This window comes from Diospyros lotus, chromosome 5 (assembly GCF_014633365.1).
Source record: "Diospyros lotus cultivar Yz01 chromosome 5, ASM1463336v1, whole genome shotgun sequence".
NCBI classification, from domain to species: Eukaryota; Viridiplantae; Streptophyta; class Magnoliopsida; order Ericales; family Ebenaceae; genus Diospyros; species Diospyros lotus.
The window spans coordinates 6,890,152-6,948,519 of NC_068342.1; the positions used below are offsets into that span (position 1 = coordinate 6,890,152).

Sequence of the window (58,368 nt, forward strand, 5' to 3'; positions counted from 1 at the left end):
GGGCATTGTAGTAGGCAGCTAAGAGACGATGCTCAAGAGTAAGGCTATAGTCGACGAAAATGACAAGTTGAAAACACCTAAAAAAATTAGTGTGGTTTTGGAGCCATTCATTAGAGAGATTCGAGGCGAGGGCTTGGGTGCTAAGCCAATTGAGGGTGTTATAGTAGACGGTAAGGAGGTTATACTCAAGGGCGATGAGGTAGTTGATGAAGAGGACAAGCACAAAGCACTTGGAAAAATCAGTGTGATTTTGGAGCCATTCATTGGAAAGATTTGGGGCAAAGGCGTCATAGTAAGCAACTAGGAAGCAATAGTCGATAGAAAAGACAATGGCAAGGATTTGGGCAGCGATGGAGGAGTAGGAGTCATGGAAAGGCTGGGAAAAGATGTGCTAAAGAGAATGAAGTAGCTACTGTGGAAGTAGAGAAAGAGCGAGAGTTTGGAGGATGAAGAGAAGTGGATGGGGGTGAAAAAGACAGAGAAAGATAGCGACGAAGGGGTTGAGAGGACAGTCTTTAAAGAGGAAGAGTTAGGCAGGGGCGAGAATGGAATTGGGTGTTGAACAAACAAAAGGCATTGTGGTAAGCCTAGTGAGTGAACCATCATGAATGGAACAACTCAATGGGTTCCGATATTTTGGTATAAGAAAAAAAATGTTGAAAGAAAAACAAAGAGGATATCCTTAACTATTACATGTCCATTTCAAGTTGAGCATTTATCCTTAATGAGTGTTTCATAATATTATTTTTTTAGAATAGGGGTGTCTAATGAGATGTTTTAAAAATTTAAGGTACTACATGATTTTTTTAAGTAAAGTACACAAAAAAATTTATGCCTTCACCCATCCTATAGACCCAAAAATAAAAAATAAAATAAAAACATCATTAGGTTCATCAATTGCCAAACCTTATAGATAAGAAAGGTTCATGAAACATAGCAAAATCTCTTGATTGAAATCATAAAAATTTAGTCATTTGAGATAATTTATTTCTTATATTTTTTTTTATTTGGGATCATTTCTCCAATAGAGAATAAAAATAAAAGAAAAATAGTGATTTAAATCAAGATTTATCTAGTATTCTATGTAAAATCATAAAACAAAAATAGAGACAAAAAATAACAAACCAATATTGTATTAGATTACTTGTCTTCTTGTAATTGGATCTCCAAATTTTTGGAATGCTCAAAATTCTACTTAAATATTTAAATATGAGTCAATACCAAAAAATATTTTTAAATAAAATTCTAGCACCATGCCAAATGTGTCCGAAGAAAAAGAGAAGCCAATGAGGCATGCCCAAAAATTAAACTAATTACGTGGACTATTAGAAAAAATACCATTGAATCTCAAAGCACAATTTAATTCAAAATTTTCACCCAATTGCGTACCATTCATGGGAGAGAGAAAGCAAACGAAGAAGGAGAAGAATGAGACGATGATGTATTGGGAGTAAAAAGAAAAGGGAAAGAAGAAAATGAAAATTCATCTCTCTCATATTGGCCAAAGATGACGTCCTCATCATTATGAATGGTAAGCCCTTATTTGCATGCGTTGTAAACATTGCAAATGAAACCCTATTGGTGGGTTTTTTTCTACTCTTGATTGTGCTTCGGCTTCAATAGTTGTTCATCAGCTTGGTTCTTGATGCAATGGCTCCCTCCCTCCCTCTTTCTCTACCTCTCCCTATCCTCACGATAGACACCAAAAAGTTGTGTTGAACGCCATCATGATAGATGTCACGATATTGGTTATCGAAGAGAAAGATGGAGGAAGAGAGACAAAGCTTCAATCCTTGAGGAAAATGAGTTTAGAGAGAGAGTGCTGATATTATTTATATTTAACTCAAATCTTAAAATAACAGTATTTAATCGGTTAAACCTAGAATAAAATTATTTGATCTCATCATTATTTAACTCCAATCCAAAAAAGCACGTTAGGGTTTTGTTATTACCATTGTAAAGGCAAGTAAATAAAATAATTAATCAAAGTAATAGTTATTATAATAATGTGATAAATTTACATTTATTAGTTAATTTTAGTAATGAATCATTATAGTAATTTATTATACGACTAATATATTTTTAAAGATTACATTAAAATATGAAATATTATGTCAAAGTTTATTTGAGAGAACAATTTCGTTGTCAAGCTCATTCATGAGTTAGTTAATGCTTCCTTCGTACAGGACAACTTTGACAACATTGCTGCCTGATGGCAACAACCCTACAAATTTCATATCGTGCTGTCTCTCAAATACTGTACTGAAATTTGGTAAACATCGGTATCACCAGATATTTTCCACATTAAGATATATTGGTTATGATAGCGATGTCCTTACTTTTCATAAAGCTGCCTGTATTTGGATCAGAGTTCTTCAGGATCACACTACTCACGAACTCATTTAGAAGTTATTTTCTTTTCTCTTCTTTCTTCCACTTTTATAACACAAAATTCTTCCTTTTTTGTGAATTTTCTGGCATATATGATCTAAATGTTTTTGGTTGCCCCACCAAGAGCATAATATGAATTTTGCACTGTAAAAGAGAGTCCAATAATAATGCAATAAAAGTTGCAGTTTGGAGCTTTTGTTGCCCTGCTTCATTCATGGGTATAGACAGTAATCATTCCTCGAGAAAAAACATGAACTTCATCCCAATCCCCTCAAAATCTTTTCTTCTGAATCTTTAAGTATCCTTTTAATATTATTCATGCACTTTTCATAAATGATTGCTTCTCTCAGGCATTTTTTTTCACCACTAACAAGCAATGTGGCCTGTCATTTTTCTCCTATCTGTTAAAAGCACAACCAAATATTCTAATTTATCAGTGCCAAACATGTCGCCTTATAAAGATTTAAGGCTTATGATTATTATTGTTGTCAGTGCATTTCTTTGCTATGCTTTAGATATGTACAACGACAGATCAGATTTCAGCTCATTTCATTATTTTCAAACTTTAACTGTCACAAGTACAAAGGCATTTTGAAAAGGTACAATCCGTTGCCCAGCCCAACTCAAGGAAACATCCCCTCAAGAAACTCATCGAAGTTTTCATCATCAAATTTCTTGTGATCATTTCCTGAAATTGAAGCCTTTTTTCCTACAAAATGTAAAATAAAAGGTAAGCTTTATTGGATGATCAAGGATGAGAATCAACAAGGAACCACTAGAGTACCTATCAGGCTATCATAAAATCTAAACCTACATACATTGAAGGGTACATATAGATCATTATTCAGTGCCACTTCTATTTGATTTACAAGTCTAAGTCTGAACTTACTGTGCAACAATAGAACTTCTCACTTGAAGTGTGATCAATATTGAAAAGCACATAATAAAGAATATAAATGAACATGGAGAACACCAGACAAATGAGCTGAGCTCCTGGAGCTTCTTTTGCGTAATTGAAAGTCTGTTTTAATGAATTTAACCAGAACCAGGGCCTCCTGTTGACTGTAGAAGTACTTATTCTTGGTTCAGCCCTACTCCCACATAAACTGGTAACAGTGGATACGCAGTTTAAGTTTCATCAATAAATATTATAGCGTACACAACTTTAACATTCCGATTTTAGCCATATTAGCAAGCAGCTTTTGTAATTTGTTTTACTTGCAATTTGCCATCACCAATTTACTGAAGCTACCGGAACCCCTAAATTAGGTATGGCATGTAATGTAATGACCTCACAGAAGATATAACCATGAACAAAACTAATTGTGTCAACCCCACCTAGGGGGATAAAGGCTTGCAATGGTAATGTTTTATCTCAAGACCTAAAAACCCACGGGAAACAAACCAACCCTGAAGTAACCTCCAACCTCTCCTCTCTGCAATGCATATTGAGCCAAAGGCTCCAGAAAGTAACCTCCAACCTATGATCTCTGCCATGCATATTGAGAAAAAAAGCTCTCTTTCGCATCCTTACTCATATCAACCAAGAAATGTTGCCTATATCACCACAATACTCCACACCTAGTGGGATAAAGGTGTGAAGTCTTTAAGTGGGAGATTGTTAAAAAGTCAAAAGGCAAACTTGCAATTGGAATTGAATGGAATGTGGCCTGCCACTTTAATTAAAAGACAAAAGTGGGCAGTCAGCTTTGTTAGGCAGCAACTGCTCATGCTTTCTGCCAAACGCGTTTTTTTACGCATGAGGGAAGCCTATAAATTGACCTCCCCAGCTCATTTGTTGAGCATCCCATTTCATTCAAGTTTCTCAATTGTAGAGAGAGAAAAAAATAAAGAGTTAGAGAAAAATAGTGTTTTCTCCTACTTTCAGGAGAGATTATTTTGTTGTTATCTCTTTGTGATCTAAAAAGAGTTATAACTCCTATTATTTCTTATAGTAAATTCTTCAATTCTTGCCCGTGATTTTTACCCTGATTTGTTTGAGAATTTTTCACGTAAAATCTGTGTACAATTATTTTTCTCAAATTGTCAGCTGCGACCCTACTCTAATCTGGTGTTATTTTTACAACAAGTGGTATCAAACCCGACATTTGGGTGTTGATATCTACTTATTGTATGCTCTGTGATTGCTATTGTAAAAGTGGATCCTCCACATCAGAAAATAAGTTAGATTATTAATCACTCTTTTGGAAGGTACTAAGTACTATTCACGTATACAGAAGTACTATTCATACGTACGGTTATTGTTCACGTGAAATAGTGGGAGCTAATTTTGTGCTCAAAATTAGTTCGTGATAGAAGCAATGGTGACAAAATTTGAGATTGAAAAGTTCAATGGGAGAAATTTCTCACCGTGCAAATTGAAGATGAAGGCTATCTTGAGAAAAAATAATTGCTTAGCAGCCATCAGTGATAGGCCGAGGAGACTTCACAGATAACGACAAGTGGAATGAGATGGACGAGAATGCTGTTGCAAATCTTCATCTGGCACTAGCAGATGAGATATTGTCTAACATCGAAGAGAAGAGAACAAAAAGTGATATTTGGGATCATCTTACAAAATTGTACGAGGTCAAAACACTTCACAACAAAATTTTCCTTAAGAGGAAATTGTATAATCTACGGACATTAGAATCTACTTCGATAACAGAGCACATCAACACTTTAAATACTCTATTTTCTCAACTCACATCTCTGGGTTATAAAATAAAGACAAATGAGCGTGCTAAACTTTTACTTCAAAGTCTATCAAATTCGTATGATCAACTCATCATCAATCTGACGAATATTTCCACGACAAAAATCCTAGTCTTCGATGATGTTGCAGTTGTTGTTCTGGAATAAGAAAATCGGCGCAAAAACAAAGAAGACAAGTTTGCCAGTTCGCAACAAGCGGAGGCACTAACGGTGGTGAGAGGGAGATCAACGAAACATGACTCAAGTGGGAGTCAAAATAATGGTAGGTCAAAGTCAAAAAGTAAGAACCTGAAATGCTATAATTGTGGCAAAAAGGGTCACCTGAAGAAAGATTGTTGGAATTTAAACAAGAAAAATTCCAATCCAGAAGGAAATGTAGTAAGTACCTGAGGTGAAGGTGATGCACTATGTTGTGAAGCAGTGACGACTTATGAAGGCATAAAAAGATTTGCTGATGTATGGCTCATTGACTCGAGAGCTTCATTTCACATGACCTCTCAAAAAGAATGGTCCCATCATTGTGAACCGATCTTTGAAGGATCTGTGTACAGTTATGATGATCATGCCTTAAAGATTGTCGATATTGGAACCATCAAGTTGAAGTTGTATGATGGTACAATTCGCACCGTTCGAGAAGTGTGGCATGTGGAAGGCCTGAGGAAGAATTTGTTGTCTTTAGGACAACTGGATGAACTTGACTGCAAAATTGTGATTGAGAAAGGGATTATGAAAGTGATTCGAGGAGCACTTGTACTAATGAAGGGAGAAAATGTGACTGCAAGATTGTACATGTTGAAGGGAGAGACTCTCTTGAAGGAGAAGCATCAGTTGCTTCAAGTAATCCAAGTGAAAGATCTACAACAGTATGGCATCAGAAACTTGGATATATGTCTGAACAAGAAATAAAAATTCTTATGGAGCAGAATCTACTTCCGGGTCTCACAAATGTATCATTACCCTTCTGTGAGTATTGTGTTACAAGTAAGCAACACAGGTTGAAATTCAACACATCAAATTCAAGAAGCAAAGAAATTCTAGAATTGGTTTACTCTAATGTATGGCAAGCACCAGTTATGTCCTTGGGAGGAGCAAAGTATTTTGTGTCCTTCATAGATGACTATTCTCGGAGATGTTGGGTGTATCCCATCAAGAGGAAGGTAGATGTGTTTTCAGTCTTCAAAGTATACAAAGCACGGGTGGAACTTGAATCTGGAAAGAAGATCAAGTGCCTAAGGACAGATAATGGAGGAGAATATTACCAGCAATGAATTTTCCAAATCCTGTAATCAAGAAGGCATTAAAAGATAGTTCACTACAGCATACACACCTCAACAAAATGGAGTGGTAGAGCGGATGAATAGAACCTTGTTAGAAAGAACAAAAGTAATGCTGGGAGCTGTAGGCTTAGAAAAGTTTTTTCTGGGCAAAGCAATTAATACTATCTGTTATGTGATAAATCGGGCCCCATCAACTGCAATTGAGTTGAAGTACACCGATGGAGATATGGACTGGGAAGAAAGATGATTATTCAAACCTCCGTATATTTGGAAGTCCATTATACGTAATGTACAATGCCCAAGAAACTACAAAGTTGGATCCAAAATCCAAGAAATGCTTATTCTTGGGGTATGCTGAAGGAGTGGCGGGGTATCACCTATGAGATCTCACTGCCCGCAAGGTTATAGTTAGCAGGGATGTTATCTTTGTAGAAGATAAATTACAAAGGAAAGAAAGTGATCCGGACACTAGTGGTACAGGTAGAAAAGGAATCTGAACAAATGATTCTTCTGAAGTAGCACTAGAGCATAAGGAACAAAAGAACCAGTTGTGTCTGAGGCACCAGAAATTCGTCGGTCAAGTCGCTTGACAAGATGGCCAGGTTGGCACTCGAATTATGTTATGGAGAGTAATGTTGCATATTGTCTTCTAACAGAGGATGGAGAGCCATCAACTCTTTAAGAAGCAATGAACAGTTCAAATGCATCTCAGTGGATCGCAGCAATGCAAGAAGAAATTAAAGCTCTTCATAAGAACAAGACTTGGGAACTTGTGTCATTACCACAAGGAAGAAAACCTATTGGTAACAAATAGGTGTATAAGATCAAGCGTAATAACGATGATCAAGTGAAGCGGTATTGTGCAAGACTGACGGTAAAAGGATATGCTCAGAAAGAAGGGATTGATTTCAATGAGATATTTTCTCCTATTGTTCGAATTACTACAATTCAAGTGGTCCTAGAAATGTGCTACATTTGACCTACATCTAGAGCAGCTAGATGTGAAGATGGCTTTTCTTTATGGAGATCTTGAAGAAGAAATATATATGCTCCAACTAGAGAGTTTTGAAGAAAAAGAGAGAGAGAACTTGGTTTGCAGGTTGAACAAATCTCTATACGATCTCAAACAGGCGCCGAGATGTTGCTATAAGAGATTTGATTCCTTTATTATGAGCCTTGGATACAACAGACTTAATGCAAACCCTTGTGCATATTTCAAGAGATTTGGTGAAAGTGATTACACTATTTTGTTGTTGTATGTAGACAACATGTTAGTGGCAAGGCCCCAACAAATATCGTATTAAAGAATTAAAGGCACAGTTGGCTAGGGAATCTGAAATGAAGGACTTGGAACCAACAGACAAGATTCTAGGGATGCAAATTCACTAGACAGAAATAATAGGAAGATTTGGCTTTCTCAAAAAAATTATTTGAAAAAGCTCTTGCGGCGCTTCAACATGCAAGATTGTAAGTCAATTTCTGCCTTACTTCCTGTTAATTTCAAGTTATCCTCCAGTATAAGTCCTAGCAGTGAAGAAGAAAGAATGGAAATGTCCCAAGTATCATATGCATCAACAGTGGGAAGTTTAATGTTCGCTATGATCTGTACAAGACCAGACATTGCACATGCAGTGGGAATGGTTAGTCGATACATGGAAAATCTTGATAGAAAGCATAGGAATGCTGTGAAAAGAGTCATGAGATACATTAAGGGGACCACAGATGTTGCATTATGTTATGGGTGATTAGACTTTATTGTCAGAGGATACGTTGACTCAAATTATGCAGGTGATCTTAACAAAAGCAAATTCACCACAGGATATGTATTTACACTTACTGGCGGAGCTGTAAGCTGGGTTTCAAAACTGCAGTCAGTTGTAGCCACGTCAACAACAGAAGCAGAATATATAGCAACTACACAAATTAGTAAAGAAGCAGAAGATGGTATTGGAGGTCAGGCACAATTAAGAAAAGATTTCTCTGTTATGTGACATTCAAAGTGCCTTGAATCTTGCAAGGAATCCAGTCTTTTATTCAAAGACAAAGCACATTTGAGTTCAGTTTCACTTCGTTCATGAGAAAGTGGAAGAAGGAACAGTGGATATGTAGAAAATTCATACTAAAGACAACCTGGCAGATTTCATGACAAAGGCAGTCAATATTGACAAGTTTGTTTGGTGTTGATCCTCTAGTGGCCTAGTAGAGATGTAGCAACAGGGAATGGTAGGGAAGAAAGAATGGTGTGAAGATTGATTGATCCTCATCAATCACAATCAAATCTTCAAATGGGAGATTATTGAAAAGTCAAAAGCAAACTTGGAATTGGAATTGAATAGAATATGGCCCGCCACTTTAATTAAAAGACAAAAGTAGACAGCCAGCTTTGTTAGGCAATAGCCAAAATTGGTTGTTGCTCATGCTTTCTGCCAAACGCGTTCTTTACGCGTGAGGGAGGCCTATAAATTGGCCTCCCTAGCTTATTTGTTGAACATCCCATTTCATTCAAGTTTTTCAAATGTAGAGAGAGAAAAATAGAGAGTTAGAGAAAAATAGTGTTTTCTCCTATTTTTAAGAGATTATTTTGTTGTTATCTCTTTGTGATCTAAAGAGAAAGTTGTAACTCCTATTATTTCTCATAGTAAATTCTTCTATCCTTACCCGTGGTTTTTACCTTGATTTGTTTGGAGGTTTTCCACGTAAAATCTGTGTCCAATTATTTTTCTCAAATTGTCAGCTGCGACCCTACTCTAATTCGGTGTTATTTTTACAATAGCCAAAACATTTGTAACATCCCGCATTGAGCGATAGGAATGACCGGAACAACTTACCCTGATAGGCCTATGCGAACTCCTCAGGAGGTCACCTATCCTTGAACTTCCCCAACTCAAGCATGCTTAACCCGAGAGTTTTTTTTTTCCTACATTCAGCCCAAAAGGTATCAAGTTGGTGTTGTTTCCTTCCTAACTTATCATTGATATATATTACCCTTTTCTGGGCTCTTAGGGTATTACATTCTCCCCCCTTTGTCTTTGAGCACATGACGTCATCGTCATGCAACCTTACAATTGGTCTCAGATCTTCTCCCCTTAGGGGGTTGCCATCCTAGAAGCCTGCCAGAACTCGTTCCTTGTACAAGCCCTCACTCCTTGGCGCCACTCCCCACCCTTATCAGGCCACCTTCTCCAAGGGTCAGCTCTGATACCACTTGTTGTAAAATAACACCGGATTAGAGCAGGGTTGCAACTGACAATTTGAGAAAAATAATTAGATACAGATTTTATGTGGAAAACCCCCAAACAAATTAGAGTAAAAACCACAAGCAATGATAGAAGAATTTACTATGAAAAATAATAGGAGTTACAACTTTCTCTCTAGATCACAAGGAGATAAAAACAAAATAATCTCTCATGAAAATAGGAGAAAGCACTATTTTTCTCTAACTCTCTATTTTTCTCTCTCTACAATTGAGAAACTTGAATGAAGTGAGATGCTCAACAAATGAGCTGGAAGGCCAATTTATAGGCCTCCCTCACGCGTAAAGAACGTGTTTGGCAGAAAGCATGAGCAGCAATCAATTGTGGTTGCTGCCTAACAAAGCTGGCTGCCCACTTTTGTCTTTTAATTAAAGTGGCAGGCCACCTTCCATTCAATTCCAATTGCAAGTTTGCCTTTGACTTTTCAACACTTGGTTCTGCATCATTATGCTCACCACCTTCTGCAACAATCCATCTCTCTCACAAGATAATTCAAAGCTATTTTCCCAGAAAGTTTCTTACAGCCTCTACCTTCTGAGCATCCAATCTCCTCTAAGAGACTTGCATAATTATTCCTCCCAAATGCCAACCCGAAGGAAGTCCTTTTGCATTAGTTAACAGAAACAGGCAACTTAATTTAATAGTAGTACATTGAAAGACACATTTATGCTTTTCTGCTCAAAAGTCAGAAGTAGCTTAGCCCAGTGCATCCCCAATTCATGCCTGTAACAGATGCACTAAGCTAGCTGGTGTATTTGGAAGTGATGTCATTAAATGCTCTACTTAGTATGCATGTAGTAAAATGTGCCATTGCCAAACCATGCCATTTTACCTTCTCCCACCCTTTTTTAGTTTTTGACTGCTAGTTCATCTCTAACTGTCCTTTCCAGTCGTGCTAATCAATCATCTCAACATCCACAAACCAGCAGCGCTCATTTTATAGGCTTGTATATATTCCCATCAAATTATATAAATAGTCGCTGTCTCTAATTGACTGCTTTCCCTTTTACTAAAATTTCACAAGAAAATAAAATCAACAAGAAATAGCACCACAATTCATGCCCAATCCAAGATATAGAGCCTAGTGCAAATTTAGGGAGACAGAAAGCCTAGCGAGAAGACATCTAAGTTGAATTACATGTCTGCACTTAAGTTTAAACCTGTAGCAGCACATCTGAGGGCCCAAGCTGCTGCACTATGGCCTATTCCCGAAGTGTGTGTCATACGCGGACAGTAGAGAACAAAGAATAAAGAATAGGGAACCACTAGCCACCTCCCCAGAGTATCATATCATAAAAGAAGAATGATAAATAAATAAATAAATAGCAACAGTACAAACATGACGCTTTCAGCAGAATCAGTAGTTAAACAAAACCTTTTCTCCTTTCCTGTCTCCTTGAATTTGCAGGATCAATGTCATCATCACTTTCTGACCTTTCCCTGAGAAGAAAACAGAAGTAAGTTCTGTGCAGCAGAGAATGCGGAATGCATCTTTTATTAGCAATTACACATCAAATGGTAGGAGACCTCTTCTTCTTGAGATCTTCTCTCTCTCTTTTTATCAATTCTTCCTTCTCTTTCCTCTTTTTATAAAGAAGCTTCTCAGCACATCTATGCATACATAATCAACCAAGCCGATATGGAGTTAAGAGGTTACCAAGGTAAATTTGATGCAAGTGAACTAAAAGAAGTTGGATTGGCGCACAAAAGTTTTTTCTCCAACTAAACAAATAGCTTAAGCACCCAAACTTGAATTTCCAGGAAATCATAATTGCATGATGAACTCAGGTTCCTATTTGGGAGATCCTGTTAAATTTAGTTCAGAAAGTATGAGATTTATGCCATGATAATGACGGTATTGGGACAGAAATCATTTAGCATGTAATAAAATGATGAGTGAATTATCCAGGAAAATTGTGGGAAAAAAAATGCCTCCATTAGAAATATCAAAGTCATAAAAGGCATCTCCAATGTATGAGGCCCCCTACTTTGATAGGGTCAGAAAAGTGTCATTTATGCATGCAACCTCGCCCTTTGCAGAGAGGTTATTTCCACAACTTGAACCCATAACCTTCATAAAGAAGCAACCTTTACTGTTGTTACCAAGGTTAGCCTTCAGAACAGACAATAATAAAAGAGACAAAATGGGAAACAAGCAGATAATCTTTTGAGAAGCAAGTAAAGAAAGGACAATAAAAGTATAGAAATTCATAACTTCAGATTGAACATATTAAACCCTCAGGTGACCAGTTATACAGCAAGAAGCATCTCAATGAATCATAGGACAGCAGAGAGGAGAGATGAGAACTTGGTCCATCACTGGTAGGCTAATTTTCTGCTAATACTTCTCAATGCACCGGATTGCCACTGTTAATCCTAGGGTCACTGGATCAGTTTTCTTAGACAAGAATTCAGCCACTCTTCAACCCGAAATCAAAACCAAACAACAGAAATAAGACAGAAATTTAAAGAATACAATTTAAATGAATGAAAACAATCAAACTACAAGAAAATACAAAGATTTATCCTGGTTCAGATTGCAATATGCAATCCTACATCCAGCAGTCAAAACACCCCTCGAGCAGCTTTCTTGATTCCATATGAATGATCAATACACAGTTGGTTCCCTTCCTTCTATTCCCGAGTACATCAAGCCTTCACTCCCCAAGATTACAAAGCTATCTATCAATGCTAGCCTTTCTCTCAGAACAAACAGTACTCGTTACAACAAAAATGAGAAATCTACTCTATCTCTTGGCTACCCCTTGCCTTATAGAGTAGGCAGATATCCCAATGAAGACATAAACATATTTACAGTTTAACCCCCCCCCCCCAACTATCACTAATTACAAATTGGAATATAAACTCCTATTTAATTCTTCATTGGCCCTCAAATGCACTGCTTTCACTGATCTTCTTATCCTATACTCAAGGCAACTTTTTAACAGCCACCTATGATCCTTCAAATCTACCAGGTTACCAACTGCTATTTCTAACTGAAAAGCAAATTCTATCAGTCTTAACCACCACATAAAATCCTTCAATAAAGATAAAAAATATTTGGATACAAGAATCCATGAGAAAATTTCGCAAAAGTCGCTTCACACTCCTCACATGCATAAATATTTTTATTGAAGGTGACTTGACCTCACAGTTCAACTGATTGGTCAAAGCTCCAGTGCTCATGTTACCCTGGGCAAATTAAATCACTCCGAAATTTTATTAAGTTAGGTCAACATTCACCACATCCACCTAGCTTAAATTGCACATGAATAAGAATGGCAAACATACTACCAATAACATGCATACACTTAATGGGAATGCAAGAGAGCAAACTTGATTGACTAGTCATCATGGACTGAATCAGGTTTTGAAACTCAACTCTTTTGTTTTTGTTTTTGTTTTTTTTTTTTTTTTTGGGGGGGGGGGGGGCGCGCTAGATAACTTTTTTTTTAACCATCTATTTGCCATAGTATATATGACCCTAATGGAAGATTGAGTAAGAGTAGATAATTAAGAAAACCAAGATCGCAAGAGAGTACCAGGAATGGTTATTTATTAAATGGAAATTATTCTTGAATAATCACCAGATAAAAGTCAAAATTTGGTCATATAGAGGGTTAACAGACATCATTGCTGATTACAAATTAGTTTTTTATTCTGTGCACTCTCTATGAGGAATTTTACTGCTCACTTGTTTTTGCATAAATGAGATCCACAGTGATCATTGGTAAAATTCACTAACTTTTGCAATAATAGTTTAGTCCAAAGTAGGAGACGCTATATTTTATATGTTTTGAGCTTATTTATTTGCTTTTTGAAGGGCATTTAGAAGTTCATTTCCAAAATTACCATGCAAAATGTTATCTTGCTCTACTCAGTCCTTCAATAGGGTACATGAGATTTTAGAAAAAAAACAAGTGTTCATTAATTAACCTTACTAAAAAATAAAAAGAATGGCTAGTATTTTTTTACCAAAGAAGACATTGAATGGATGATAAAAATAACATGACCTTTTATTGCTATCCCTCATTTTGGCCAGCTGTTTGCCCTAAGCGTTACTAGCAAAGTCAACTTCCTCAGGGCAGTCAGTCAACTACTCCATGTGTTGTAGGTTGTAGTTGGCCTCCCTCATAGATTGAGGAAGAGGGAAATCCCTTGAGGAAGGAGGATAAAAATCTTGAGTAAACCTTGAATTCTAAACCCATACCCATAAGTGGTGGACCTAGTTGATGCATGAGTCAAATTGTTACAAGAGTCACATTTTTATTAGGAAAATAGTTTTATCTGCAGTAACTATATCTTCTAAATCTTGGAAGTTATTAGGGCTTTAATGATCAACCTCTTGAGCCTTAGACAGTTACATAATAGATAATATTAGTTTATAGAAAAATTAATTGTTACTTAGGATAATAGTAGTTTATAGAAAAATTAATTGTTATTTAAGTTTTTCTAAGATTCAACAAAATGATCCTCCAAGCAGTAGGATAAATGATATTTATAAAAGATGGAAAAAATGTGACTGCTGGGAGATTGAAGTGCTCAGCTTTCAGTATTCCCCCCTCCCCCATTTCTCTTTCTATATTCTATCTGATGCCTTATTCATCCTCCTATTCCATTCTTATTCTAATCCCCACTTGCTCTTTCACTATCCCATTGCATTCATCCTTCCTTTCGTCTCATTACCCTTCTCATTGTTTATCCTAATCTCTCTCACCTCTAATTGTTCTTTTACTCTCTGTCCCAACAGTCTCTCCTCTCATCATTATTATATTCTCCTTCTATAACCCCCACCCCCCAGTTCTTCATCCTAGCCAGGTTGCTTCTTTCTTTGGTGGTTCTCTCTTCCCATGCATAGATTCATCTCTGCAGGTTTCCCCATACTCTCGGCTTCTGTATCTCTTTATTCCTGCCCTTGTTTCTTCTCCTCTATGCTTTTCAACCACATCTTTTTTCTCAAGTTGTTGCTCTGGTATTTGAATTGTGAGCACATTTCTACAGCTCTACAGGCCACACCTCCTGGTATGAAGATTTCAATGTACAAAGATGCCATCTTGCACCACTTAGGGATAGAGAATGCACATAAATTGTAATATCCCACAAACTTTATTAATTAGAAAGTATATGCATGTGTGAGTATAAATTAATTTTGGTATATGAGAGATAAGAAATATATGTGTGTGAGTGCGTGAATGGAAATAAAACAATAATATATATATACACAATACATTTGTACAAAAAAAATAAAAAATAAAAAAGTTTCCAAAGGAGGCCACGTGGCCTCTCAAAAGAAGCCACAACGTGGCTGCCTAGAAACCAAAGTGTTTTACTTAGCAATCAAGTAAAACAAATGATCTTGTCACTTCGGAATTAAAGAAGATAAAAATAAAAGAAAAACATGACTTATCATATACATACTTGCCCTTTCATCCCACCTCCCAAGCCAATAAAAGGGAGGTTCAGTGAATGCTAAAATGAGATATAGGGGTGGGAATGTCAGAGAAGAAAATTGGGAAGAAACGGCATCCGAAGGAGGGAGTTTTTGAGGCTCAACTATTTTGATAACAAGATATTGTCACGTAAGATATTAACCTGTATTTTGTTTGCTTGCATATGATTTTGTCAGTATTTTATTTTGACATGGCAACTGAACTATGTTGTGTCATGTACCTAAGGTTTAACCTAGGGTTTGGGTTGGAAATCGGAAAAATCCGAGGGAATTAGGACCAAGAACAGAAGGATTGGAGGAGAATTGGACAAAAAGAGGGAGATAATAGACAGAGATGAGGGAGAGTTGCAGACAGAACAGAGAAGGGGAGAGATTAGAGAGAGATCAGCAGGAAATTGAGAGAGAATTAATGAGAGAGAAATGATTGAATTCAATTATCATTCAAAACATGCCATTCTCTAACTACCTTAGCCTATTTATAGGCTTTACCAATGAAGGTACTAACAGTTACAACATAAGAGTACAACTAAAAGAGAAATACATGTAATTCATATTACTAATCTATCATTGGGGATTCTTAGGATCGGGACAAGTTGCTACTATGATTATGCAACAAAAAGGTTGCTATTCTGGCATTGGTGCAAATCTGTGAAATACTGTGAGTAATCATGCTGCATATTTATAGGGATCATATGTGATATCCATTATCTTACTAAACTATTATGTGACTCCCCCACACCATCACTTAGTATTTGCCTATATGCACATTTAGATAGATATCATCTTACTGAGTTTATACAAAAACTCACTCCGTTTGTTTGTCAGAATTTTCAGGTAATGCATGTATAGTTCTCAAATAAAAAGCATACGTTGCGGACTTGAATCTGTACTTGCTATACAGCCCTGTGAAGTCTGATAATCGTGGCAGAATTACCACAATATCTTTTCCTCGTATACTTTCTTAAGACTTTGTCAAATTTGTATTTTAAAATACTCATGGGTTGTAACTCTGGTAATTTGTAGAGTTCCTACTTTCATTATGTCATGCCATTACAAGTTTGTATTTATGTATATGTGTGTGTAACTCAAAACCATCAATTGAGTATGATCGAAATAAGATCATTTGACTTTGTCTCAAAAGAAGACCAATAGAATGAATTAAGAAAATAAATTAAAAATGAAAAACACAAATTCTCAATCCCGAGACTTGGATTTTGGGTCATGACAAAAATCCATAAGCTAGTTGCAATCATGGTAAACCTTGTGATAGCTCAAGAGGACAAGTTGCAAGATCATAGGGAGTTGTCATATAGAAGGTTTCCATGTGGCAATAGTCAGTGGAGTACCCATTAGTAGATACCTTCACCCATATAAGTACTTTAAATAACAAACACCCCTCGTTGGAGGCACGCCTTCCCTTACCTTGCAACAGAAATGCAATTTTATTTGTTTTCACCTGAAGATTCATTGAACAGATTTTGCAGGGTTTAGCTGTTTTCTGTTTTCTAACTCCAAATTTACATATCGAAATTCATGTGCTAATTATAACATCACTATAGGGTTAATCAGTTGAGATCACAAAAACTCAAAACATTAATCGAATTAGTAAAGAGATATCTCACAACTGCAAAAAATCAGTAACTCAATCACAAGGCGCCATCAAATGCATATAGAAATCAACAATAGATAATATCCACAGAGCTTTCCATAGTAACATGGCAATACATTGACACAGCAAATTCAAACCATGTTCACTCTCTATACAGAATGACATGGTAATTGAAGAGAATGATAAAGTAAATCCAGCAAAAACATCAGCAAGAGAGAACCTTAAAGAACAGCAAGTAAAGAGAGAGGATATCCTCACAAGTCAGAGCTTTTCTTTTTTTCTTTTTTTCTTTTTTTTTTTGGGGGGGGGGGGGTGTTGGGGGGCCTAAACTTATCAAAACGTAATGCTAGGACAGCTGCAATAAAGGAAACATGCATCAAGGAGCTGCAACCACGTACCTCTCACATGTTACTAGTTTCACAAGGGCCTGCTTGTTTTCCCCCGCTTCAAAATAAGAAAAGTTAACCTGCAATGTGGCAACCAAATTAGATGCAAAGAAAACAAGAAACTGGTGTAAATTATAACTTTAAACCTTTTGACAATTAGCATCTTGAAATGTAATAATATTTTTATGTGCTTCATAGTCGACATGAGAAAAATTGTCTATTGTTCAAAATTCATTGATGACAATCATTTCATGAGGAGACATTCACAAATTTTACAATCACTACCAGCACATTTTAGTTTTTCTATCATGCCAAACACATTTAGTTACGCCTTTTGCAGTTAATTTCCTCCTGGGATTTAAATACACTAAATACTAGCTTAACTAACTCTAAAAGAAGTATCAAAACAGGAACTAAAGAACAATTTCGTAAGATAAAATTGGCCGTACAGGTTTATAAATTCAAGAGCAAGAGAAGGAAAAGCTCTTGTGTGTCAATCAAACAAAGGACACTAAACTAAAATTAGCAGCTGAGACTTTGTACATCATAATATTTAATATCAAGGCAAGAGAATCAGCAATCTTGTAGGTAGAGGCATTGGAGCCTTTGTGTTCCCACTGAGATATTGCTGAAAGTGTGTCCAATAGAATTTACAAAATAGAAAACAATGCCATTTAGCAGGCATGGTAACAAACAGAAGGTTAATATGGTTAAGTTATTCTGGGCAGATTTATATAACGCATTCAACTTGGTTTCAGTAATATGAAAACACACTAAAACATGATCATAGACATCCCCAGTTAACGTTTGTGGAATTAGTTATCAAATTGGTCCTATGCAATCAACCATTTTCATTTATCTCCATTTTGTCAAGGAAGGATTTTATTGCTCAGGCCAAATGGTACAAGGAGGGAAAAGATGTCCTCTAGGAGGAACAATGACTACATGAAATGCAATCAATAACCATAAACTTCAGAAAGAGTTGTAACGATTTTACTGAGGTAAATAAAGAGAAAAGACAGTTTCTTTTCCTACAAATCCAAAATTCAGAAAGGATTTGAAGATTCTTCTCAGGGATTTAAGTGAACCCCAAGATAGCAAAGACAATATAGAAGTCTTCATATTCGTAATGCAAAAAGTTGGCAAAGTTTCAAAGATAAATCTCATAAATAACCAATCACTTCGGCTTGCCTTATCTCAGGTAAAATCAAAATAATTAGAAAGCAAGCAGAAGAAATTCTCACCTCATAGCTTGAAAGTCCATCTTTTTCATTACAGTGCTTGTTACCACACACAAACTGCCCTGACACAACAATAATGAGTCAATCCTCACTTCCATTGCCATTAAAACAATGAATTTACAGACAAGCCGGACCAAGAGCAGGAAACTGCTAGTATCAAATTGACAAGAAAACATATGCTATTTTTTAATGTTTAAAGAAGTTCTTTTTCTTAACTCTTCAAATATTTCACTGCCAAATAATGTAAAGCTCCTCAAAGATTTAATGAGAAAAGTAAAACCACAAATCAGTGGATAAAGTAAGATTTGTTAAAGCCCAGAAAACAATGAGAATAGGACAGGCCATCTATAGTCAAGCAGACCCAAAATCAAGAAACTGGCAGTGGCCAGTTGTCAATATTTGAGACAATGGCTTCTCTTCTGAACATTTCTTCAAATATTTCAAGTCTAATAATGTAAAGTTAATGACTAGAAAGAGGACAATAAGAAACTTGTAGAGTATGTAAAGTTTGACCTAAACCATCTAAAAGCTCCATTCCAATTTTCAAATCATCAAATTTGTTTTAACTCCAAAAAATGTGGCTAGCTTCAAAAGAGCAATATTCGTAGTATTCCCAACCTACCATCAATTTTGAGAGATTCTAATTCATGAAGGGAAGAGAAATCAAGCCAAACCATTCAAAGTACATATTTAATATAAATAAACAGAAAATTAAGAAAACAAGACTCTATCCTGTCCAACTACCATGGATCTAGCAATTGCACATACTAAGCCAGTTCCAAGTAGTTAGGTAAGTTCCATAATGACAGGAATCTATCAATGAACCAGGATTCCTATCAACATAAAAATGAAGATATAGCTGTCTAATGTGCAGCAAAGCTGACATGACTGGTAGATAACTGACTTTAATGGCAGGTCTAACTATGCAACAAAATCAATAAGAAAGAAGAGTGCCATCAGCAAAGAATAGATTGGAGACTAAGACCAACCAGGGTATTTCTACCTCAAAAAAAAAAAAAAATCCACATAGCCAACCTTTATTCTCAACTTTCTGCAACGTGAGACTAAAACCTCAATAAAGTATAATGCAGAGAGAATAAGAAAAAGGATCTCTCCACCACAAATATCCAGGGGCAACATTAACTAAAATGGAGATTATAACTGTAGAAATAGACTAAATGACCCATCTCCTTCACCTAGTACCACAACCCATTCTATGTTGTAAAATAGGGACAAAGCAAACATGATCATAAGCCTTCTCTACATCAAGTTTACATTTTAACCCAGGATTCAAGTTATTGAGGAACGAGTCCACATTTTCATTAGCCACACAAACAGTCCTATAAAATGTCTCCCACGGGTAAAGACAAACTATAATTTAATGGTGATCCTATCAATCATCCTTTCAATCCTAAAGAAAGGAACTTAGGATCTAATGCCCATTACCATTACCAAATACATCTCTCACCCATGATCTAAAAGAAATATCACTAACTAGAATGACAAGGCATTTATATAAGGAAGGCTAAACAAAGTATTTATGGAGAATAACAATACCAATAACAAGGGCAGCAGTGCTGAAGAATAACAAAAATAGCTTACTGAAGATAACAACTTTACCTTTCCCAGATATGACTTCCTTTTCAGTCCTCCATCTCAGGCCGATCTACAAGAAAGAAGGTTGAGTTAAAGAGGGGGTAGGGGGACAAAAGAGAAGACTTCAATAATAATACACCAGCAGTAAATTACAAGAGATAGTAAATTCTTCAAATCATAAAATCAACCTCCGATGACCAGAATTTATATTGGGCATTTACACAAGTGACTCAGATTATCTGTCCTTTTTGATTCATAAAGCACCTATACTGCCATTGCATTGGATAACAATATGGCATATAAAAGTGGCTCATTAGTCTTTAGCACTTACTAGCAAGGATAAATCCTATTGAATAAATGTATGAAAATTTTTATTAAAAAATCACATACTGAACTATATCGTATGTTACATAGCACTATATGGTCCCTATGGTAATGTTAGTTGCTCATTAAGAATCTTCACATAGAAAGGCTTACTGCCAATAAGTCATAGCAGGTATGTACCTGTAAGAATACATGCATATAATGAGAAAAAAGAAGAATAAACTACAAGAAATATTGTTGAGAAGAAATGGAAATTTTGATTAAGTGCAATTGTTGGTTATAATGACATTCCATTGTAAGGCCCCATCTCCACTTGTGGATTTCACAAATTTGATTTTGAATTCACATAAATTTAATGATGGATTCGAGGGAGAAAATTAACAAAATTCAAATACTTGTTGGTTGCTGCTGGAGCATTATATTCACAGATCCACTGTCAATTTAAAAGTGCAAGATCATCTACATGAACTTCCCCCACCTGACCTACACCACTTGGTTGCAATACATCACAACAAAACAATCCTCAATCTTCTATTCTCTCCAAATCTAACTACGAATTTCAGTTTCTTAGAAAACCCAAACCTTCATTGAGATTCCAAAGACCAAAAAAATATCAATCTCAAATCAAGATCCCCCAAAACAATTTATTTCAACCTTTAAAAGGTCCAAAACATTATGATTTGAATCTAAGCCACATATTTAAAATATATAACCCAAATCAAAATCCAAATTTCAAAATGTACCAAATTTATATTAAATCTACATCTGGTAATGCAGTCCACTTATACAAAGTGAATCTAATAATAAAGGAAGGAAAAGAAATCAAAGAATAAAAAAGAGACCTAACACTTCATAGGAGGACTTTGAATTTACTAATTTGCATCAGCATTTGGTTTTACTATCTGTCAGGACCCTACGTGGAACCTGGGGTAAAATTGTATTTTGTTTCCTATGGTTGTAACAGTAGGTGGGTAAATGCTGTAGATTGTAACAATAGGCAGATAGGCAGTTAGTAGGCAGTTAGGAGGGTGTAGTAAGCTGTTAGTCTGTTGGAGGATGCGACCATCAGATTGTTAAGGTTGTAACCTCCAAGGATTGGTGGGAAAGGGGCTGTATAAGAGCTCCCTATTCAATAATGGAGGTAATGAATTTCATAATCAAAATTAATACTCTGTTCTCTCTCCCATTTTTCTCTCTTGCAACTCCCTGTTCGTCTCTCCCTCTCGTTCTGTTCCCTCTTTTCCCCTTCTTCAAACCCGAATTTCCCTCTCAAGAGGAAAAATTTCCATGTCGGGACCAAGGTCCTGACACTATCGCTATGTAATTATTTTCAAAAATATGCAAGTCCAGTTAGTTAGCAGCGAGTGCAAGCAAGCTTGAGGTAGCAGTAGCAGAGAAACAGAAGGACAAGGACAGATTTGAAAAGCCTTGCTACAACAACATATCAAGCCTTTGTCCTGCTGTGGGGTCACTACATGAAATTTACACCAGTCATTTCTACCCATGGCCTTATTATTTGTAAGGCTCTTATAACTCATATCATATATAATATAAGTATCTCCCACCAAGTTTTTCTTGGTCTTCTTCTACCTCATTTCCTTGATACTCATTCCATTTCATCAACTCTCCGCAGGAGCCTCTATTAGTCTTCTTCTCAAACAACCAAACCATGTTAATCATGTCCTATGCATATTATCTTATTTGAAATGCCTTGCTAGCAGAACAAAATACTTCCCACTCTCTATCAAATCTTGTCTGTAATATTGTAAAAATAATCTTTATTGACAATCCATTGAATCAAAAAATTTCTCCCTTCCAACTTTTTGTTTAACTTCACATATATCAGTCATGTGGTCTTCAATATTTATCACTGCATGACCTTATCTTTGGTCTTTCAAATCCATGCATGCCCAAATCTAACCAGAGGTCAAGTTTTTCTATCCAGATAGAAAGAGCGCAGTAAGAGCAGAAATTATAAGAATTCAAAAGCCCAGCTATTGATCATTATCAATGACAAAAAGGCATATAATCGAAGTTTATTCATCATCTCTAGCCACATGCCTTCCCACTCTTGTATTGTGACATATCAGCAATGCAGTATCTTCAATGAGTTTAAGGAAAGGTACAAGATATTTTGTTCATTTCTGCTACCTGCTAGAAAGCCAGAGAATGACAACAAGAACACCAGCACATTGAATACATGCCTACAGCAATATTAGTCATCCATTTTCCAATGCAAAGGCAGGTGGTGGTACAATATGCAAAGACAGCACATACTGGATGACAGGAGTTACAATGCTTCAGTCATTCTGATAACTTCCATTTTTTAATTTCTTTTTCCAATTCCAACCTCCCTTTACATCAACTTCTTAAAAAGGGAAAAAAGAAAAGAAAAGAAAAGAGACACCAAGAGGCGGATAAAGAACTTACATGTGAAAGTAAAGAAACAAGAAAACCAGATGGTGGACTCACTAATGGAAGACCAGCATTGCATCCCATCATATCTTAAGAACAACAATGACAGGGCTTGTTGCCCATTAGGAGCTATCTGGTGGATTTACAAACAAATGCTATCTGGTATCATGATACCCTTGCAATGTAAATTTGCTAACAAGTGCCCCGCATTGGAATGATGCTATTGGGTGGCCTTTATGCACTGAATGCAATGTGTGAACTATCAGTGTATAAAGGTACTGCTATAGTCCTTGGCATACAAAGTACATTTCAAGGGCAGAAGTTGGCCAGTAATGAGCAAACTCAAAGAGAAATATAAATTCATTGAGACTATGAAAGCAATATGATGCTCTCTCCTAAACAAGGGCCAAGCTCATTACAGTGAGAGGAATTGAGGCCTCCACCAGAAAGGCAACAAATGACTTCATTAACAAAACCATCCTGTGGAGTACAAATAGGAACTCTTCCACTGTGGTGGCATAAGCATTACAGTCTTATGATGTGCACATAACAAATCAAATTGTGCTCATCAAGTCAAAAGTCATCAAATTAGAGCTATCTTAAGGGAAGGAAACAAAACTGGAACTCAGGTAGCTCATTGAAGCATGTTATATTATAAAAATGTGAATAACAATTTAATGACAGTGGCCAGAATCAAAACATAAACAACAAAAGCAACCTGCTATTCAACGAAGTACATATTTGAAAAGGAAGAAAAGAAACGCTAGAACCCACTCAAAGTCATCATCATGGATTTGGTACTCAAGCACTTCCCTAATATACCATCCAAGATAAAACAATAATGGAAATTTGAGACTTATTTGCAAAGGATACTCTTTGAAAAGTTTATCGTAGTAACGCTTCACCAGCTTTTGTTCCCATGATGGATTCATATCATCTTCTTCAGTTCGTATAAACCTACATAAGGTGGATTTTTTGAAAAGTTCAGGTAAATATGTTTTAAAGAGGAAACATCAGATATTATTCATGTGTTAAAAAAATAAATAATCAAATTATTCATGTGTTAAAAAATAAAAATAATCAACAAAAAGGAGCAATACTCACTGAGCATCATTTACTCAAAAAGTAAATCATTTAAATCCAAAAATTGATTCAAAGACAGATCAACCCTTTCCGAGAACCAGCCATACTAATTATGATGCATCATGGAATTAGAACATACAAGTTTGTCTCCACTGTACTGACTACAAAACCCTCACAAGCTATGGAAAGATCACAAACTCTTCTCCAAAATACTATGCAAAACCAAACTAACAATGAATTAAAACATGAAATCCTTGAAATCCTAATATTAATACTTTTGAGCAATGACCCCCAAAATCTTAATCATCATTCCCCAAATCCTTGTTAATACTATAATCCTTGAGTTCATACAAATGAAAGCCTTACAAGTATTGTAACATTCTCCCACCCCCACCCTTTTTCTTCACCATCTTAGCATTTTGTCTATCCTATCTCTGATCCTCGTATTACCACCACAATTAGTTCATCCCCCCTGTCCACACAAATATTATCATGAAGGGCCACATTATATCAATTTCATGAGATGCTATCAGTCAAGATTGTCCAGAAAAAAAAATGGCATACTTAAAAGATAGGATTGTACTATGTTCTATAATTTTGTTATGGTTTTTTAGATCAAATTTCATGGTTCCTAGGTTTTCATCTTGTTGGGCATTTATTATCACATGATTGATTTCCTATAACCTACAAGGAGGCATCAAGATGTAAAAGAAAGAATACAGAGCCCCAAGTTTGGAAAAAAACAGAGAAAACTAGAATAATATCTGCTCTTCTTGACTTTCCCACTTTCTGCTCTTCACACCTCCCCCCCCCCCCCCCAAAAAAATAACCCCAAGAGGACCCTCCCCACTTCCTGTAGTTATTGAAGACTTCTTTGTTCTTCCTATATTTCTTCCTCTATGTTGTAATTTTCTCTCATCTCTAACATTACTCTCTATTCCTCCATGGAACTCTTCCCTCCCTCTCCCACCTTCCATTGTTCTTATCCCTTTGTCTCCCTTTTCTATTTCTCTCTTAAATTTTATGTTTCACTTCCTATTTTAACTTGTATCCATTTCTCTTATACCAAAAAAAAAAAAAAAGAAGAAAAAAGAAAATGGCTTTTATTCCAATTGTTAACCTACAAAAATATTTCTTTCTTTCAGATGATTAACTGCCCTCCCATTTTATCTATATTCTGGTTTTCTCATTGCATTAACCAGAACATACATGGTTACTGTCAATATCAAAAAGCCATCTTAAAGAAATTTTAGCACTGTGGCTAAGTTGTTTGGCACAGTGGCCATACCAGTGACCCAAAGATTTTTCTCGTTGGCCATCCCTAGTCTGAATAATTTGTTGGAAGCTTTAGTAATTTGCTTAAGTTCTAAGCCAAATAGGAAATTGAGGGCCCATTCAGTTACCTAAACTCTAAACTTCTAACTAGAAAACCCCAAGACAACACTTCTGTTGAACTAGGTTTAAAACTATTTTCGAAGAATTTTCATCACATTATCCCAAATTCAAAAACAATAGAAAGATTTTCACTTGTACCAAAATCATTATCCTATGAATACGAAAACCTACGATAAAAGAAAGGTGCTTCAAAATTTAAATTTTCAGATCCCAGATCAGCATAAACAAAGAAAGAAAAACACAAAAACTACAACCAATCAAGCACCAAGAATTTGGAAATCATTCCTGCCTTAATAGCAGGTCTTCCATACCAATTGCTATCCAGGATCGTATTTAATAAGACATGACATTCATAAAATGAGTGAGCTTCTTCCAATAATAGAAACATTATTAGTTAAGGTCTACACCAATCTAGTTCAAAAAGCCTAGCAAGAGGTAAATTAAACACAAATAGAAATTTTCAAAAAGAATACCAAAGGCAATTGACATTTGAGAGAAGATTAATCCACCACAACAGAAGCAAAGTTGATGCTATGCAATGATTAACATACCGGTATCCTTCTCTAAGAGTATCTTGATCAGTTTTAACAGGCAACTTTTCTTGTGTATATTGTTGCTTCCCATAGAAGCCAACTGTAAACGACATAATATTGGTTCAACAAATTAGGTATGGAAAAAGAGATAAAAAAGTAAGCGTCAAAAGTAATACAACACTGTAAGCATAAGCTTTCTGGTTTTCTTCACAGATGGTTTGTCCACTTAAGGCAATTCTCTTTCCATACAATTGTCAAAAGGCTGGAAGAAGACAAAGAACTAACCCCATGATGATGTTATTCATAGAATTAAAATGTGATGGTTAAAGTGGAAAAGTGCATCTATCATTTTATGTGATAGTACCATTTCATTAAAGTTAAAAAGGGATATTTTATAAGAAATACTAGCTTTGTTGTTTGGTATAGAATGTTGGACAGTAGAGCACCAACACATGGATGCTAAGATGGATGTGTGGCCATACAAGAAATAATAAATTAGAAATGAGGTTATTCATAATTAGGTTGGTGGGCCCCCTATTGAAAATAAGATGTGTGAGACTCAATTAAGATGATTTGGTTATGTGAGAAGAAAACCAATAGAGGCTCTTATGAGGAGAGTAGTAGAAGTGGAACAAGTATCTAGTAAAAGAGGTTGAGGAAGACCAAGAAAAACTTGGTGAGAGAGACTTATGTATGATATGAGTTGTAAGGGCCTTATAAAATATAAAGTCATGGATAGAAATGAGTGGCTAGCTAGAATTCATGTAGCCAACCCCACATAATGGGACAAAGACTTGATATGTTGTTGCTAATAGGTTAATTTTTTTTAATTTATCAAAAGATTTAGATAAATAATTAGATCCTAAAAAGTACAAAACACAAGTTGGGCCCAACCTAGAATTAAACCCTTATTCAGTTCTTAGAAAAAAAATAAAAAATAAAAACTTGGAATCTCTCAAGATTAGTTCAGTTAGTTCAGACCTGACCCAACCTTATCCATGCACCATCCTTTTAAACAGATCGAAATATTCATGTCATAACTCATAAAACCATGAAGCTTAAGAACAATTAATAAAAAGTAAACAAAACATAATTGCAACTTTTCTCTTTTACACAAACGCAACCCAATCTTATTATCTTATGAATATGAATCATTTACTGTCTATGAATTTAATCCTAGGCTATCCTATCACTCTTTGCATCTGATACCAGAAAGCAACGACAACTTTTTGATAAATTTATCAAATTTTACAGCATACATGAGCAGCCACAATGATAATCGAATGAAGTACTACAGTGTGAGGACGATTGTAGCCTCCGTTCTTTCTCAGCAGAGAAGACTGTTCATCATCCATTTGTTTTAGGACATATGGATCCAACAAATATAAAAGCTTACTATTTGTGCGCTTCCATTGTGTCCAATTTTAAAGTGAAAATCTAATGGCCACATGCCCTCAATATCCACTTTATCAAATTTACACTAAGCATCACCTAGCTGAAGATATATGATCAGTGGATCATTGGTATGGCCACTGTGCTAAACAACTTAGCCAGGACATCAGAAAATATCTGTTTGGCACTGATGCAGAGTGAGATTGTATAACATCAAAAAAATTTACTATTGAAGGTTTTGACAAACTTCACAATAAGGTTTGGTGGCAGCTAAAAGGTAGCACATCCTGTTTACAGCCTATTTAGAAAGCCAGATAACAGAAGGTCCCTACCATTTAATAGAAGGCACAATCATCTCTTTTCCTCTTTTATGCCACATTTGTTAATAAACGTAATGCATGCATGTTAATTATGTCAGGTTCAAGAAGTTCATACACAACCACAGAAAAAATGAACATACACGCATACCACTTCCCAATGAGATTAAGTAATCAAGATTCATTAATAAAAAACAAGAGCATATATTAGTACATAAGATTAATCACTTCAATCATTTCTTTTTTACCCTTTTGACAAGCATAATTATGATAAGTGAATGTGTATGGATAGTAGTAGTCTCCCGCAATCCTTAGTTGAGGGGATTGTTGATATCCATTTGCTTTGGGACACTGGGAACATACAAACGTATTGATCATTGTTTGCATACTTTCGCTGTGTCCATTTTTCAACTCAAGATAGTGAGTTGCCATGTCCTTTAGTTTCATATCAAACTTATTAAGCCAACATTAGATGCAATCCTACTCAAGTATCAAAATTGACGAAATCATTTATTTTTCGCAAGAACTGGTACCAATTAGCGTCATGTTATCATAGCACGCAGAGGAAGCAGGACTTAAAGGGCAATGTAATTCCGACCGCATAAAAATGAACCAAATGGAAAAATTAAACGACTGTGCGCTTACACAAAATCACAGTCGCCATACATCATTTTCTTTTCAAAAGATACAAGTTGACAAACAGATTTGAATGAAATGGATCGAACGGTAGGAATTTTGAGGAAAAGTGAAGAAGACGAGAGGGAAGAGAAGAAGGAATATTAAACAAACCATAGTCGTTGAGAAACTTCTTGTGGCGATCGTAAGCGTTAAGGCCTCGTATGTGAGCTTGGTACTGCCTGCAAACACAGAATTTACGAGGCTTACAACAGGGGGAGCGGGATGAGGGATGCGGTATAACTAAACAAATGATATGTGAATAAACGCACTGCTTTCTCTCTTCTCTGTCAAATATTGCAGACTTGAGGGAAGCTAAAGACGCCATTTTGCCCGATTTCGAAGAGGGGAATTCAGAACCCTAGCTAGCTTCGCCGACCGCCTTTGTTTCTGAATCGTCCGAAGAACTCTAAAACGACAATTTAGGGCCGGGTCGGCCCGGGCCCGCAAGCCTCAAAGGCACAGCCGTGGGCCGATAAATAAAATATATTTTTTTAAATGTTACAATTATATATTATATTTTTTATTTGTCAAAATTTTGAAATATTGAAAATGTATTGAGATATTATTTGGCATAATTTTTATTTTATCATTTTATTTTTTATTTTTACCTAATAATTTATAAATTGTAAATTTACATATGCTTTGTAATTTTTTATTCATTAATATTTTAAGAAATTAAAAATAATTTCAAGCATTATTAAGTAGTATTTTTAGATAATAGTTAGTATCATCAAAACGTGTTAATTTAAAATTTTGTATTTTTAAAAATTATTAATTTAAATTTTTATTTCCTACGTGGTAATAATATATCATACAAAGTGTATAAAAAATAAATAATTGGCCCCCAAGTTACAGTAGTCTGAACTCTGGACTACGAGGGCTTAATAATCGGACATAAAGTGGCCAGGAAAAGGTAAAGCCGTGTGTTTGGATGATGTGAATTGCTTGAATAAATAAATTGACACAACCCAATGTAACATAATAAGTTATTATTGTTATCTTGGAGATGATGGGTGCACCTACCATTCATGGCCAATCATTATCATTAATGATAATGATAATAATTGACATCATTTTAACTCTTAATCACGGTTGTAAAATTATGTCACTGACAATAGATAAAAAATAATTAAAACTTAACATAAAATCTTAAAATTATTGACATTGTTATTTTCAAACTACAATAATAAATTTATGTACAAAAGATTGTCTAAGAGGGTGATTTATTTAGATAATAGGTGATTGTCTAGAATGATTGATGACTCTCTATAGATGAAATGATAGCGATGAATGATCATTCCCAAATGAATGATATGTTTGAAAATAATATCAATTAGAGATACAAGCGAGAATTTACGCGCAAACCCTCTACTATCTAAATTAGTCTCTCGAAAATATAAAATAGTTGAATATAAAAAAGAAATATAAAATGGTTGAATACAAAAAAAAAAAAAGATGAGTGTGAGAAATTGCATACTGAATGGGAAAAAATCCTCATATTTATAATGATTGAAACGACTATTAGGTCTCAGGCAATTTGATTTTCTTGATGAATAGTTCAAAGATAGTTTTGATTGGGTCTCACAAATACAAGGCACTCCCAAGTGAGGCTCACTTGGGGATGTGAACGCGCACACGGCCACTCCCAGGTGACCCTTACCTGGGGTTCAAGGTGGCTGCTCAAGCGGCCACGTGACGCAGTTTTCCTTCTCCGATTCCTTTGTTTATTTTTTGTCAATCTATTATATATCTTTTATTTTGCATGACATATCAAACATTATTATCTATTTAATATTTTTTTAATAAGATTCCCTCAAAAAAAAAAAGTTCAATAATAAACAAACCTAGATAATAAAATAAGAAATTACAAATAATCGATGGATCCATTCATATAAGTTTTCCAAATACCCTCCGAAAGCAATTTCAATTGAAGTATATCAATTAACTTCCAAAATTGATATCTTAAAATTCTAAACAAACGATCCTGAAAAAATATGAATACTCTCATATTTGTCAATTTCAACATCTATAAATAAGGCTCCTATTCTCTAGGTATATAAAAACTCATGAACAAACTATTTGTATATTTTTTTATTTTTCAATTAAGATTGACATTAAGTATTAGAAATTTTTTTATGAGAACACCTGTATCATAATTATTTTCTTTTTTATAATTTACTACAAATTATAAAAAAAATTGTAAGTATAAATTTATACTTGTCTATGCTATAACAAAAAAAAAAATTTAATATATATATTTTAGATGAGCATGGACTTAAAATTTTATTAAATGAGATGGGGCATGAATGAAAGATAAAAAAAAAATACCCACGTGAATATACAAGCCCTTCAGTCATACCCAACTCGTAATATTATTTAATATATATTTATTTTATTTAACAAAATACTAATGTATTATATATAAGACTAAGCCAAGACAATTAACCTAAGTCAAAGGTTGGTTGTTTATTACTAATTAAACAAAAACCTACTCTAATTAAAAACTCAAAATTAGGATCTAACATATCCAAATAAACAATTAACATTCAACAAATAAGTCTACCCTAAAAATGTCACTAAAACTAAATTTAATTGAGACTTTGAGATAAAAAAAATTATATTTAAATTAATTGGATATAAGTATATTACATGAGATGAGTATGCAAGACAAATATAATTCAATAAATATAATTACAAATGTTGGGAGAGAGCATAATACAAATATAGAAATTGTTCAAGTAATGTAGTTAATCTGTTAAATAGGGAATTTGGGATATTATGAAGTCGTGAGTTTGATTTTACTTTCATGTGAAACTATGTATCAATTATGTATTTTTGAATGGTCAGATCTTAAACTTCGACTTGTGATTGATTTGTTCGTTTACTCATATCAAAACAGATGAATCACAAGTTTATATAAAGAGGAGATGAAATACCCAAGACCTTAAAAATATATGTTAGATAGCATTTATTAAAACGAGTCAAATAATATTGCATCAGAATAAGGTGAAATGCTTTTCGGATTAAAATATGAAATGATCAAAATAAAATTAAAAAGTATTCTAATATTTTTATTAATCTATCTATTAAATTTTTTAGAATACAGTGAATAATATATATATCATTTTTTTTATCTGTAATATTTAAAATGTGTTTATTTGGAGGGGAAAGTGATAAGTTTATATGAAAATTGTTAGATAATATATCACGTGATTTATTTTTTAATGATCGTCAAATAAATTTAACAAATATATTAAAAAATAAAAATATATAATACTTTTAATATATTGTTTTTTTATTTATATTTTAATTAACAGTAAAAAATAGCTCAATCAAAACCCTTCAATCTACCGAGTGCATATTTGCTTTACAACCCAAAATCCTGTCGGTGGCCACATCGCCCAACAAACTTCATGACATTGGAAACGAGAACGACCCCACCCGATTCTAATTCTCCATTTCAAGGGTTTGTTTGGCAGCAAAAAATTAACTTACCTTTTTTATTTTAAATATGTTAAAGTAAGATATCATATTCATTTTATTTTCCAAACAATTACCAAACATTATTTTTAACTCTTCCAAGTTCTCTCTAATATTTTATGTTGGCGTGGATAAAGTTTAATGCATTCTTTTCATTTTTCAATTGACATATGATCTGTCCTTATGATTCAAATATTTTTTATGTGCAATATATGTATGTAATTAAACTTAATATATTCATTTTCATTTAAAGTATAAATATATTTGTATTGATTTTTTTCATGTATAAAAACTTAAAAATATTGTGCCTTTTTATATATGCCATGTCATATTATGCAATAATAAATATTATGTAAATTATATTTATGGAGTTATTATAAACTTTATTTGTGTTCATACTATGATTTAGATTTAGTGTTATGTTAATGCAATCTATTGTTGTTGGTATTAATGATGTTGGATCGAAAGCCTAAGTATTGCCTCAAACAAGTACTTACAAGATGAGTGTTTTTATCGTTCAGAATAATTCTGACATTTAATTTAATAAAAAAAAGATAATCAAATATGGAAGAGGTTTTATTTTCGTGTCCATATTCTTAGGCATTCATTCTTATTTATAGGTGGTGTGGATTGACATTTGAAGTATGGTTGTTGGGGCAAGGTTATTGAGTGCTTGAAAAAATGTTCAAAATAGTAAAAAGATTATTGATTGACTAGATCTAGTAAAGAATTTAACAATTGATAAAATATAAAGGAATAGACTAACTCTGGCTTAATCTTCCATGATAACAATTGTTTCGAATCTAGGTCAATACAACAATTAATTTGTAGTGTGAGAAAGAATGATCTCAAATAGTGATCCTATGAGTTTTAAGTATGAGTGTTGATAATTAAGAAATATAGGGATTTGAATGCAAATGATCTAGAAAGTATTGGGGATGATCAGATGCCTTGATGAATGAGTGGGCTACTGATGATTGGGTAACCTGCTAAGATGAACAACCAGTTAGAGCGGTGAGTAGATGTCCATGCATAAACCCTTCGATGTTTAAATTAGCTTTTGAGTGCTTGAGAGCAAATAGTGGAGTTTGAGGGCGGAAATGAACTTACTCGAGAGATAAGGTTGCTTTCCTATTTGTAGATGAGGGAGATATGACACGTGACAAACATCTCACATTTCTTGGACGGTATATTCTTAACGTATTCCCCGCATATTTTTAGTATATTATGTGAAATCTCAAAATATTATTGTGTGACCTAATGAAGGTCTTGGAAATAGGCTCTCGAGCTTGGTTTGAGAAATGTCCCAGGAGGGTCTTTTGGCCATAAGAAAGGTTTATAAAGGTGGCGAATTGCATGATTAAGCTTGAGAAATAATGCAACCATGGAAACGAAGAAATAAGTATGGGTACTTGGTCATGACTGAGTAGCAAGGCTCTATTTGGCTTTTCCTTACTTATTGATGATATTACTTATTGTTGATATTCCTTTTTGTTGTTTAACTTGCTAGGAGTTTGAGGTTACTAACTTCATAAATGATTGGGTAGGGTACCATTTACTCGGTCATTGCCAAGCGATGAGACTCGTATGGCTATTTTGTATTTTTCGTTGCTTGGTTTGTGCAATGGTGTGTTATTTGGCAAATTCATCTTCAAATACGGGTCGATGGTGCATTTGTAGAGGCTAAGATCATTCATGATCGGGGACCGATTGCTTGTTTTTTAATTTGTTGTGCTTTTCCCTTTGAAGTTATTCTCAAAGATACCTATTTCCAAGTTTCTGGATCATTTTAGGCCTTAAGATCGTTTTAGGTCTTTGGATCATTTCATGCCACCTAATCGTTTGTAGTTCGTCATTTGGATACTTGCTCATTTATAGCTTTACCACTTAAATTTTTATAGACTATTCTCGATTACTAACCATAATAAGATCGAATAAAATCTAAAAGATATGTGTTGTTGCTAGATGAAAACATACAACTTTAAGTTAGTTTTCCATGACACACATGTCACTTAGTGATTGATGGGCCGTAGTGAAATAATTTTTTCTAGATGGGACAAATTTTGGAAGGGAGGTTAATGCAATTTTTTTACTACATAGTGGTATTTTGTGTAATAATCCTAAACATTAGGGGTATCTTATGTAATTTATGTCTTTTATACATATTTTAAATATAAAAAGAAAAAGTCAATTTACATTATCTGTTAATGACGAGAAAAATATGTAAGTTTTAGAAATAAAAATGATAAATACATTTTAAATAAATAGAAAGGGTGAGATGTGAAATGTGACAAATTATTGCACAAGGTTAATTATATTTAGTTATTATATTTGCATCACAGCATTCCATTATATCAAATATTATATTATTTTATTTTATCTAAAGATCATATTTTATCTGGATTTAAATCAGTGCAGTGGCCTAAAATATAGAATTATTGTTAGAAGATAACATTTAACTAAGAAAATATTTAATATAGGAGAAATTTTAAGATTCCTAAGAATATTAGGTTGAGAATCTGTATTCCCATATTTTATAAAAAGAATTATGAGAAATAAGATTCTGAAAAATAAATTTTAAGCAATTTTCTCACAAAAAAATTTTCATGGGGGTTGAGAATTCATGTTTCAATAGACTTGAGAATGTTTTTAACAAAGAAAAAGACTAAAATATCCCTTATCCTTTTATAACTCTATACAAACATATTATATATATGTAATATATTTATATTATTTATTATAAAATATTATATATATATTAAAATAGATGTTTATATAAACATATATATTATGTATATATATTATATATATACACATATGCATATATATAATGTATAAAAAAAATATTTTTTTGATTTCCTAAAGATGTTATGAGTTTTAATATTTTATATTGTAAAAGGAATTTATCATTTTTAAACAAAAAATCAAACAAGGTTAAATTTGGAAAAATAATATGAATTTATAAGAATATTACATTTAAATCAAATATAAAAATGTAAGATTTCAAACATAAAATTGTATAAATTATGAGAATCAAAGATTTTCAAAAGTATTTACAAGAATTATGAATTTTAGGAATTTAAAAATTTTTCCTATACCAAACGCCCTCTAAATACAACAGTAAGAATGAAAGGCAAGTCTCGTATGTATTGTGTCGAATATATAATTTTCAATTTTTATAAATTGTGTCTATATTTAAATTTACTTGGGTACATCATCAAAGGGAAAGTCATCCATTCTTAGAGATTAATCGGGTTGAACTCTAACACCCAAAAAAAAAAAAAAAAAAAAAAAAAGTAAATTCGAGAGTAATCCCCCTTACCGTTTGCTACTTAGCTTGTCGAAGACAATATATACATGTGTAAATTCCATTTCTGCTCGCGATCTATGATCTGATAGCCACTCGAAGCGTTTACTTTCAATTTCCGCCATTTTCGTCTTCTTTCCTTTCGTGCGATGCGAGGTGGTTGCGAAATGATTCCACTGTAAATCCATATATTACTCTTCCATAGATACGTATACTGGTCGTATACGGTTTCGTATAATAGCAAAGAGCAGTGTCGGTGGAGTGACAGTCGTGTTGAGCTCACAGCTGCTCCGTCGCTTTCCGAATCCCCCATTTTTATATCTTTCAAGTCATTATACAGCTAATATATCACCGATACAAATTGCGTGGATATGTAGAGAGAGACAGAGGCAGAGAGAGAAGACAGCTGTTGCTTCATCTTCTTCTTCTTCTTCTTCAGTCAATACTCTTCCAACTTTAATCTCTCTTCGGCATTGGCTTGGATCTCCGTTCTGGCTTAATCGAATCGGCTCTCTGTTTACTATCGCGCTGGATTTTAAGGCGGTGGCTGTGAGATCTGGCGGATTGGTTGTTTGATCGGCCAGGCCTCGAGTTGTGGAGGGATTTTGCGTTCCGAATTCGGATTCGGAAAGCATTTTATTCTCTCTCCGGTGGAAATTGCGGTAGCGGCCGGATCTTGAGGTATTTTCCCTCTCTTTTGTTGTATGGTGTTTTTGCTAAATTTTTCTGCTTTTTGGTTACTGAGGAAATTTTGAACGGTGTTAGATCTCTTCCCAAATTGTGCTAATATGTAACAGGGGAAATTTTTTCTTTTGCTTCCATAAATTTTCTAGGCAATTTGGTCGCGTTTCCCCCTTTTCTACGTTTATGCACCGGTGTGGGTTTTCGGATGACTTGTAGACGGAGGTAATCTAATTCTAAGTGTGCCTTTTCAGGTGGGTTGTCGCTGATCTGAGCTGTTATTTGACCAGATCTTAGTAGAAGGGTTTCTTTTGAACTGAAAGACTGAAAAAAGCAGATTCCGGTTGCTTTATCTGCATCTGGAAGGATATCAAACTTTGGGCATGATAATTGGCTATATATCTTACAAAGACTGAAGCTTAATTGTATGCCATTGATCTCATCCAAAGAGAAGTGACGATGGAGTCAGAAGGAGAAAGTGGGGTTAGTGTTTATACTGCAGTTTTGTAGTTTAATTCGATATAAAGAATTTAAACTTTGATTCTTGTGTGAATTTTCTTATAAACTAGTTCATTAGTATTCTGGTTTCTCTTTATTGTCCACTTAAAAAATTGTGCTACATCGAGTCATCAACTATCCCTCACTATGACACTCGATTAGCATAGATTTATCGACAATTTAAACTTTATGAATAGTTTTTTTTTTTTTTTTTAACTTTTTCGTGTCTGTATATTTGTTTTGTTTGAAAGTTTATATGATATTTTTCTTGTCATTGTACTATTGGGTTTCTGATTCAAGTGAACTGTGCACATTGCCTTCTCAGGGCAAGTCCATGAAGAACCTGGGTGGTCAGGTCTGCCAGATCTGTGGTGATAATGTTGGTCTGACTGTGGATGGTGAACCATTCATTGCTTGCGATGTTTGTTCTTTTCCCGTTTGTAGACCATGCTATGAATATGAGAGGAAGGATGGAAACCAGTCTTGTCCTCAATGCAAAACCAGATACAAGAGACATAAAGGTTTGCTTAGAATTATTTAAGCATCTAAATTAAGTTTTTATACATTTTGTGAAGGAACATAGCTTTTATCTCCATATGTACACAGGTATATTAGGGCATGTGTGTGGTAAAATACATACATTTTAAAAATTACGAGATGGTGCCAACTAATTGCATGACATATGTGGTTTGGTAGTGTTGTCAGTTACTAGTAGATAAAAAAGAGTTTCACTGTGAATGGGAGATAACTTATGGAAATGATCTTAGAGGGGAGATAACTTATGGAAATTAATTACATTACTCGAGGTAGATTTCCTCTTCATTATGTGTTTGTCAGAACTTGGTACAGCAGTTGGCTGACAAACTTTTTAGGATCGTGAAGTTTGTATGTCTTAACTTACTTTCTCCTTCATTGACTTTATTCCAGGAAGCCCACCTATTCATGGCAATGGCGAGGAGGAGGGTGATACTGATGTTGGAGCAAATGATCTTCATTACACTTCAGAACATCAAAATGAGAAGCAGAAAGTACAAGAGCGCATGTTGAGTTGGCACATGACTTATGGGCGGGGTGAAGATGTTGGGGCTCCAAACTATGATAAGGAGGTCTCTCATAACCAAATTCCTCTACTCACTAACGGGCATGAGGTGTGTCAAGAAACATTCACTATTCTCTCTTCTACTTGTATATGACTTGTGTTTCAGACTAATTTTTCCTATTTTTCTGTTGTAAAGGTTTCTGGAGAGTTGTCTGCTGCTTCTCCCGAACGTCTTTCTATATCATCTCCTCCACCAGGTGGTGCTGGAAAGCGAATTCATCCACTGCCTTACTCTGGAGATGTGAATCAATCTCGTAAATCTCTTTCTTGTGTTTTATGTATTTCATTCTTTTATGTACCCCGCTGTTTCCTGTTTTAAGTCCAGTTTCCTGACAATATTCTTTCTGCAGCGAATATAAGGATTGGAGATCCCGTGAGGGAGTTTGGGTCCACAGGATTAGGCAACGTGGCCTGGAAAGAGAGAGTTGATGGCTGGAAGATGAAGCAAGAGAAGAATGTTGTTCCCATGACCACTAGTCATGCTGCTTCTGAGAGGGGAGGTGGAGATATTGATGCAAGCACAGATGTACTTGTGGATGACTCTTTGTTGTAAGTTCACACTATTCTAAATCTCATAAATCTTTTGCTACATCCTGGGGATTAGTTTTACTTCTGTTGTAACTCACTGTCAAAGATAATTAATTGGTTCTACTTTCTAGGCTTCCAAAATAATTATATCTTGAATAATATGAATATCTTAAGATGCTAATAGCTGTTTTCTGATTTCTTTGTTATAGGACAGACATAATTTTATGTATAATTTAATTACAAGTGCTTGGCTTGTGTTTGATGAGAGTTTACAATGTGAGACATTTAGATTTTTTATGACAATCTACAGACAAAACCAAATCCAGTTTAATATGTTATTTAAACATTTCTAATATTTTATTTTGTTGACAACAGTTTCCTGTGCCAGCCAGATTGACAATTCTTATTTTTTTTCTAACTTCCCCCCACCAGTCTCTATGCAGGTATGGCTGTTTCTAATGCTAGATTCCTTTATTTTGCAGGAATGATGAAGCTCGCCAGCCTCTTTCTAGGAAAGTTTCAATTCCGTCATCCAGGATAAACCCTTACAGGATGGTTATTGTTCTGCGACTTATTATTCTTAGCATTTTTTTGCATTATCGGATAACAAATCCTGTTCAAAATGCCTATGCTTTGTGGTTGTTATCTGTGATATGTGAGATCTGGTTTGCTATATCCTGGATACTGGATCAGTTCCCTAAGTGGCTTCCAGTGAACCGTGAAACTTATCTTGATAGGCTTGCACTAAGGTGAAATAGCTTCTCCAGTTAACCACTTTTACTTAACCAAATGCCCCCCCAAATTTCAGTGAGTTCGCTTGTCTGTCTAACTAGAAGTTGCATGGTACAGGTATGACCGAGAAGGAGAACCATCACAACTGGCTGCTGTTGACATTTTTGTCAGTACTGTTGACCCATTAAAGGAGCCTCCTCTCGTCACAGCCAATACTGTCTTATCCATTCTTGCTGTTGACTACCCAGTTGATAAGGTTTCATGCTATGTCTCTGATGATGGAGCTGCTATGTTGACATTTGAAGCTCTGTCTGAAACATCAGAGTTTGCAAGGAAATGGGTTCCTTTCTGTAAGAAGTATAACATTGAACCAAGGGCTCCAGAATGGTACTTTACTCAGAAGATTGATTACTTGAAAGACAAGGTTCAACCATCATTTGTCAAAGATCGTAGGGCAATGAAGGTGGGGACTCTACTAATGAAACAGATGTGACTTCTCCTCCTTTCTTTAATACATCCTTTTGATGTTGCTTTATACACTTGGATTGCAGAGGGAATATGAAGAGTTCAAAATTCGTGTCAATGCACTTGTGGCAAAGGCCCAGAAAGTCCCAGAGGAAGGATGGGTCATGCAAGATGGCACACCATGGCCTGGAAATAATACTAGGGATCATCCTGGCATGATACAGGTAACCTACTACTTTATCACATTGGTTGTTGTAATAGAAGCTTTTTATTCTCTCTCTCCTTTTCAATTTATTCTTCTTTTTTATTTCATGTTGTTATATACTCTGGGCTCATTTGGGGTTATTCTCTTTCTGCTTTCCTTCCTTTTCACTTCATCGTGTGATTGTTATTCATTGTGGCGAAAGTACCATTGGTTTGGCTTTGCTTCTATTATCATGATGATTATTTGCCTTATTTTCAGGTCTTCTTGGGTCAAAGTGGGGGCCTTGACAGTGAGGGTAATGAGCTGCCACGATTAGTCTATGTTTCTCGTGAGAAGCGTCCTGGCTTCCAACATCATAAGAAAGCCGGTGCTATGAATGCCCTTGTGAGTACTTAAAAACATCAAACTCAGTGTTATTAAGCTATCTATGTGATTGCCAACTGTAATGATCAATGAGTTTCCATGCAGGTTCGAGTATCAGCAGTCCTTACAAATGGGCCCTTCTTGCTGAATCTTGATTGTGATCACTATATCAACAACAGCAAGGCTCTGAGGGAAGCTATGTGTTTTATGATGGATCCAAACCTTGGGAAATATGTCTGTTATGTCCAGTTTCCACAGAGATTTGATGGTATTGATAGGAATGATCGATATGCCAATCGTAACACTGTTTTCTTTGATGTAAGTTCAAAATTTATGTTCACATATTGAGCTGTATGAGGGCTTTATAGAACTTATTTATTTTTGGGTTGGGGGGGGGGGGGGGGGGGGGGGGGGGGGGGGGGGGAGGGGGGAGGGTTGAGAACGGTACTCCCAAGTGGTCTGCCTGCATGTTCCTTTTCTCCTTGGGCTAGAACTCCTCTTATCTATTATTTTCTTGTGGATGTCAGATCAACTTGAGAGGCCTGGATGGCATTCAAGGCCCTGTCTATGTGGGTACCGGATGTGTCTTCAATAGAACAGCTTTATATGGATATGAACCTCCTGTGAAACCCAAGCATAAAAAACCCGGGGTTTTTTCTTCCTGTTTTGGTGGATCACGGAAAAAGAGTTCTAAATCAAGCAATAAAGGTTCAGACAAAAAGAAATCAAGCAAGCACGTGGATCCTACTGTGCCAATATTCAGTCTAGAAGATATAGAGGAGGGGGTTGAAGGTATGGCTATTATGTTATTTCGTTTATCTACGTGCTAGATTCACCAACTGAATATATTTTGGTTTCGTGACATTTCTTTGGATAGTCAATGTAAAGCAAACATTGCATCTATCTTTTGATTATCATTGTTAATCCTAACAATAAGGGTCTGTAACTTGATGGCCACTTGACATTTCCACTGCCAAATGAAAAATCAGACCTTTTGAGTTCCACTTTTATTCTATTCGATTACTGGTACTTGTTAAATTTTTTGACATTTTTGCTACAAAAGTCCATACCTCAGATATGCTTATTGCTTATTATTATTAAACACAGTTTAGTGAATTTTGTTTACGGGTTGGCGTGATCACATGACAATATAATCATGATCTACTAGTACTTGCACATGTAGTTCTGTTGTGACCATGCAAATTTGAAGTAATTTGAGAGAATCAGATTGCTTCTTGTTATCACACAAAGTTTAATAAATTTTATTTACAGGCTGGCATGATCATGTGCCAATATATCATAGCCTACTTGTGCATGTTGTTCTGTTGTGGCATTAAATTGAAGTAATCTGAGATCAGATTGTATTTTGCAATTATATAGTTAGCAGCCAATATGACAACTATAAAACCCGTGACTAGTCACAACCATGTGTAGTGTGTATGATGAATGATGATGACTGTCTAAAGTTTGTATGCCTTGGTTGAACAGTAAGAACCAAGATTCACTGCTTGAGCTTGGTTTCATGGGTTGTGGGCTTATTGATCTGATGGTGCGGTATTTTGCACTGTAGGAGGGAGTTGAATATGAGTGTGTGGCCTCCCCAAGGTCAGACAAGGCTAATATGAAGTGATATTTGAGTGCTATTTTCAGCTAAAGGAATACATATTGATAATTTTCATCTCTTTAACTGCTTTACATCTCCTAAATATTTTTATGCCAGATACAGAGAGAACAGTAGTTTGTTCATGTCGTTATTATGTTTACAGTCATATCGTATTTATGGACAGAGTATTACCGAGCTGTTTATTTGTGAATAAGCAGTTATTATTCTGTAGGAGAACCTGCAATATCAGGATTATAATAGATGGACTATTTGGGTGAACTGCCTTTATTCACAGAGTTGTCCTTTCTTTCTCACTCATTTCATTTTTCAATTTAAAAATCAGGAGCTGGATTTGATGATGAGAAATCATTGCTCATGTCACAAATGAGCCTTGAGAAAAGATTTGGTCAGTCAGCTGTTTTCGTTGCATCCACGCTTATGGAGAATGGCGGTGTACCTCAGTCTGCAACACCAGAGACTCTCCTTAAAGAGGCCATTCATGTTATAAGCTGTGGTTATGAGGATAAAACAGATTGGGGAAGTGAGGTATGTACGTTTTGTATATTTTTTCCTCTTAGTCTCTTGTAGTTTTAAATTTTATTATTTTTGTTCACTGTGCTAAGTAAAATACTTTTCGTGGGTTCTTTCTTTTTTTTTGGCTAAGGAATTACTTGTCTCTTGAAATATCACTTGCTCTTATGCAGTTAGAAAGTATCATCCAATGGTTTAGGAGATGCACTAGCATGCCAGCTCTAATTCAGTTTTTTTTGGATGAGGAAATGAGTATTTTTCTATATAAAGTTTGTTTTACTAATTTTTGATTGGGCTGTATTTGAAAGAGAGCTTTTGTGATCTTTGAATTCTCGTCCAATCTCTTATTGTTCCCCCAGTTGCTCTCTTTGTGATTTTCGATATGCAAGCTATATTTTTTAGTAAACCTGAGATATTTGCTCCCTCCCTCTCCTATATTTTACTGATCCTCTTTGAATTCTTTTCGAATCTCTTATGTGTCTGTTCTCTCTATTATCTCTTCTATTTCCTTTATTGCTTCAGATCTTTGTATCTCTTCCTAGCATGGACTATATTACCTTTTCTTAGGCATTTCGACAACTTTAGAAATGTAAATTACTTTAGATTTAGAGCCCAAAAAGTGTTTACCTATATTGCTCATTCATTTTGCTGGTCCTCTTTGAATTCTCGTCCAATCTCTTATTGTTCCCTGCTCCTCTCTGTGTCTGTTTTCTCTATTATCTCTTCTTATTTCCTTTATTCCTTCAGATGAATCAGATCTTTGTATCTCTTCCTAGCACAAATTATAGTACCCTTTCTTTGGGATTTTGAAAACTTCTGTGGAATGCAAATGACTTTAGATTTAGAGTAGCCTGAAAGTGTTTACATAGATTGCTCATTCAAAATGCCTCTCCCCCCCATGCGTGCACCTGCCTGTGCATGCACATGCAGCCCCGTCCGTGAGATGTGCATCATCATAACTGTACAATACACATGTTTTGGGATTAAATTGGACAGAATGCTAATCTGTACTACTTAAAGCCTGTTTATTGTTGTGGGAGTACTGTGGGACTACTCCTAATAGCCATTATATAAATAAATTGTCTTATTTCATCAAGAATATATTTTCATTGTTGTGGGCTCTTATAAAGTTTCAATTGTTGTTATTGAATCTTCAGATAGGGTGGATTTATGGTTCTGTCACAGAAGATATTCTTACTGGGTTCAAAATGCATGCTCGTGGTTGGCGGTCAATTTATTGCATGCCCAAGAGGCCAGCCTTTAAAGGGTCCGCGCCAATTAATCTTTCTGATCGTCTGAACCAAGTGCTTCGGTGGGCTTTGGGATCCGTGGAAATTCTATTTAGTCGGCATTGCCCTATATGGTATGGTTATGGGGGAAGACTGAAGTGGCTCGAGAGATTTGCATATGTAAATACAACTATTTATCCAATCACCGCCATCCCTCTACTTATGTACTGTACCTTGCCAGCTGTTTGTCTGCTCACTGGAAAGTTCATCATTCCCCAGGTTCGTTATTTCAACACAGCTCCCATGTAATTCTCATGTTAATTTTAATCCCATAAAGAAGAAAATATTCAACTGCAAAGGGATGCTGTTCTGTAGAACTCAAGCCTTTCTGCAGTTGCTTCTGTTCACAGTGATCGTTTATATGTTCAGTATCATAGTTTGGTGCATCTTTATGTGGAAGGGTGTGTCTAAACAGATTTCTATTGATGAGAGTTCCCTAGTATGCCGACTTCTTATGCTTTTATTTGCAATCTTTTCAGTCTGCGATTTAGGAGTGGTTTCAAAATCTTGTTTTGTTAAACCTTCACTAGAACATGGAAAGAGCATGAAAATTGTAGATATATAGTATACTGAATCTCTTGCTTTGTCCTGGTGCAGATTAGTAACCTTGCTAGTATCTGGTTTATATCCCTCTTTCTTTCTATCTTCGCCACTGGTATACTGGAGATGAGGTGGAGCGGCGTTGGAATAGACGAGTGGTGGAGAAACGAACAGTTCTGGGTCATTGGTGGTGTTTCATCCCACCTTTTTGCCGTTTTCCAAGGCCTGCTTAAGGTGCTCGCTGGAATCGACACCAACTTCACTGTCACCTCCAAGGCATCAGACGAAGATGGGGGCTTTGCGGAGCTCTACTTGTTTAAATGGACAACCCTTCTGATCCCGCCCACAACTCTGCTCATAATAAACTTGGTTGGTGTGGTTGCAGGCATCTCCTATGCCATCAACAGCGGCTACCAATCATGGGGTCCCTTATTTGGCAAGCTGTTCTTCGCATTTTGGGTGATCGTACATCTCTACCCCTTCCTCAAGGGTTTGATGGGCCGCCAAAACCGAACCCCTACCATTGTGGTGGTCTGGTCGATTCTCCTGGCTTCCATTTTCTCTTTGTTATGGGTGAGAATTGATCCCTTCACAACCACGGTGACAGGCCCAGATGTGGAGCTGTGTGGAATCAACTGTTAGTAAAGACAGATGAATATCTGAATAACTGGATGTCAGTGTCTCCCTTCAGAAACTGTTAAAGAGTTTCACTCCTCGTTAATTTTACATATTTGTGCAGTAAGGGAAAAATGGATGTCAAAAGCATGTTGTTGTAAAAGAGTGGGTGTGGTTAAGTTGGAGAAAATATTTATTTTGTTCGTTGTAATGATGCTATATTTGAGATTACAGGTTCCTCCTATTTGTAGTGTCTTTCCTTTTGTCTAACTGCATTTTTGACTGAAATTATATATATAATGGGCCAAAACCATGTCACCTGACCTCCTGGGGGGGGGGGTTGAGTCTGAACATCTAGCATTATTCTATTAGTTTTTTTTAAGTGCAGTTCATGTAATTAATAGAGTCGCCTTTTCTAGAGTTTTATTTTCGTTTAAAATAATTTTTGTCTTTAAATAATTTTCTTAAATTTTTTATATTTTAACAGAGTAATTTTTCAAATAATTAATTTATTTTCCACAACTAATAATTTAGATTGATGCATACTTTTCAATTTTAATCTTTTTTCATCAATATTCTAAGCATCAGTCATCTGACTAAGTCCATTTAAATTACTTAGGCGATTGAAGCGTGGAACGAGTGAGTCGTCCCAATCCGTCCCGATTGGACCCCTCCCCTTCAGTTGCAATCCCCCTTTCCTTGATGGGCTTCCTTCAATCATTGCAGGGTTAAAATGAAATTGAATAAACACAGAGTATGAAGAGATTGGGTATTTGAAATCCAATCTCCTCTCTATTTTATATTGCACGAAAATAGAAACGGAAACGAGAAACGTTTCTGATAAGAAACGAAAACGTAAAAACGGATATTCTTTTAAAAAAATAAACATAAATAGAGTTTGAAACAGAAATAAGAAACGTTTTCGAAACAGAAAAATAACTTCTATGAGGTATTTTCGTGCAACATAGTCTCTATTGTGGTGCATGTAGAGAGAAATGAACATCTCCTCACTGATATATTTCTAATAAGCTTTTTATTTTTTTTTTCATGTTAATCTTAAATACTCCTAATTACAAAAGAAAAAAAAATGGATCATAATTTTAGTGTCACCTCCATCAGTTGGTTTGTTTGGTCTTAAAAATAAAAATAAAATTATAATTTTATCTTAGTCAAGCGATGGGCATCATAAATGACGCACTAGATTTGGCGGGAAGGACATTTCAAAGGCTAAATGACATCGTTTGGTTGAATTCTTCTTTGTTGGGGGGGGTGTTGAAGACTACGAACTTTCCAGAAATAGAAGTCTGCTTCAGTCTTCCAGAAATAGGAAGTCTGCTTCGGGCAGTTGTAAATTTGTAATCACGTGACGATGTCAGCGTTATCCGGACGGGGGCACGACACGTCACACCACCACGTAAGACGTGTCGAACGCTCAACCACACAATTCAGTGCCACGTGCCCTGCCTCATCTCCAACACATGCCCTTCTTTTTCATGACACGTGTCACCACACGATTTATTTCACCACCCCAATCTCTCCAGCCTCTACCTTCAAATATCTCTCGCGCTCCATGCTGCATGCGAAGGTGAAAGTAGAAGCTGTTTGTTTCCCGGGAAAAAAAGGACCTTTTTCTTTTCTCTATTCTCTCTAGCGGAAGTATTGCCGGAAAATGACTGCTGCCGAAGAACCAATCCTCTTCAGACTCGACCGTCTCGACAACATCGTAAGTTTCTATCGACACTTAAATTAAACTCGAGGGCGTGGATTTCTTCCAGCGCTTCTTGAACTGGCAATTATATACACAACATGCATCACCAGTTGAAGCATTTGGAGGAACTTAGAGGAAGTGTCAGATCTCCAAGAAGCTCTTTCGCATCAACTACGTCGAGCACCGAGGGCCATGGATCATCAATATCGGCCACTGATTTCTCGCCGAAGAGCATGGAGAAACACTGCCGTCCGATCGACGATGTGATCCTGGAAACCGAGCACAAGGGAACAGTGATTGAGAGGTTGGTCCACGTTGAGAACCAGATGCTCAAGGTAACTAATTAACACAAATAATATTAATTAATTCTGCATGCAATTTCGTTTGCCTAACTAGCTAGCTTGCTTTGCACGGAATACCTATTCTACTTTGTTTGAACGCGCACAACATAAACATGATCCTCTCTTAATTTTTTTACATAAAATAAATATTTTTTTCAGCTGGCTATAGCTTTCTTATTAATGCTCATGATGGGAACCCTTGATACACTGGAAGACGTTTTCTTGGTATGCACTAATTTTTATGTAGGGTTATTAGCTGTGCTTGCAGCTTGAGGAGGAGGTGGAGGCTGAGAAGAAGAGGGAAGAGGAGCAATCAACTCGGACGAAGAAAGCACACAAGAGGTGGCTCAAGCAGTTCCTTAAGTGTTGCCTGAAAGGCAAAAGCAAAAGCAACCTCTTGTAGTTTACAGTTAATTCGGCGCTTCCTTTTTCTTGTGCTGCGGTTTTGTTTGTGTTTGAAAAGTGAGAGAGAATGATAAAGCAAATGCACCAGCTTTTAAATCTCAACACTCGCAGTAACTATTATTATTTAATACAGATGCTAATATAAGGGCATAACCAAGTAATAAAAGAACACCCAAAAATGCTGTTCCAGTACAAAACATCTGAACCCAACACTAGGGAAAGCAAAATACATGGACAAAACAACGTAAGCCAATCATAAACATATATAATATATTTATAACTTCACAGTGTCGGACTGGCCTCGCCTGAGAAAGCGCCACGGCCCCGTTCCAGTCCCCATCCTGTACGAGCATGCCAAAACAAAGATGATCAAAACAAAAGCATCAATTTTGCATTCCAATTTGTTAAATGATAAATACATTGAATAAATACGCCGCCTGCATCTACGATGTTTGAACACAGGGTATTGTTAAAGTATATACGTGTAAGGATGGTCTCGATGTTTCATACACTTTGGGCGAATTTTTTTATTTCACGGGAGGTCAGTATATTAATACTAAAATGGTGAAACTGGTTTACTTGAAGATTAAATAGGGTTGTAGTGACCATTAGAATTACCTCCAAACCCCAGCAAGTGCACGTAGACCCATGTAAATGACTAAAGCGATCCAAATCCCAACATAACCATGGCTCCTGGAGAGAAGGAACAATGATGCGATGCTTACTCCAGCCACTAGAACCTGCTCATAAATAGAAAGCAATTTACTAACAGGGAGTTTACATGGACGAAACGTAAGCTCAACTGATCTCTTTCTCTATAGAGCTTACCATGGAATATGCAGAATATGCGAAATCGGATGCTCCAAAGTTCACTCCATCAAAGACAAAGGCCAATGTGTTGATTGGTTGTGTAGCAGCAACGAACTGCCGAGGGTATGACAGAAAATTCGGCTTAGTGACATTTGAAAATTCAGTAATGTTTCTATATATATATATAAATATAAATATAAATGTTTTGAGACGAGTTAAAATTCATGACCCGAATAACATAATAATAAGATAAAAATTTGATATGTTAGTTACTGTTATTACACGTGAAGAATGTTTCTTTTGCTAGGGATATTGGAGGTACCGGAATGCCAATGCCGATGAGGAGTATAACGTTTTTGTCATTTGAAAATATTCCAGATCCGAAGCGCAAGCCGAGTCCAACTACTACTGCGAGGCCCAGGCCTAGTACAAATCCCATCTGCAAAATGATACTTCTCAATGTTTTTAGGAGTTCATAAAAGGGAACAAGTATCTCGCAAGAGTTATAATGGCGGCCTTGTAAAAACGAGTTGAAATTTTTGAAACCGATCCCACTAGTGGAGATGTGGCAGAAATGGAAGAAAGGATTAAAGTAATTCTGTCTTGGGGGCTGTGAAGAAGTCATTGTAACTTGGAATCAAAATGGAGAGGAGGATGGGATCTTTCCTCCTGGAACTGATAAATGGTTACCTGTAGTACTCGAGCTGCCGCAGCCGTTGCTTTCTTATAGTCCTTCTCAGCAAATGCACAAGCAAGGATAGCCTAGAAATGTAGGGAAAGGACCTAGGTTACTGGATCTGGATGACACATTGATATATTTGTGACACAAAACATAAATGGGGATCAAGAACAGAAATTCATGATTAATTGAGAGGGGGAGAGATAGACCTGTCCAGCAACAGCCAAACCATCAGCAAGAAGGGACGATGTCATCCAGACCTGTAAGCAAATCTGAAATGCAGCCATAGGTGTAGAACCCAGCCTTGCAGCCATTGATGCTGCCAAGGTTACACAGAAAGTCACAGCTACTACCCTTGCCAATAATAAAAACCCTGTTCCAGAGAACAACAAAGTTAGAAAAGGAATAGAAGGGGCTTGGAAAGGGGCAAACAAGGAACGTGTTGAAGCATGAATTGGATTCCTTACCATTCTTAAGAAACCGACTGAGTTGCAAATCTTTGAGACTTGGAGGTAAGATATCCACTTTTTTCATTAGTTTACACAAGAGGATCAGTGAAATTAAGTATCTGCATAAAAATTTAAAATTATGAGTAATCGGAGAGACTGGTGGAAGATCTCGAGACTGGGAAAACTAAATAATTTCAATCATGATTTGAGACAAAATTAAATGTGCACTTTCTGTTGGATAGTTCTTGAATGTGACTTACTGAGAAAGAACGTGTGCAATGGCTGCACCAGTAACACCCAAACGGCAAGCAAAGATAAGAATAGGATCCAGTATTATATTCATAACATCTCCAGCAACTGCATGAGACAGAAACCCGGATGGGCAGAAGTTAGTTGCATTATCTACAAACCAAAAGCAACATAGCTCGTGGTGTTCCATTTCCTTGGTACATAGAAGCTGAGAACACAATATGTTTACTCTAAGAATATAACCAAGCATTGGTAACTTAAAAAATCAGACAATATTCCTTCCCAAACACTTGCACCACCCATAGAGTTCCTTCATCTAGAAACCAAATGGAAGGAAAAGATTATTCTGGAATCACCATATTGCATGCATATGATATTTATAGACTTAAAAAAAGCCCATGATAAGAGTGCCCAAAGAAGTCTTGTGTCAGGTTTTAGGAAGAAAGGAGTCCAAATTACTCACATACAGGACATGTATTATCAAGCAAAAATGAGTTATAGGACTTCCAAATGAGATATTGAGACTTTTCCAATTATAACTGGTTTATTTCAAAGATCTGAATTGAGACCTTGCCTCTTTGCTCTCGTGATGGATAAACTCACAAATCACATCCAAAAAAGGTGCCTTAATGCATGTCATTTGCGATGAAGTTGTCTTGGTGGGTGAAACAAAATAAAGCATAAATATTAAGCTTGAATTATAAATGAACACCATATAATCCAAATGTTTCAAGTTGAGCAGGCTGAAGTTAAATATATGGAATGAAACTTCATTAAAAATGGAAGAGTGGATGATGTTGTGCTGAAACTTAAAGATCAAACTTATTACTAGAAAAAAATCAGTTCAAATGTCTTGCATCAATTACTCAAGGCGGGAAGAATATTGAGAATGTTGCTCAGAGAATCAAAGCACGATGGTTAAAGTGAAGAAGTGCATCCAACATTTTATATGGCAGTTAAATCTACTCAAAGTTAAAATAGAAGTTTTACTACATGACTATATATGGCCATATTTGTTGTATGGATTAGAATGTTGGGCAATTAAATACCAACATATGAAAGATATGAACATAACTAAAAAGAGGAGAAGTTACTAATAGATAAGTAAATAATAAATACACCAAAAAAGATTTTGTCTACCTGTGGCATATAAAGGGGTTTTGGTATCCTTGAATCCTCGAAAGACCCCTTGCATAGCCAGAGAGAGAAGAACAGCAGGAGCACCGAGTGATCTTAAAGTTAAATATTTTTGTGCTGGGATTAGCATGGGAGAGCCCTGTTCAGATAAAGAAAGGAAGCATTATTACTTCTTGCTTACAGCGGCACACAATTAAGAATGCACATAAAATGATGATCCAGATCTAATAGAGAACAAGTCAGTAATAGAAGTATTTTTCTTAAAAATATAGAAGTGCATTACAAAATAGTCTTTGCCAAAATTTTGTGAGTAAATGTACTTAGAGTTGTATCGAAACACTCGAATTGTATCATAGTTGAATTTGGAGATGTTAAGAAGTCAAAGCTGCAGACAATTTGGAAATTGAAGGTCAACAAGAGAAAATTGGACAAGTACATATGACATAGTGGTCTACCTGAGCCTCACTCAGTGAAAATTTCTGAAATGCTAAGGAAAGCTATGGCAATTTTGTTGTAGTTCTCAAGCGTCCTGTTTTGATGCAGTGGTCTACCTGAGAGTTCTGTTTTTGAAAGATCTCAAATTAATTATATTATCTCCCTTGCACGATTTATTCCATATTTGAGTGTGTGTGTGATATCTCGCATAGAATGAGTCACAAATGCATGTGCATATGAGCAGGATAAGGTTTTGTTATCTCAAAGCAGTTCATTTAACAGCCAGTTAAGCAAACTTGTGATTTCCTGCTTTGGCTAGAATTCTGTTTTCTGGAAGATTTCACATGGATTTGGATTGTACTGCCTGAATCGGTATCAGAAAACCTGATAATGCCCAGGGAACCTAATGTAATGGATTAATGTGCCTTAAACATGCAATGGCTGAATTTGGTATCGCCCTTTCCTGAACAACTACTCCCAAAGCACTTCTAGCTTTTGTTATCTTATAGTTATGAACGAGTTAGTAAGTAAGGTTATGTTAAAATAATGCCCTTTCCCAAACATCATTGCACAGGATTATACTGCCGAAACAATATGTTAACTACTGCTGCTCTACATTTTCTAGAAACTCTTATGCACAATTCCAACTAAAACTCTGAAAAATTGTTTAGTATCCTTCTATATATGTTTTAACTATTGCAAAAATTATTCAAGATACATCTAAAACTCATCTACACTAAGACACAAGAGAAACAACTAAGGAAGCCATTAAGTGCAGAGAGGCAATGCCCATATGAAATAAAAGCAAAGAGGATACAGAAATTGTAAATGGAATACTTACAGATTTTACTCCCATGAAACTCAAAAGTGGTTTCACTAGACATATAAGGAATATGGTCTGAAGAAGGCCAAGTACACCACCCAAAAGAAGTGCAGTTGATGCTGAAGCAATATGGCGCTTCTCATTTTTCAACTTGGTTGCACTAGGACAGTAACTGGTAACAGTTGGAGACTTGCACGCAGCTGTTTTAAAATCTGAGGAAGAAAAAAAGGAGTGTAATTGATGTTCCAAGTGATATTTTCATTCAGAATCAAATTTTCCTACAAGTTATCTGCCAGCTTAACTTCATAAGAACTTTAGCATGTGTTCCTATTCAACAAAAATTAAATACATAAAAAAACTTAATATGCACAATGATAATAACAACACAAAGGTCTAAGATTTTCTTGTCAATACCTTCTTCTGGCATCGACTCTTTTGTTCCACTCTCTGAGGTTGAACCCTTTTCCAAGTTCTCAAGCACATCATCTTCCAGCATCAATTGTTTCATCTCACTTGCTGAGGTTGAACCCTTTTCCAAGTTCTCAAGCACATCATCTTCCAGTATCAATTGTTTCATCTCATTGTTTTGGGCTGAAGTCTTTCCCACATTCTCTTCTTTGGAAGCTCCATCCCTTATCCGCCCAACAGTATCTTCTTCAGCAACAAAAGAGGTGGTAATACTAACAAGTGGAAATATGGTTATTTTTGAAGCTTGATTGAAAATAGCAATGGAAACTCCTACTGCAGCAAGCTGCACCGGACCTGCAAGATAATAGAAAAAATTTAAAAGCTCAATTTACTCCATAATTCGAATTCAAAAAGTTATCATAGGTCACAAAAGCTGATGGCTGGAGAATTAATCCATTGATAAACATTGACAAGTCGAAGAAATGCATATTTCTGTACATAGAAGGCCTTTTTGCTCCCATTTATCTGTATAAGATAGACACCCTCCTTGCAACTATAACACTCACAGAAGGCACCTAAGATGGAATAGATGACAACATCAAGGAGGCTCTTTTGTCAAAGGAGGTACTAGAGGTAGGATGTTAAGAAGGCATCTAAAATGGAATAGAAGACAGCATAAAGATCTGCAAAAAGTAAGTCCACCAAACAGAAAGGTTAAGAAGAGTCCAGATTCAAGAGAAGTTAGAACATTCGTTGAAAGTATGAGATCCTACCCTACAAGAGGAAAATATGTAAAGGCTGCAAAATGAGTTTTTTTTTATGAGAGACTGGCCAATAAAACATGCTACAGGAAACAGGGATGAATTGCCCTGAAAAATGGGGCAATCTAGAATATTGTATTTAGCTATTTTATTTTAGGTAAGTATTTAGCTAAAAACTTAGAACGTCCTCGTTGTTAATCCCTGTTAGGCAGAAAATACATGAAGCACCTTGCTGCAGAAACAAATAACCATAATGTGGGTTTCCAAACTTTTAGAGTTCGTTGAGAAAGCGAAACTACTATAGATCAAATAAAAGGCAATTACATTTTCAATAAAAGCAATACTTCAAAGTTCAGAACCACTGAACCAGTATTGTTAGCATTTTGTTGGTATGATATGACCTATATCTGCTTTTAGTCATTGATTCTATAGCCTGATTAGAAAGTACATCATCAAAAGGCAGTTCACTGTTTGACAGACCCAAAACCAAAACAAAAAAGGGAAGGCAGAACATGACAGCAAATTGCTACTGTTGCATCCTTGGCTCACCAAAGAAATGCAGCTGAGGGGAGATATGAATTCTATATGATTAGCATCTCCTAATCAAACTTACCCTGTACAGAGGTTAAATTAACTCAAGAAATTACTAAATGTAGGAGCAATAAAGAAAACTTCACAAATATATAAAATATGCCAGACCTAGACGGCCAACAAATGCTGTGTCAATTAGAGAAGCAATTGGATCAGCAGCTAAGGCAAGGGCTGCAGGGAAAGCAATCTTCATTATCTCCAGCCCAAGTGCATCCAACTTGAAAACAGATCTGACAGATATTTCAAATACAAGAATGAGCTGTTTCAATCAAATTCATTTCCCTACTTCATTTTGCAAACTTATAAACAAAGGAAAATAATAGGCCAATCAAATCTCAGTTGCGCTGCCTGATTGTATGAATATCATCCATTTAAGAAAGAAATGTGTTTCCTATAAACCTAAAAATTATTCTGCATCATAAGTAGTAGAACTTGAAACCAGGGTTATATTTACAAATTCAATATCATATAGAAATACCTAGCATCGCTGAAGAAAACAAAGAGTGGGAATTTCCACTTCCTTTCCTGGAGAGGTAGATTATTATCCTCAGCCATGACCAAGTAAAGAGAAATTTTATCACCAATTAAGCACTTTTAATGCAGCTGATTCAACCTACTTTTGGTGACATGCCAAAACAGCAATTCTCAAAGGCCTCAACCTGGATCCTGTAGGAAGCACGATAAATTAGTATGCGCCACAATAGAACCATGAAATATAAGAACGATCTTACTCAACAAAGAAAAAAGGCTCATGACAAAGTGTACTCGTATCATCAGATCATGAAAGGTTTAAGTCATGAAAAGCAAAAATTTATATCCCAGTCCAGGATTCAGGATAATGGGGGCTATGGAAATATGACCAATTCAACCAGTCAGTCAATGAAGCAATGATCAAAAGCAATGTTGATAACTTGATATGAGTTGAAAAACTAACCTTCTTGACTGAGGAGTAAAGTGTAAAGATACCAGAACAGTTTATTGGACCAAAAAAGATAAAATATGTATGCCATACAAGTAACTTGAAGAGCATTTAAAGGCTACTTCTCAATTAAGTCACAGTATAAACCTCCCCCAGTTCTGGAAGATTACATACCGTCAATTCAGGCCCATCTCTATAATCTAATATCATGCAATATTATAGTAGTTTGCAGACTTTGCCGGCAAACATAGACACCTACCGAACGAGAAAAAGAAAAATAAGGCAAAAATCTCTCCAAATCACAGGAAAGTTTGACAGCCTACCAACAAAAATTCAGTCATCCACTACTCACTTTGTTCTAACTAAAGAAAATATCACTTATTTTCCCAAAATTAGACCACGGATAATCACAACGCAGAATCGGGCACGCTGATTAGTAAAGTTAGGAGCATGGCGAGGACAAAGTTGTCAGGAAGGCACCGGATGCACTTTCCTCAGTTCTATACTCCCCTAATAGCGTTCTAGCAACAATCTTTAATTCACGTGCAAACAAACCTTAAAACTGTATAATTCAACATTGACGCAACCAGAATTATAAAATAGACCAACGAGCTGTCCGTGAATGTACGAGCCTGTCTTCGTCACAGATATTCGTCCCGTCTCTTGCATAGACGAACCCGCGAGAGTAGGATGCAAGTAATAAAATATTGTCTCATGCAATCCAACCAATCCTCAAAAGTCCCACAAAGAAACGAATTCGAGAATTCAGAGAAGAAAACATCATAGAGACATTTCGGAATGCATAAAGAATAAACAAATTATCCAGCTAGAAACTCCATCCCAATGATCTAGGATTGCCAAATGTCCATTAGTAGTCAAACTGACCATAAAGTTGGAAAAAGCCCCGATACTAACAACAATATATTGTATACCTTGAATTCGGGAGCTTCCACGCACGTTCCTCGTCACATTACCCCCCCCCCCCCCAACTTAACTTTTTCCAGAAAACTAAAGTTCTTCACTGCCCCAGATGAGCCTGTTCAGATGCTCGTCGCCAGTGGTAACCCAATCCACATGTCTTATGCGATAACGATGATTACAGATACCGAAAAGCGCCAAATGAATCGATCGCTCACCGCGTGAACTCCTAGGAGTGTGAAAGGGAATGAGAAACCGGAATTTGCGATTGCCGCAAGAGTCTTGGTCCATACCCGAGCGACACTTGTCGAAGATTAATTTGGGTTAGGTTTGTTAAATTGTCGAATCGTTTGGGAATCCGTGTCAATGGCAAAGTCCCGTGTGTAACTTTTCCGACAGACTGAAGCCTTTCCTGCCTGCAGATGATTGTGTCCGCCATTGAAGCAGGCTTTGGTCCAGGCAGATTGAACAGTGACACTGAAGACTCAATTTTGAGGAAAGAAATTCGGAAAAAGAGAAAGAAAAGGAGGAGGAGAGGGAGAGGGAGAGGGAGAGGGAGAGGAGGCCTGACGCAGGGCAACCATTGAAGCTCGAACACTGCCAAGGCTTTGAGACAAAGCAGGAATCTTTCTGTTTATCTTCTTCTGTGACTCAGAGTCAGTCAAGCCAATATCGTTCGTTTGATACCTCACTGGTTCTCGTCTGTTCCACCATTTTCCTTTTTTTTTTTATATTAACTTTTTAAAAAATAATAAAATTACTTACAAAAATAATGGTATATTTTAGAGAATATGCCCTATTAGAAGTTACATAACAGGTAAAAAAAAAATCATTTATTTACTTCAAAATGAATTTTGAAAAAAAAAACAAGGAAAATGGCACATAAAAGTCCCTCACTAAAATTGAGTTATCTTCTTTTTCATTCATCAATTAATTATCCATATAAATTAATCAATCACATTATTAATTATTCTATATAAATTGTGAAACATTAAATTAATTCAACTGGACTAACTCAACAAGGATCATAAGTACTGATCACCTAGATAAATTGGCACTATGAGTGAGTATTTGGTTAATTAGTTATTTAATTGCTCAAATTGAATTGCAGACGGTCAATCAATCCAAATTAGGGCCAAAGACAAAGAGAGAGTAGGAGGGGAAGGGTTAATTAAGATCAGTTAGAGGGCAAAGAGGAAGGAAAGAGTCAAAGGACTTGTTCTTACTTTCTATTGAACAACTTCTTGTTTTTTTGGTCGAATCATTCCTTTTCTAATTTGGTCAAAAGGATATTATTTTTGATATTTTGATTGTTTAGTTTTTTTAATAAAAAAATCGAATCGAATTGAACAAAAAAAACTTCAAATTAAAAACTGAATTATTTTACAAAGAATCATGTTAGATGTACATCATTTTTGTACATCTTGAGTTATATAAGGAGGTATTATGACCAAATACCCCTCGCTTCACATGTGCCTCATAAGGGACTTTTTTGTCATTGGTATATCTTTATGTAGCTCAAGGTGTACACAAAGGTATACCAATAACATTTTTCTATTACAAATTGAACTAAATTGAACTGAATCATTAATTTCAATCAATTTTATTTAATTATTTTAATTTAACCAAAATTTTACTCACTTAAATCAACACATATTAGAGATTTTTTCAAGTGTGATCATTAATTAGGAGTATTAGTCGTTCAAGAACTGAAAATTTTTAAGCAGAATATATATATATATATATACTCAAGCATGTAAGAGAGATGGAGCAAAACATTAAATATTCGTATCAAAGGGGGTGCATGGTGGAATGCTATTAAAGTAACTAATTAGAATGAAAACGAAAAACACCAACTATATCCAAACAAATTCTATTTTTTAAAAATTAATTTCTAAAGTCATAATTTGAGATTTATAAGAAATGAGGTTCAAACAATTATATATATCATCTAAATATCATATGTCTTATTATTAAAATATCGTTGTAATTTTATTATATATTTTTTAAAAGATTATATGATCAAGGTACGCGCTTAATAAGTTAACTTCATGTAACGTAAAATTTACAAATGCGAGAGAGAAAACGATACGTTTCACGAATGATGTAGAAAAATTTGATGAAATACCATTTTATAGTGGAAAGAGAACAAGAAATAAAAGCATAATTAGATATAAAGGAGAGGGAAAATGATGATGTACATATATCTGAATCAAAATGGCAAGAAAATGGAACCGGCAAACTCAAGAAGAACCTAAGATGAGAATATAAGATGCAAATTAAGCAAGCTTGCGAGAGCTAGGGAGTGGGAACTAAAGCTGACCTCTTTAATTCAGTGGATCCCCGGAGCTCTTCCTTAATTTCCAACTTCCCTACTTTGAGCCCTTTAAGTACCCTTCTTCCCTCTCTATCTGCCCAATATTATAAAACATTATAAAAACTAAGAAAAAAAGAAAAAGAAATTAAAGAGAGCTGGGAGAGATGCACCAACGTTCCATGTTCCCTCACCACGAGAGCCACACACTGATTAGGGTTTTGACTTCAAACCCTAACACTTGGGGCCAACCTACACACACACATGTATATATCGGGAAAACATTTCTAGAATGAGTGGTTTTTAAAACTGATACAAAATTTAATATTTATTATACGTCACGTCACCAATTTAAAAAACTCTCAAATGACTGTAGCAAGGTTTACGTAGAAAAGAGTCGCACATGGAGCAATGCTGGATGGGTTGCACAGAAAACCATGTCCTCGGCCCTCAGGTGTGAGGATGTAGAAGTGGAATTCCACTAACCCACATATGTAACACTTTTATCTTGTCTGTGACTAATTTGATATATATGTACCTGGCGCTACTAGTACTACAAAATTTTTAGTGCTTCAAGTTGGTAGCTTTGGAGGTTTTCTTTATTTGGGCCACGTATGATTCCCAATAAATTAAGATGAATCACCTTCTTGGTGCTGTCCACTCCTCTTAACCTAATCTTCTTTATATGCATCGCGTTCTAATTGGCTCCCTAATTTTCATTTCATGGCAGCCTATCAGCGAATTGGGTTAATATATACAGTCAAAAAATATAAAACATTTGAGTTTTAGATATTTCAAAAAAATTCTGGGCACGAAAAATGGTCCAAAGGAGAGGCCATGAAAGACAAGATAAAATTAATTTCTGGTTTTGGGTTGGTAAGGTATTGTTTGTTAGGTCATTTCAAATTTAATTGAAAGAAAAAGGGTAAGAAGGAGAGTCGAAGAATGCAGGATGCATATCACCAGAGTAAGAGTTTACAAGAGCATCACAAATTTGTCGTTTTGGGATGATAAGCCATTGTTTGGAATTAACCCACCAAATTAATATCGATCAGTTTGGAAGGACGGATATGGCCAAACTCCTTTTCAGTTAATTAGGTGTCTACTTAAGATCAATGCCTTGATGTTTGCATAACAAAGATGCAAGCAGAGTCTTTATGAATTGCAATAGGGTGGGCGTTTGTTTGAGATTAACTGGCTTTGCTGTACTGCTGTTTTTGGTTTAAGATATTTCATCACATTCAGTCAGTGTTCATGTTTGAGCACCAATTAGTGGTGGGCAATTCAATTAATAACCTCACCTTAAAAAATAATGAAGAAATTATTGTTTAACTTATCATCCAGAACCTTGTTTTTATTGTACTAATTAATGTGAATCAAAGTAGGGTTAATGTTCATGTTTCTGACGATAAGTTAATTAATTGTGGTGG

General features: G+C 35.6%; 4 protein-coding genes across 17 annotated transcripts; 2 read left to right on the plus strand and 2 right to left on the minus strand.

Annotated features, from left to right (window-relative positions):
• Positions 1–2,844: 2,844 nt before the first annotated feature.
• On the minus strand, positions 2,845–28,486 carry LOC127801849 (uncharacterized). Of its 6 annotated transcripts, none has more exons than XM_052337319.1 (11): positions 28,325–28,486; positions 28,167–28,234; positions 25,687–25,768; positions 23,531–23,614; positions 22,304–22,343; positions 19,943–19,988; positions 18,326–18,384; positions 17,094–17,161; positions 11,165–11,248; positions 10,977–11,077; positions 2,845–3,100 (listed from the first exon to the last, which is right to left on the minus strand). In XM_052337319.1, exons 1-10 carry the CDS (start codon positions 28,378–28,380, stop codon positions 11,002–11,004), a joined length of 663 nt encoding a protein of 220 aa, XP_052193279.1. In that variant the 5' UTR covers positions 28,381–28,486; the 3' UTR covers positions 2,845–3,100; positions 10,977–11,001. The 6 variants fall into 6 exon arrangements, 5 of the variants coding, with proteins under 5 accessions (XP_052193279.1, XP_052193280.1, XP_052193282.1 ...); XM_052337318.1 differs by having other exon boundaries at positions 2,910–3,100; positions 11,013–11,077; positions 28,325–28,485; XR_008023206.1 differs by lacking the exon at positions 11,165–11,248 and adding an exon at positions 11,295–11,443 and having other exon boundaries at positions 3,073–3,100; positions 11,013–11,077.
• Positions 28,487–34,980: 6,494 nt separating this feature from the next.
• On the plus strand, positions 34,981–44,279 carry LOC127801851 (cellulose synthase A catalytic subunit 3 [UDP-forming]). The gene is made up of 15 exons (XM_052337323.1): positions 34,981–35,523; positions 35,778–36,006; positions 36,347–36,542; positions 36,949–37,169; positions 37,257–37,374; positions 37,471–37,669; positions 38,131–38,397; positions 38,498–38,843; positions 38,932–39,069; positions 39,309–39,434; positions 39,519–39,731; positions 39,941–40,205; positions 41,360–41,562; positions 42,705–43,055; positions 43,434–44,279. The coding sequence occupies exons 2-15, from the start codon at positions 35,983–35,985 to the stop codon at positions 44,016–44,018; spliced, it is 3,252 nt and encodes a 1,083-aa protein (XP_052193283.1). The 5' UTR covers positions 34,981–35,523; positions 35,778–35,982; the 3' UTR covers positions 44,019–44,279.
• Positions 44,280–45,552: 1,273 nt separating this feature from the next.
• On the plus strand, positions 45,553–47,175 carry LOC127801853 (uncharacterized). 2 transcript variants are annotated; one of them, XM_052337333.1, is made up of 3 exons: positions 45,553–45,714; positions 45,810–46,034; positions 46,309–47,175. In XM_052337333.1, the coding sequence occupies exons 1-3, from the start codon at positions 45,661–45,663 to the stop codon at positions 46,441–46,443; spliced, it is 414 nt and encodes a 137-aa protein (XP_052193293.1). In that variant the 5' UTR covers positions 45,553–45,660; the 3' UTR covers positions 46,444–47,175. The 2 variants fall into 2 exon arrangements, with proteins under 2 accessions (XP_052193293.1, XP_052193294.1); XM_052337334.1 differs by having other exon boundaries at positions 46,321–47,175.
• LOC127801852 (protein DETOXIFICATION 43) lies at positions 46,535–57,422 on the minus strand. Of its 8 annotated transcripts, none has more exons than XM_052337331.1 (16): positions 57,342–57,422; positions 56,948–57,035; positions 53,405–53,453; positions 53,266–53,312; positions 52,896–53,017; positions 51,442–51,789; positions 51,046–51,239; positions 49,773–49,908; positions 48,644–48,740; positions 48,402–48,502; positions 48,144–48,307; positions 47,946–48,017; positions 47,578–47,694; positions 47,274–47,369; positions 47,064–47,185; positions 46,535–46,786 (listed from the first exon to the last, which is right to left on the minus strand). In XM_052337331.1, the coding sequence occupies exons 3-16, from the start codon at positions 53,414–53,416 to the stop codon at positions 46,720–46,722; spliced, it is 1,695 nt and encodes a 564-aa protein (XP_052193291.1). In that variant the 5' UTR covers positions 53,417–53,453; positions 56,948–57,035; positions 57,342–57,422; the 3' UTR covers positions 46,535–46,719. The 8 variants fall into 8 exon arrangements, with proteins under 8 accessions (XP_052193291.1, XP_052193284.1, XP_052193286.1 ...); XM_052337324.1 differs by lacking the exon at positions 57,342–57,422 and adding an exon at positions 57,116–57,137; XM_052337326.1 differs by lacking the exons at positions 56,948–57,035; positions 57,342–57,422 and adding an exon at positions 54,262–54,299.
• Positions 57,423–58,368: the final 946 nt, after the last annotated feature.

Coding starts and splice junctions, on each gene's coding strand:
- LOC127801849 (XM_052337318.1), bottom strand. CDS start 28,380: ATGGCGTCTTTAGCTTCCCTCAAGTCTGCAATATTTGACAGAGAAGAG. Junction 19,989..22,303: donor CACAATACAAGAGTGGGAAG/GCATGTGGCTAG, acceptor TCTTTCTTGTAG/ATCGGCCTGAGATGGAGGAC. Junction 17,162..18,325: donor ATGGACTTTCAAGCTATGAG/GTGAGAATTTCT, acceptor GCCACATTGCAG/GTTAACTTTTCTTATTTTGA.
- LOC127801851 (XM_052337323.1), top strand. CDS start 35,983: ATGGAGTCAGAAGGAGAAAGTGGG. Junction 36,007..36,346: donor AGTCAGAAGGAGAAAGTGGG/GTTAGTGTTTAT, acceptor TTGCCTTCTCAG/GGCAAGTCCATGAAGAACCT. Junction 39,732..39,940: donor GTAACACTGTTTTCTTTGAT/GTAAGTTCAAAA, acceptor TGTGGATGTCAG/ATCAACTTGAGAGGCCTGGA.
- LOC127801853 (XM_052337333.1), top strand. CDS start 45,661: ATGACTGCTGCCGAAGAACCAATCCTCTTCAGACTCGACCGTCTCGAC. Junction 45,715..45,809: donor TCGACCGTCTCGACAACATC/GTAAGTTTCTAT, acceptor ATGCATCACCAG/TTGAAGCATTTGGAGGAACT. Junction 46,035..46,308: donor TTGAGAACCAGATGCTCAAG/GTAACTAATTAA, acceptor CTGTGCTTGCAG/CTTGAGGAGGAGGTGGAGGC.
- LOC127801852 (XM_052337324.1), bottom strand. Junction 53,454..56,947: donor GGATCCACTGAATTAAAGAG/GTCAGCTTTAGT, acceptor TGCTTCCTACAG/GATCCAGGTTGAGGCCTTTG. Junction 48,308..48,401: donor CAGTCGGTTTCTTAAGAATG/GTAAGGAATCCA, acceptor TCTCTGGAACAG/GGTTTTTATTATTGGCAAGG.